Raw genomic sequence first — 71,497 nt, 5'->3', positions numbered from 1 at the left:
TTTGACTACAGTTAACAAGAATATAAGTATGGAGATCAAGCAGCAGCATCAAACAAAAATTTAATCTAAACCTCAGGTCATCACCAATCCTCTCCCCGAAGCTCTCTCAACCTCCTCGAGGCACTCCCCTCGCCGCGGCCTCCCAAAACATCCTCATCGCCCTCAGTAACGCCGCCTCCGCCGTATCAAGCTGCTCCGGTCTCCACGACATCACCTTCTCACCACCTAAATACCCATCCGATGTCCCATCCATCACTTTAGCAAGCGGCTTTCTCGTATCACCCACCTCAATCTTCGACAACGGAGACGCTTTATGCCCCTTATAAGAACTCCTTACCATCCTCTTCTTGCTCTTCTCGGCTCGGTCTCTCTTCCTCGGGCCACGGAGACCCGTCCAGCCCCGCGCATGTTAAACCGTCGGGTTTGGCTGATTTCCTGCGCTTTTGTTGGATGTGTGGATCGATTGGTGTGTTGACACCGGGTGTTTGTAGCTTTGAAGATGATAGGTTTGATGGTATGGTTTTGGGATGCATGTAATGATTGTTTTCTTTTGTTGGGATGGTGTTTTTATCTGGTTTCGGATCTTCGGATTCACCCGGGTCAACTCTGGAATCCTCCTCGTCTTGAACTTCATGATCTCTGGTGGATGCAGATGAGTAGGCTGATCGTGAGATTGATTGGTATCTAGGTGTTGGTGATAAGATTAATCTGTGGAGTTTGGATAGTGCTAAAGCTGATTTTGAAGCCATGTTTTATTGTGGGAATTTGTGGTTTTGTTGTGGGTATTTGTAGGGTTTTGAGGTTTAAGAAAACAGGTGCTCTGAAGAGTGGACACGTGGCAGGGAGTTTCGGGAGGTGTCTAGATTTAGGGTTGACGTGGCAGAAAAGGTGAAGTGGTGTCATGTTGAAGGGAACCTGGTTGATATTTCCAGAACTTTCAAGGGTGAATAAAAATTACTAAATTAGATTAAACATATGGTCTTATCCGGAAAGAATTTTAGAAGACAAATTATGAATGAATGAATATAAAATGAGATTATAGAGCGTTAGCATAGTGGTTTGAAATGAATAATGTAAGTACATAATAATGACTAAGTTCTTAAAATGTTGATGAGTTAAAAAGATCATTAACCCATAGACTTTAGTACACTAGTGGTAGGAGGCATGCTCTTTTTAAGTGGAGACACATGTTTGATTATTGTTTGAGTTGATTAGAAGGATATTTGGATGAAGGGATGAATCACGGCTTTTAATTCCAGGTTCGAACCTGACAGGGGGCGAGGGTTTACGGATTCCATCTGGTTCTCACGCATCAGGAGGTTACGGTCTCACAACAGTCGAGGAGTTGACCTTGAATATGACCCTGAAAGATTAGGTTCACAGGTGCGATCATCTGCCACTCAAAAAAAAAAAAAAGTTAGATCATTTCCGTTGTAGAGAATTTTCAAGAAAAATGAAGTAAACAATATATTAGTGAATTGGTCAAACATTTTGTTGCACGTCAGGATTTGGAGCAAAGGGTAATGTGGTCTGGTTTAAAAGGCAGGTGCAAAATGTTAACAAGCAAGGAATTTTGCAATTTCCTACTATCCCATACCTTGTTTGTTTGTGCAACATTTGCGATGTCGCCTTTGAGATTGGTTTGTTTAGGTTGCGACGATGGTTTGTTTTTTTTCCTTGTAGCAACTTATCTTGGAGTCATGATATAGATCTGAATCTTGGGTTAACGATTTATTTAATTGTACTCGTTTTACAAGATTAATTTTATGCACGCCCCTCAACGTGGGGAAGAAGCGTTCCGAATTGGTTAATACTTGTTTCAATGACACTTAGGAAATCTAAGTTGCTACAATAACCATTTAACATCTAGCATCCCTGTTCATTCGGAGATTTAAACATCCCAATTCGTCCACTATCATCCACTAGCTAGTGGATTTTAATCATTTTATACAGTGGTTCAACTTGACGATTTATATATCCCATTTTATCTTAAGGATTAACATCACAATTTTTTCCACGTGAGAATTTAATCATCCCATTTATTCATATTGGTCTGTCAGTATTCCAAATTCATTTACTTTGTGTTTACCAAAGAAGCATGGTCTAGCTCCCGACGAACAATACCATGGTGACTTTCTCTAGAAAAAGACGTCGATACCTGCCTAACTCTACCGTGCCGCCATAAACTGCCGGAATTTGCGACGTGGGATATTTAGTTGATCTCACCTACTACCTTAACTTTTTTACGTGGGCCTAGCTAGTTTAATATTTAGTGGGTTAGTGGTTTACTTTCTTGCTTATATTCTTTTATCAATGTAAGCCTATAAATGGCCTTGGTTGTTTTATTTAGAAGTATGAATGAAATGAATTAAAAGTGTGATTATCTCTCTAGTTTCTATCAAGCTTCGTTCTATTTTCTTAATTTGGACCATTTGATAAATGATTAGGTTCGTATCAGGCGCGAGTTTAAGTCACATTCGCGACATGATGTCGTGCATAAGCTAGAGGTTTTATCATAGTGGGCCTTCAGGCGGTGAGTTTGGCCTGGAATTGACGGTGGCCTGTGCCACAAGCGTTGTTTGCTATTACGAGTGTGGGTGGACTTTTGCCAATGGATGTACATGGGCCATCGGGATTCGTTGGTCGTTCAGAAAAAAAATACTAGTTGTGTGTTTAGTTACATACAATTAACATCCGATTCAATTTAAAGATCTGATTGCAATGCATAATACATTTGGAAAAGGAACATGGTATGATGTACATATTTAGAGATGGTGATGCGGGATGGGTGAGATGACATAGAGAGATAGAATTATGATATATTGGCGGCGTCACTCACCAAATGTTAAACCAACAAAGAAAGAAGTCTGACGAGCAGGGTGGAGAAGCGGGACAAAAAGTGATCTGTTGGCATAGTGATAGAAGTGGAAAAACCACCTCACCTTCAGGGCCATTTACAGGACTGAGCGGTAACACAAGATTAGTATGAGACTCTCCAACCTTGGTTATAAGATCTTCACCGAATTGATCACTAAAACACATGTAGTAATCTCTCATAGTCTAATCACATAATTAAAATCAAGTTACTTTTGAATCAGCTATAGCAAATCATATAATACAAACATGCTTGACACGTTTAACTTAATACCTCGAAATAAGTTCTATTTCTTTTCACTTTCAAAGCTTGTATATACAAGTACTAACCAATAACCATGTTAAAATTATTGTTGCCCAATAATTAATAAGATTAATAATCAATTCACAAAATTCAGGCCTCTTTGACTAAAACTTTCATTTACTTCACAAATCATAATCAAACAATTTAACACTTTAATTATTATTAAAAATGTTGTCTTCTGTTATTATAAACCACTTTAACCAATTATCGACATTCAAAACAAAAGTTATATAAAAACCCTTTACAAATCATATTCAAACAATTTAATACTTTAATTATTATTAAAAAAAATTGTCTACTGTTATTATAATTCACTTTAACCAATTATCGACATTCATAACATTTATTTAAGAACCCACTATAAGTCAATTCAATGACTTAAGTTTCTCATTGTTGACAACACACCTACCCACTTTAAATTTGTCTTTATCCAAATCTAGTCACAGTTTAATTTTTAATTTTAAAAACTGGACCAAGTAGACTTATATAAGGTTCAAACAAGATATACACTCCAGAGTTGTGATTGATTTATATGACTTTTACAAAAAGTAGAGTTTCTCAACATATGTTACAAAACTACTACACGTTTGCAATTTGCAAATCCGACCCGTAAGGCTGACATGAAACCAATTTTCTTGTGTCACAATCAAATTAGTCACACCTAAAATATTAAACAAACCGATATGAAAATGTTGAAATTTTAATAATAAAATTCTTCAAACATAATTTCTTTTTTTCATTATTGAAGTATTCCATTAGATTTTGGAACTTTGTGACGGTGTGACCTTCCTTGCATCTTGGGTTGGGCTAGGGGCTTGTGGGCTCATAAAGGAATAACTTATATTTTCTTGGGCTTAACTGTTATTGCTTAAATCCGGTTTGTACATAACTATTAGGTTGTCCAAACCGCTTGTCGTTCTCTCGAAAACTGCTCGCTCATTTTTTACTCGATTGTAAATGAGCCGCTCTGCTTTGTTTGGTTTGTAAACGATATAAGCAACGAGCAAAGTTCTGCTCGGTTCGGCTCGAATATTATTTATTTATTATATATATAATTATATATGAACAAATATATCAATATATAGACAACACATGTAAAACATAAGCATACAATTTTTTAAGCGATTTTAAAATTTTCCAATTCCATCAATTTTATATTGTTATTAGTTTGATTCAAGTTTTTAGAATAAAAGTTTATTTACATGTTCATCATATCTCAATTCAAACTTCTTTCTCCTAAAAATTTACAACTTATTATACGTTTGTCTAAAAACTACTAATCTGTTTGTAAAATATATTGTTTACAGACTTGAAACTTGTTTCTTATTCAAAATTTTTATAGTGAAGAAGAAATAAATAATGCTCGAAAATCGCTCGATTTTCGATCGAAAAATGCTCGATTCGATTTTGGCTTGTTTCGTTTTTCGTTCGGTTCGAATTTCAGCCGTTCAATTCGGTTGTAAACGGTCCATGCAACGAGCAAGCCTTTTCTCGGTTTGGTTTGACTTGTGAACAACCTTAGTAACTATCTATGTTGATAAGAAACTGGTTTTTGAGCCAGAATTAGTCCGATTCCAAGCGATTCGGGTTCAGTCAAATTAAAGTGGTCAAATTTGGTTTTGCCCAAACTAAGACAGTATTGAACACAGTTTCTGTTGGTTATTTTAGTGCTATTGGATTGACTTGTCGATCGAGGAAATAATGTTAGAGATTAAACGAGTTAGGTGACGCGGGAGTGAGGACTCGATTTAATCCTAAAGGTTATTTGGGGTTTATAATAACATTGGTTTGTTATTTATTTACTTGGGCTTAGGTGATATATAAAATTGGCTTAATTAATATTTGGGCTCATGAGGGAATTGATTATATACATTGATCGATGTTTTCCCTGGCATAAGGAGAATCAATACTCTCGATCGCATAAGATAGAAGGGAACACACTGTTACTAGGGTTCTCTCTGGTTCTTCATCAAATGGAACAATCAAAATTCAATTTCATGTGCAGAAAATCTATGTCTTATCCGATAAATAATTGCGTGTAACCCACAAATAGGTTTATTTGAAAGTGATTCACGATTCAGAGATTAATCTAGACAATTATTCAAGAAACCAAGATTGAAATCAATATTACAAGTTTGCATCATTGATCAAATTCATCATCCAGGTACACAATTATACAACAGTTTCTAGGTGGAAAGGATTAGTTCGCTTCAAAAACAAGTTTTTAACTGATTGGATTCGGTTTTCACCGATTTCAATAGAGTACTTCTCAACCAAACCAAACCAATGGCTTGAAACCGTGGCCGGTTACACCAAATCGGCTTTATAATAGTTTCGACTCGGCCTAAAAGCAAGTTCTGATACACAAACCTGTTCACAATTTCACATGTTCTCTTCTATAACTATGTATGGCCGGCCACTCATCCTTATGCATCACCAATAATAATTGATAATACAATTTCACAAGTCTTCAAATTTTATTATTATTATTATTATTATTATTATATACAGTATAAATAGTACAATTTTTTGTTTTTTGTCATAAAAACAAATTTTCTTTTTGTATGTTTTTTGTTTTCTTTTCCTTTTCTACTATTATTTTTATTATTATACTTTATTAATATTTAAATTAATTAATTTTTAAATAATTATATTAAAACATGCCTCGATATCTTTTGATCATATTCCGCATTAATTTATTTCTCGATAATCTTATTTGATTGTAAACCAAGTACCGGTATTATACTAAAACCGTCACAAACCAAACCGATACAAACCAAGTTTTTGCGACATTTCTGTCACAATGCACGGGTTGAAATGTTGAATACCACTAGTAATAAAAAGAATAAATTCGGGGCAGGGGCCAGGATAGACGGGAATCCGATGTCATTCCCCTGACACAATACATTAATTAATTAATAATTAACTTGACCTACGTGCCTGCCCCAAATCCGGGTTGAATAAAATCCACGAATTTAAAAAATACTTATCATAACCAACTAAATGCCTCTTATTATTATTTTTTCATCTTTTAGGGATCCAAATCCTTAATTAACTCCATATGGACGGAGCCTACAATCACCCACCCAATTTCCACTACCAGACCGACCGCCGGCTGGAGATTGTTAGCGGCAAGGGTAACCAAATATACGCCGCCGGCGCCGGAGTTGATTATCCGCCGGCGAGGACGACGTCGTCGAAGCCGTGGGGAGGGTTTAGTGATCCGGAGAGTAAGCGGAAGAAGAGGATTGCCAAGTATAAAGTGTACACCATTGAAGGTAGGGTGAAGGCTTCCTTTCGGAATGGCATTCGTTGGATTAAATCCAAGTGCTCGGATTTCATTCATGGAATATGAATTTGATTTCGTAATGGTGAGCTTTCTTGTGGTTTTTGTTTTGTTGAATTAGTTGGTTATTAAATTAAATTGGTTTCAATGACTAGGCGTCAATTAATTCCGATTAATTTTGATAAATTGCTAGTTTCTACCTCATCATCCGACTAGCAACCGCCGATTATTACAAACACTGCCACTTGAGTGTATTGTTTTGGTAGGTAGAGTAGATTTAGGGTTTTGGTTATGATTTGTGTATACCATATTTTGGTGATTATAGCTAAAATTAAAGAATATATGTTGAAGACAATTTTTTTAATTTCTTTCTAAACTTAAAAGAGAGTGTTAGGATTATTGTTTGTGTCCATCACCGTTGTAATCGCTACCTTTTTCACTGGCATTGCTGCCGTTTGCACATGTGGCACCATAACACGCCCGCACCATCTTCGATTGCTACCACCACCATCATTGGCGATTTTACCTCCACTCTACCGGCCTGAAAAGAAATATAGCAGGTGAATCAATTGTGATATTTTTTTCTCCCTAAAATGATTCATTTCAACCTAAGTCCATTTAGGCGAGACATCGTGTGACTCGAATAAATTTGAATCTCTTTAAAGCGGTTCGTTGTAACCCAAATGGCCAAATCAATTTCGGTCATACAGCACATCAAACAAATTATGCCATAATTCATTCATGAAGCTACAAAATTTTGTTTCCATACATGACATTAGTCTAACCGGTCAGATGTATCCAAGCAAGAGCAAACTCGCCATTGCCATGAACTGAAATGGAGTGTTAGATGGGTAGAGTTGGAACACGCGAACAATAGTTTCTAGCTGTTCACTACCAATGGTTTTCTAATACTGCATTGTAAATCAAGGACATTTTTGTATGACCAAAATTGCTAGTCTCACTCGAACTACACATCCGTAATCGATAACAAAAATCATCTCTCTCAGGTAAATTTCACAGTATACATCTACAAAAGAAAGTTGGTTCATAAAAATGGCAAGTGGCGGAGCTAGGAAAATTTCAATTCGGTGCTCGACTTTTTTCCCGCGTCAAAGTTTTCGAGCCCGGATGGTTTGATTCGGTCATTTGGTCAGATAAATAAAATTCAATATCACCATTATAACAAAAGTACATTGTCAATCAATATAATACAAAGTCACATTATTAAATAATAAAGAGAAAGAGTTACCCAACCATTATACTCTATTTTCTAACTTTTCTTATAATGATTCTGGACTTTTTTTAAAGCTTTTTATATTTTATAATAAAATAATCATTACTAAAAAAATTTTAACTAAAATTTTCCAAATCAATGGGTTGGAATACTTTTAAAATAATACTGGATTCGCTCATCAAAATATTATAAGTTTGCTCATTAATTTGATACTATAAACGCTTTGGTTGCGAATGAGTGTATCAATTCATAGGTAAACAAGCTTAAGCAAGAGATATTTTCGGATGAGTGACCTTTATGCAAATGTTAGCTGGAATTAAACTAATACATGCCGACTTGTTTGATATTTTGATCATCGTGTCTAATTTAGGCAATGTATACACAAAGAGAGGACAAGATGTATGGTAATACAATAGTTTCTACAAATAGTGTGGTACCAAGTTGCTTAACTTTTGGTTTATATTGAACAAAGAAAAAGTGGTTGTCATATCATGTTGCAATATTCACCTGCAGAATGTTTGTTTCCTGACCAGTTTCATGTGGTTTTCTGCAGCTAAGCAAGTAAATCCAACATCTCTCCTACTTTGAATTCCATTCGCATCACATTTATTTTTCTAGGTTTTTAAGGTGATATTATTGAGTTTTTAACGAGTGAATTTGCATATTGTCACAAATCACATAAATAAAAGTGAATCTCTGAATAGGTTCTTACACTAATCTTACTCCTAAATATACAACATTGTTCACCACACAACATGAATCTTCAACCTCATGAGAAGAAACGCCGACACACACCTTGACAACATGAACAAAAAACCCTTTTATTACGTAGTGCTAAGTTAGAGGGAAAGTCGAAAGCTTGCCGCTCAACATTAGCCTTCCAGTGAATTTAATTTAATTTCCTCAAATAATATAGGCTTATGTAGCTTTGTTAGTAGTTAAAAATCAATATAGGCTTAAAAGATTGGGTTTTGCGATTCAAAAAGGGGTAGCGGCGCAGCTTGTTGCCCGCTTGCCTTTTGTTTCGATGTAATCCAATAAACAATTAATAAGGCAAAAAAATATATATTATATTAGGTTTGATGAAGGATCGGATGACTCGATTGTAAAAACAAATAATAATGATAAGGTGAAATTCGGGCTAAAAAATCAATTTTGCGTTCATTTAAAATCGTATTGTTTTAACTCGATTAATCTGCGCTCATTTAAAAATCAATCAACAATGATAATATTATTATTAATATTAGGATAATGTCTTAATAATCCTAACTTTTAGCAATTGGCCGATAATATTAACACCCGAGAATATTCTTGCCACTAGTCCCACCCTCTACATTGATTTTTCTCATTGGATCTTCGTTAAAAAATAAAGAAAAAAACTTAACTCCTTTAAGTTTTATCCAAATTTCAAACCAATATTTTAAAGCTTTTTATCGAAAGGATAATACGAATCTATTGATGTAAAACATACCTCAAAACAGTGCTCAAAACGACGATCGCTTGATTAATTGGATGTTTAAGCACCTGAGTTGAAGCACTGTTTCGTTTTGTAACTAAATTAGCTAGAATTTTGTTGATATATATATATATATATATATATATATAGAAAGACGTTCAATAGCAAATTAATATGATTATAGATATTAATGAGTTTACTAATTCTAGTTATTGTTTTTTTTATATTTCTTTGTGTATGTTTAAATGAGTTGGGCTATGGACATAGAGTGTTAGATGGGCTTGTAGCTGCACTTGATTAAAATGGGCTTGAAGCTGCTTATTGGACCAGTGAAGTGAAGCAGGCCTCCAGCAGTTGGGCCTCATGTGTTTCAGCCCATGTTTCAGTTTCAAGCCATATTTATTTGCTGGTGCTTAAAATGTAATAGGAAGATTGGATGAAGATGCATTTGATAAACGCCCAGAATATTAGTTATTGGTCTTCTCTCTCAAAGTATTCACTTGGAGCCGTCTTCATCATTTGGTGGAGATTTCTCTAGTTGGCGATTTTTGTTTCTTTTGCGATTCTGAGCGCATCCTTTTGTTTATGATCACATATCGTTTTGTTAATGATCTGATTATTGGTGTTCTGTTTGTTCTAGTTCATATACATTCTTGTATTGCTATTGGGTTAAACAATTGTGGTTTGGGTTTAATACAATCAGATTTAGTGTCCGTGACAATTTTTCCAACCCTTTTTTCTCCCTTGGACACATTCATACGAAATTGGCCTCTTTTATAATGGTGTTGTAATGAAGCTATCGGCTATTAGTTTGTTTTAAAGCCGTAACAAACCGAATAATCTTACTATTATCATGTTTATATAGAAAGCTTATAGTTATTTACACAATTAAATTTGGAAAAGAGAAAGTACGTAGAAAGTTTATTGAGAGTTGATGGAAAGGGTCTATGTACATACAATACCACTAAATTCAATGAATCAAGTATTTTATGTTTCGAATAAAAATAACAATATTGGTTTTGTTGGTTTCTAAGTGGTTCTCAAGTACATCCTCTTTCCTCCCTCCGTGCTTTATTTCTTTTATTCTTTTATTCCTTTTTTTTCCCTAATTTATTGAATCACCAAGTGTTACACTACACAGTGAATGAATGCATGGCATCCTATTATACATCATAGCCAGCTTACCATCCCATCAAGAAGGTTTATTCCTTGTTTATAAAATTTAAGCATGAATTGTTCTAAGAATATTACCATTTTTCCTGTTTTAAATTAAATAAATAAACAAACAAAGAAACAGATAGAATAAATTAAATGTCCTGTAAATAATGTTGAGAAAATGGAAACTTGATTTCAAATATTTGTTTGAAGTGGGGACGATATGAGATGTGACATGTAAATTAAATGAACTCCATGCAGACTATGGTCGGTCTCCATTTTGAAATGAGGTGATTAAACGGTCCAAAAATATGTTTGAATTATTATTGTTGTTATATCTTGTAAATAAATAGAGGATTAAAAACACTAAATTATTTTTAGTATTATATTTAACTAATACATTTTTTTAACATACTAATAATGTTGTCCCTGTAAGTAGAATATAGAGGGGAATTACAAATTATTTAAAACTACGAATATACAAAAAACGAATCTCTCTTATCATAAATAAAGCGTACGGATAACAAGTTACACCGTTAGCTCTTTTTAGATTGAAAAACTAAGTCATTTATAAACTGCATTAATTGATCTTAAATTCAATAGTCGGAAAATTTTTAAAGATATAGCAACAATTTCCTTAAAAATTAAGGAAATTTGCTTATCTTTCTTTCTTTTTTTTTCTAACCACAAATCATGCTTATCTTTACCTTCAATGGTTTGGATGGATGTTTAACTAAGAAAAGGAAGTTAAAATTTTATCGTGTTAAATAAAAATCTATATGCAAAGCTACTAGTTGATTTTATCGTGTTAAATAAAAATCTATATGCAAAGCTACTAGTTGTTACAATTACAAATAAATTTAATTCAATATCCAACTTAAAAATGTTGACACGTATATCAATCATTGGTGAGAAGAAACAAAAACTATTTCAAAGAAAGAAAGAGGAAGTAAGGCGGAAAATGCATGGATGTTTACTAACAACAAATCATTTGTTTTAAAATTAAATTAAACTAAAGTCTTCGCCTCCAGTTTGTTGTTGGAAGGAAGACAGCCTTTATGCATTGGTTCACCACACTAACATTTTTGTTAATTAAAAACCTACTAAAATGATTAGCAAGGATGTTAACGGGTCGTATTTATGTGTTAAGAGTGTCGAACCCTACACCTACATGAACCTTAAACTTTGATACTAATCCGAATTGAACAAAAGATAAACATGAAAAAACCAAGCAAACACTGAACTCAATCACACATGAACCTAAACATGAGGCAAGGTTTTACAGTTGACATAACCCCGGCCTATTTAATGTGATCTTTTTTTATTATTCCTCTAAACTTACAAATTTCTAACAAAAAGTACAAATGCATGTAAAATTATTACATTTATACCATAAAAATTGGATCTATTCTCTTTTATCATTCAATTTTAGCATAAAGTATTTATTTATGATCTAAAACACAAATTTTAAATTATAAACATCATACACAATCAATCAATTAATCATACCTAATGAAATCCACTAATAACAAGACTATTGCTAGGGTTTGAGAATGCTGAGAAGTAGACAAAAATACCCTTATCCTAGAGATAGAGCTGGGAGACACTCGACTCCAATTATTAAACTACTCAGATTAAAAGGTCCAACTTTCAAATTAGCCATGACGACTTAAAGACAACCTGCTTTGCTAAACTTGTTTAACAGTTTAACTCTAAACCGACTCAAACCCGTTTAAACTAAAATTAAGCTCACAAATGTCACCTTACATTCTTAATTCAAACAAAATAATAATTGGCAATATATATAAGAAGTATAGTACGTTAAGAAAAAAGCGTGGGTGTTGGCCTTGGCCCGCGTACAGCCGTACACCCGACACGCTCCTGGGTCCCACCCCTATTTCACCCCTCATTTTCTCCCTCTTTTCTAAACATTTCAATGAAACGCGTATCAGAGCATTCTCATCCAACCCATTATAATATGTGAGTGGTGTTTTTATAATTTAGAGAGTGATTCAGGGTGTTGTGAGTAAAGAGTTTTTATACTTTAGAAAAAGTTGTGATTTTTCTGTATATTTGAAAAGTTACTGTTTATCTCCTACAATTTTTTAATATATTTTGAAAGTGGTTGTGAGTGAAGGAAAGAGAAAAGGTAATGATAAAAGGTATAAAAAGTATTATTTAATTGAAATGAAGAGAGAAAATAAAGTGAGTTATAGTGTAATTTTTGGTTTGGAGATAGTAGGTGGGATGAGAATGCTCTCATATTATAACCCAACATTATTACATTTTTAAATAATTATATAAAGCTATAAGTTATCTAACTATATATATATTGACACCCTTTTCCATTAACCCATCATCAATACAGCCACCCATCACCTGAAAAATAGTCTCTTAACAACTTCTTTCTTCCAGCCAAAAAACATGAAAACCAGATCAAGATCGGATATGAGCCGAAGAGCATGGCGAATGTTACGGTTCGCCTTGTTATGGGCTAGAAAAGGTGGAGTGATCAAGAAAAGGTTTATGCTTGACTTGTCTCATTATCTCAAGACTCTTGGTCAATCCAAAAAGGGCAATGGTGCATTACAGTATGGTGATCGGCAACTATCGTTTGATGCGACGCCTATTATTCATGTTAGGATGCATAAGCCGAACTCCATGAGGTTTTGGTTGCCTCACATTCCTTGCATTAATCCACATGTTGATTGTAAGGATATGTTTGATTTTGATGATGAGAGTGATCGGTACTCTTGTTGTGAAGCAAGAAAGAGTTTCTTGATCGGAAATGGCGAAGAATATGATGATGAATATGATGAGGGGACATGTGAGGAACAAGAAATGGAGATTGATCTTAAGGCTCAACAGTTCATAGACAACTTTTATGAGCAGCTTAAGCTTCAAAGGCAACATAACACCAAAAGAATATGTCACTAGCTAATTATCGCATAGCCATTTTCACCTTGCAATTTTGGCACTTTTCTTTGTCTCCTGAATTTTCATTTATTTTCACTAGGGTGGACAGGGGGGGTTGTGAATATAGTATATATGCTTCATGGCCGGTTTAATTAATAAAAGACTATGATTTATGATATTACGTGATCGTATACAATAACTGGTTTGGTGGAATTGCTATTCTCAGTATTTAAAGGCAAACTGGTATTAGAGTTAGTTTTTCATGCGTGCATTGTTTGTCACGGACTCACATATAAATGCAATTTATTTAAAAAAAAATTGTGCGTTGCGTGTGTCTACCTTAGGCACACATGGGCACACACAAAGATAGTTTTTTTTGTGTTGTCCACATCTAGCTAGAGCTAAATGAGTTCACACGTAGATGTAATTTATATATATAGTTACATTTTCGGAAGACTTGTTGCAAATGGTGTTGTACATTGTGGATCAAGGTTTGTACTTGTTTATGTTTAAAGTTGAGGAAGTGTAAGTTGTGTAATTGTAATGTAGTTTACGTGTGATATCTTAGATGCGATGTAATTTATTTGTAAGGTGCTGAATTGTAATGTTGTTTATATGAAGTACTTTTAAAAAGTGATGTAAATGATTTGTAAGATATGCAATTGTAATGAATGCCTAATATTTAAAGATGTAATGCAATTTGTTTGTTAGATGTGAAAATGTAATGTAATGTAAGTTAGATGTGAAAATCTAAGCGATTCACTAACACTTGGTAAGACCCAGTGATGCAGGGACGGACTTACCTTATAATTATGGGTAGCCTTCGCTACTTCTCAACTTTTCATCGGTAGTGCAGTTTTTTGTTTTATTTAGTCGGCTTTCGCATTTCGCTACCCCTAGAAAAATATAACGTTACCCTATTTGTTTAAATTTCAACCAATTAAAAGTTTAAACCAATTAAAGCCAACCAAATAAAACCATTGTTCTTTGTTCTCTTTTGCTTGAACACATACCGGGCTGGACATCAACTAAAACAGAACAAAGTTTTATTCAGCCATTATTTCAGCCAATTTCCACCCCACGCTGCCCCAACTATTGCCCTTCTCCAGTCACCGGACCTCCACACTGCAACCGAGGAGCCGAAGACCGGTGTTCCCTCAGTTCCTCTTCCACAATTTGACTTCTACTTGTCCAGTTTAGGTATTTTAATAACTTTTATCTAAAATTATAACTGTTAATTAATTAATTTAATTGTAATAAATAAGGTAGTGATTACTTCAAAATAAATTGTTAATTTGGATTTGTTTGTGGGCAAATGAATATTTGAATGATTGATTATCGTTTATTTAATACTTGGACAATGTAAATTAGATTTGGTTAGGGATTTAGGGTTTAAATTATGTTTATTCTAAAATTAAGGAACTTGGAAGATGAAACGAAAAAATTTTATTAACAATCTTTTTAAATGAAATTTCCAATAAAATGATATCAGTTTAACAAGTTTAAAAAAATTACAATTGCTCCGAATTGTATGTGGTTTTAGTCTTGAGTCTTGACTCTTGACTGCTAAGCACCTAAGTTAACTTTTTAGAAAAAAAGTCGCCTCGCATAAATAAAAACTTTGTGACAGGGATAATCGTTTTCGGTGTCGATATCGAATTCGGTACCGATTTGATACCGTCGGTACCAAGTTTTCAATTTTCAGTATCGGTACGGTACAGTACGTTACCGGTATTTCCAGAATTTTGCACGAAATACCGGTACTGTCACACCCCAACCTAAGGCGGAAATGCCGGGGCGTGATCCGATTGCTCACAGCTCGAAGATACTGTCATAATGTAGAAGTGACAATATCTAATTAATTATTTTATTTCAAATATACACACAATATCCAAATACAACAAACAAATTAAATATATGAATGTAAGCTCAAATAATGATTTTCTTGGTTATATCCTAAGGTCTCGTCTACGTGTCCAACTTCAATCTTCAATACAAACAACCTGCATATGCGTAGAAAATGGAGTTTGTCAACATAAATTTGAGTGAGATGATCACCATTTTGACACAACAAATAATAAAAAATATATATACGATAGATAATTGATAAATGATAAGTGATAAATGCGCAAACCAACCATGTGATAGTAATCAATCAAATCATAACAAAACATGTATATAACCAAATCGTGCTAGTGTGCCAATGAATCGTTGCCAAGCGAATCGGGCATTGATTACAATGACTAAAATTGTCGGTTTACCTTCGCCAAGCGAATCGGGCTTCAGTTACTAAGACGTTCATATGATCATACTAATGAGAATCCAAGACTTGATAGAATACAAACACACTTAAACAAGTAGCAATTAGCAGATAGCATTTAATTGATACAACACACAATGATCATGTTTGCGATTATTTGAGATATATATATGACATCAAAACAATATGAATAAGTACGCATATGTCCCCAAAACATTTGAAAACAGTAAATAAAAAGGGGAACGATCAAACTCACCTTAGATGGAAGGCAAGTAATTAATAAATATGATAAACGAGTTAACAAATAAGCGAATCGTCCGCTACACGTCAAACGAGATTAATGATCAGAATCTGAAACTTTGTGATATGAAACTATAAATAAAAACGAGCTTAATTCCGCTGGAATCAATCCAAACGGATGAGTATAACTCTAGTCATGTTGAATTAAACGTTTAAGCGAGCTGGTACTGACCAGAATCCGAACAGCGATTCGGAATTCGGGTTTTGGTCAGTAGACTTTAAATTTTGTTACGAAAATAAAAGTCTTCTGGACCGAACGTTGGTTCTGACCAGAAGCATGTGAAATTGATTTGTCAAAGTTGTTGACTGTTATGCCCTTAAATGGTTTTGAGTCCAATTGACCACCGAGACTCCCTCAATTGGCAAAATTGATTGAGGTCTTTTATTCTACATATAAAAATATACAATATTGAAGAAGACAACTTACCCAAACGATGAGTGGAACAAGAGCTAATCGAGGTCAAAGGGTCTTGAAGCTTGAAAGTCAACGAAGCAATACGAACTTGATAAATTCTTGAAGAAACCGACGATGGGGAAAGGAATTTCATGGATTTTAGTTATGGTGGCTGGCATTGAAGTAATAATTTAGGGTTTTATGATATGTTTTGTTTAAATATTAAGGGTTAAGGCTTGTTTATTAGGAAATAACTATTTTAGGAAACCGAATAATCAATTAATGACATTATCGGGTATAATAACATAGAGATTTTGACTTCGACTACAAGAAAACGTCTTGGGATCTGTAATAACGTTTATTTGAGTTTAAGTTTCGTTAATTTAATCAAAAATAGGAAAAAATTGGCAAAATTGGTCCCTGTAGTTTCCGAAAATGCGATTTTTAGCCCTTTTAAGCGATTTTAAAGGTTTCTAAGGGCTATTTGGCATAATTGAAAGTTATGAAATTATAAAATAAGTTAAATCAAGTTAAATACCAATAAATACAAGTTTTAAATAGTTCAAAAGATCCGAACTACATTCTCGAATCGGTTTAAACAAATACGAAAAATCCGAAGTGTTACAGGTACCGAACCGAGCATTTCAGTACCGGTACCTGTACCATATATTTTGAATTTTCGAGATCGGGATTTTCAGGATCGGTACCGGTCGGTACCTGTATCATCCTGGGCTCATCCCTACTTGGTGATGCTAGAATTGGAGGGACATGCGAAGAAGCTTTTAAAAAGGCGAGACGAGGCTTTAATTATTTTAATAAAAGACGGACATGTTGAGGATTTTCCCTAATAATTCGCCATCCATATATGGAGACCGAAAAAGTACACTAATTTTATTCATACCCTGTCCGACAGATCGAGACTTTAGTACACAAATCCAAATCTCTGCTTGAATAATGTGAGACTTTGTGTCATCATGTGAAGTTTTCAATTTCGTGATTATCATTAAAGCTTTTCGGTTTATACAAATAGGACGTTGCATTAAATTAGATGCTTAACACCAGGAGACTTGTAAATTGTAAACTTGGAAGGTGAGACATTCGAGTTTTTGTACAACCCACATTTGTGTGAGACAACCAGTTTCCAACACTATCATTGCAATTTTTAAACATGTATAACTCATAACAGAATGAAACAATCCAAATGTTTTCAAATGATTTCCATTACATTATAGTGATTAAGTTTTTATAGATTTACGAGATAGTTACTATTGATATAGTGGGGTTTTGTATACAAATCTTACTTATATCATTACTTGTTGGGCAAAGAGTTAGTCAATAAGTAATATGACCACAATCATAAATGCTGTCGAGTGACAAGTACCATTCGGTAATTTGTAAGCAGACAAATGTAAAAACATTTTAGTACTGCACTGTAAACAGTTGTAATTTTCAAATGAATTTACTCACCAATATTTTCCGCATTCAAATGTTTTTTAAGCATGTTTTGGGTGACTTGTTGTGAAGGAAACAGGAATCGTGCTATTAGGCACCTTAGCTTAAATAAATGGTTTTATCACCGAAATATAGAAATATGTTTTGTAAATTAGGGTTTATCTCTTTAAAACTTATGTTTGTACAAAAAAAAGGGTTTTATCCCCACTTTATAAAATAAGAATCACGGTGTTTTTATACTTTGATAATTTTTCCTAACTACGGTCCCGATGAAATTTTTCACTGCCAAATATATTAATTAACACCGATTCCACTGCTCGCGTTCGCGGCCATGCCCGGGGTATGGGGTCGGGGGCTGTGACAATAGATATCAAAATAATCAATACGAACTCAAGTTTAAGGTTTCAGCTTTAATTTCGAGTTGAGTATCGGTGTGAAGTTCGAGTCGAGCTCCAGCTAGCCTTGGCACATTAACAATCTTTAAATGTTATTCCCCGCTGCATCGCGCTGGCACTAATTTTATTCATGTCATTTATAATTTTGAAACTATAGTTATTATTTTTATGGTGAATGTTACTTATATTCTACTTTACATCAATAGTTATAAATTACATTATTGCCTGGGTTGATCAACCTTGGGTTTGCATCCGATACCTTAACTAAGATAACCGATTTCGACAAATGCATGGATGGACGTTAACAATTTTTTTTGGGCTTAGCTATGGTTCCAATATACTTTTATTTTTGGTTTTATGTTTTGTTATAAATTATATAATTCAACGAGTAAGATCCGGTACCGTAACGAACCTACCGATATTGGCCGAATGTGCAGCTTGATATTTACGATTTTATTTTCTGGGTTTAGATTTGGTGTCGCTAATTTGAAGTGTTGTTGGATTTGCATATGGTACCGTAACAAACCCAACTACTTCGACCAAATGTGTGGTTGGGCGTTGACAAAATTATTTTTTTGGTTTAGCTATGTTGCTGTTTCAAATATATTTTTTAAACATGTTAACTTTTGGTATTTAGGTGTTGGCGAATGCATTTTTGGCTTTGGCTATGATGTCACAAAGCTAACCGATACCGATGATAACTAGCAGCGACAAAGAACGGATTTATTTGTTAGTGTCGTTACTGCTATGTTAGTTTTTGGTTGGGTTAAAATTTCCATTTGCCTTTTCTAGTGGATTGTGTAGCTAATTTGTTACATCTTGCTTTAGTCAATATGCAACAAATCAATGCAAATAGTTTTCTATGAGATTAAAAGTAAATAGATGCACATTATGGTTCATAGTAAAACATTTTTAATGGGAGAACGATTAATAAAACAAATAGATGCAGCTGAACAAATATACAAGATGACAACTCAAACACGACCAGATTTTTTAAATGTGGCTAGCGGTTTAACATAAACTCGACCTATTTTGTTAAATTTGTTTAACTATGTAACTCAAAATTGAGTTAAAACTAAATCTAAACTCAAAATTTTCACCTTGCATTTTGTTGAACAATTCAGAAACAATAATAACGAGTAACTAAATATAACCTCACAAATTCCACCTTATATTCTTCTTGAAGTGTTGAACCATTCAAAAATAAAAAAATAAAAAATAGCCGTATACCCGACACGCTCCTAGGTCCCACCCTCTTTTCACTTATCGTTTTCTCCCACTTTCCTAAACATTTCAAATAAACGCGTATCATATTATAATCGCATTTTTAAATAATAATAATATAAGCTATCTTAACTATATATTGACCCCCTTTTCCATTAACCCATCATCAATACAGCCACTCATCTCCTTTAACAACTTCTATCTTCCAACAAAAAACATGAAAACCAGATCAAGATCGGACATGAGCCGAAGAGCGTGGCGAATATTACGGTTAGCCTTGTTATGGGCTAGAAAAGGTGGAGTGATCAAGAAAAGGTTTATGCTTGACTTGTCTCATTATCTCAAGACTCTTGGTCAATCTAAAAGGGGCAATGGCGCATTACAGTATGGTGATCGACAGTTATCGTTTGATGCGACGCCTATTATTCATGTTAGGATGCATAGGCCGAACTCCATGAGGTTTCAGTTGCCTCACATTCCTTGCATTAATCCACATGTTGATTGTAAGGATATGTTTGATTTTGATGATGAGAGTGATCAGTACTCGTGTTGTGAAGCAAGAAAGAGTTTCTTGATCGGAAATGGTGAAGAATATGATGAGGAACAAGAAATGGGGATTGATCTTAAGGCTCAACAGTTTATAGACAACTTTTATGAGCAGCTTAAGCTGCAAAGGCAACATAACACCAAAAGAATAACATCGGGCTAGCTTTGAAGAAATTCCTGAAACGGATCTAGGTATCGAAGTGATAAGCCTATTGAATCACTCCACTCTTTCGATTAAAGGCAAATTGGCATCGGAGTTGGTTTCCCTTGCGTGCATTGTCATCCATATGGACACACATGTGAATGTTTTTTTGTGCGTTGCGAGAGTCTACCTTAGGCACGCATGGGCACACACATAAAGATGGTTCTTTTCTTTTTCGTGTTGTCCACATCTAGCCATCGCGCCAAATGAGTCGTGTAGATGTAATTTGTTTTTAAAATAAGGAATTGTAATGAGGTTTATTTGTAATTGTGCAATTGTAATGTAGTTTATGTGTAACTTTTGAAATGTAATGTGATTTGTTTGTAAGAGATGAATTGTAACGTTGTTTATGTGAATTGTGAAGTATCCGAAATGTAATGTGATATAAAATATTTGTAAGATATGCAATTTTAATGTATTTGTAATTCTAGAAACGTAATTCTTTTTTTTTTTTGGTAAGATGTGAACATGCGTATCACGAATACATATGCACCACAAGGCCCTAAAATCTAAATGGCTTGTAATGACCTATCGTGTGTTTGTGTAGCCTAAAGTCCTAAACAATCACTAACACATGGCAAATCCCAAAGTGTAAAGTAAACATACACATAAATCACAAGGCCCAAAATGGGTTCGTTATGACATGTGTGTTTATGAAGGCTAAATAACCCACTAACACATGACCAGGCCTATAATATGTAGTATTCTTACACATGAAACCATTTGGGGGATTTTTAGTTACAGAGAGATGAGTGAGTGAGATGATGATTATATGGGGTTGGTAGAAAAGTAGTTTTTGAATTGTTATTTAATATTCGATTTGTAGTTCTGGGACATCTGCTAGGGAAAAGAGAGAATGCCAACAATAGCTGTATAGACTAACAAATCATCCGTATATTGAGACAGGAAGCATACACTCATTTTTAATTATGTTATTTGTCATTTTAAAACTATGGTTATTAGATTTTTTTTAATTTCAAATGCTACTTCTACTCTACTTCACACCAATAATTATAAATCACTCCATTGTCTCTATTTGAACTTAGGACCTCCCAATAAAAGGTATTTGCCTCTATCAAGTGATTAGTCTCATCGGCAATTATGGTTATTAAATGTGTACATTATCTTTTATTATTTGCTTACATTTCTATATCTATTGTTCAAGTTTCTTTTATATGTTTTTATGTATATAATAATAATATATGTTTTAGATCAAACAACTTGAAATAGTAGTAATAATGAAGTAGTAAAATCAAGAAAAAAAGAAAACCTTTAAAACTTTCTTTTTATAACAAAAATGATAAAAAAATTAATAAGAAGAAGAAGATAGCTTAAAAGCAATTTTAATCTTGAACAGGTCAAAGAATTAAAATTATCATGAAATGCCAAACACTAAGAGCAATAAATCAACCCATGCTACCACCTAGCCTACCTTTGATTATTCAAGAACAGATTTAAGATCAAGAACACAACATCTAACCAATTGTTTCTGATTGACACTAAAGCTGTTCTGTTCTTGAGATGTTTACTAGAAGCTTATTATTATTGTTCATGTTCAAAGCCTGTTATTTAACTGAAACATCATCTCAACCTTTGCCTGGATGCCAAGAAAGATGTGGCAGTGTCATGATCCCATACCCATTTGGAATCACACCCAACTGTTCAGCACATGATACCTTTTCCATTACTTGCAACACAAGCTTCAACCCTCCAAGACCCTTCATCACCAACAACAATCTTGAGGTGTTGGAAATCTCATTAGAAGGCACTGCACATGTCAACAATCCATTGCTAACGTATAACTGTTCCGGCAAGACAGACCATCTGGATGTGAACTTCATAAATACACCGTTTACATACTCGTCTACCTCCACTAGATTCACGGCCATCGGTTGCAATAATCTTGCGCTAATCAGCCGGCTCGCAACCGTTATTGGAGGCTGCATATCGCTTTGCAATATTACTGAGCCGGATAATACCTGCTTTGGTATCTTGTGTTGCCAGACAAACATACCGCCTTCACTTAAGTTTATTAATGCCTCTTTAGGTAACATAGAGTCTAGAAATGATCAAAGAGGATGCAAGTATGCTTTTATGGTGGATGTTGATTGGTTTGGTAACTTGACAGACATATATGAGGTGCAAAACATGCCCAGTGTTCCTGCAGTGCTAGATTGGAGATTATCTGGCAACTGCGATGCATTTGGACCGGTGGTTTCGATGAGTAATACGACTGTTTGTGATAATAGTGCTTTTTGTTCGAATCGAAGTTTATGCTCTTGTTTCCAAGGGTATCAAGGAAACCCATACCTTCCAGGCGGTTGTCAAGGTAAATCTCTAATTGTATCACGAGCTTAGCATTCATTTCCTTTGCCGAAACATATATATATTACTAATTGCTATTCCAATTTGGTTTTTCAGACATCAATGAATGTGCCAGCTCTTCAACAAACGATTGTAAATTCTACTGCACAAACACACCGGGAAGTTACAGATGTTCGTGCCCAAATGGGTACTTAATCAGAGGAAATTCATGCTTGAAAATACAAGAAAACAATAAAATTAGGACAATACTAATAGGTATGACAATATACATTACAAATAAATTGTCTTACTAAAACGGTGTCGGTATATGAGTAATAAATTTGCACGGTGATGTTATGTCCAGGTGAGTCTATAATGATTTTTTGGGTAGGAAAAGTAAGGTGTTGTTATCCCATGTTACATGGTAGAAACTTGTGTTCGTAAACGGACGCAAATACCCTCGCCCATAAAACCCACACACATATACGTTTCGCTTCTTTATATATGTAATGCAAACTGATCTTTTGTGGTGACAATGTAGGATGTTTTGGTGGTTTGGGAGTTTTGCTGTTACTATTTGTTGCATGGTGGGTGTATAAAGTGATGAAGAGGAGGAAGAAAGATATGCTTAAGGGTGTTTACTTCAAAAGAAACGGCGGTTTACTGTTGCAACAACAGATATCATCAGGTGACAACGGTAACATCGAGAAAACTAAACTCTTCACCTCAAAAGAACTCGAGAAAGCTACCGATCACTTCAATGAGAACCGAATCTTGGGTCAAGGAGGCCAAGGAACCGTATACAAAGGAATGCTGACCGATGGAAAGATTGTGGCCATCAAGAAGTCAAAAATCATCATCATCATCATCATCATCATCATCATCGTACTCAGTATATCCCACCAATAGCAATGCTATGGTAGGGTCTGAGGAGGGTAAGATGTAGACAGCCTTACCTCTATCTCATAGGGATAGAGAGGCTGCTTCCGGTGAGACCCCCGGCTCGAAGGTTGTTATCATAAAGAAACCGAACACTTTATCAACGAGGTTGTTATTCTATCACAAATTAACCATAGAAATGTGGTTAAGTTGCATGGTTGTTGCTTGGAGACAGAAGTCCCTTTATTGGTTTATGAGTTCATCCCCAATGGAACTCTTTATGATTATATTCATGATGATCAAAGTGAATATTTCCCTCTAACATGGGAAATCCGTTTACGAATCGCTACAGAAATTAGTGGAGCACTTTCGTACCTTCATTCTTCTGCTGGAATGCCGATTTACCATCGAGATATCAAGTCTAAAAATATACTCTTAGATGAAAAATATAGAGCCAAAATTGCAGATTTTGGGACTTCAAGAACAATTGCTGATGATCAAACTCATCTCACCACAAAAGTACAAGGCACATTCAGATATTTAGATCCAGAATACTTCCAATCAAGCCAGTTGACTGACAAGAGTGATGTTTGCAGCTTTGGAGTGGTTCTTGTAGAACTATTAACCGGACAAAAACCAATTACATCATTTGACGACGGTGAAAAATGTAGTTTGGCAACGTATTTTTTGTCGGCGATGGAGGAGAATCGGTTGTCGGAGATCATTGACCATCGGGTAAAGATAGAGGCTGGGGAAAATCAAATCAAGCGTTTCGCTGAGCTTGGGATTCGATGCTTGAACTTGGATGGGAGAAAAAGGCCGAAAATGAAACAGGTAGCCATAGAATTGGAACTCATAAGAACATCTGATGAAGCTCCGGCAATTAACGAGGCATCTGATGAAGCTCCGGCAACTAACGAGGTTGTAATTTGGGACACCATGTCGATGGGAATCGAGTCAGGCCCAGCTACCACTTCATCAGCCTCAGATTTCCATCCTCTCTTGCTTTGACTTTAGTGTGTTTCATTTCAATCGTATGTCAATTGTTTTAAACAAGCTAATAAATTACTCGGTTATCTGTATAACTTGATTATGAGTGAAGCATGGGTTGTAAAAAAAAAGTACCATGCATTTTCCAACACAAACTTCACTAAAACTGACATTCAAATTCCACAAGAAACATCTATTCAGGTTCCACTTAGTGCACCGAAAGTTAAAAGACTCCCTAATTTTCATAACCTTGTTCACTAATCATCAACTAAAACACAAGGTCTTGGAGGTAACTAAACAGATCCATTTTGATGCGACTTCACATACGCTTCCAACTGCCCCGTTGCTGCTAATATAAGACCTGTACACAAATACAGTTACTTTCAGTTTCACACAAAATGTAACTTTATGACAAACTTCATAACCGATTGCAGACCTAAAAATAGTGCCGAAGGCTTTCCAGGACGCGATTTATATTCAGGATGAAACTGTACTCCCACATAGAATGGATGACTTTGAAGCTCTAAAATCTGCATTCCAATAACAGTAATAATTGTTAACTATAATTTTATAAAGTAAGGTAAAGATCAAGGGTCCATCATAAAAAACCTCCATCCATTGACCACTTTCGTCCTTCCCCACAAATCTTAGCCCGGTCTTTTCTAAATCTCCAACAACCTCAGGATTCACCTAGATCACAATCAAAAACTTATCAAACGTCTTATTTTATTTTTACTTTATTTTGTTAACCAGATTCCTTTATAAACCTCGTATCGATGACGATGTCGCTCATCCACATACGCTGGATTGTGATACCTGCCAAAAAAACAAGCATGATAAATTCTGTGATTTCATGTTGTTATATGACTTTATGAAATTAAATAGTTGAGTTTTAAATTTCATACAGTTTTGCAGTGATACAGTCAGCAGTCTGCAGTAAAGTTCTTCTAGAACCAAGCCTCATTGTGTTCCCCATGTGTGTTCTTGAACCCTGAATATAAATGTAAAAAAAAAAAAACTTAAGTACATAGTTTCAACACTAAAGGTTGTCATAAAATAAACGCATGAAGCAGAATATATAAATACCTCTGGCATGAATATTACAACAGGATTTGATGCATGCTCATCAAATTCAGTACTGTTTGCCCCTTTCCAGCCCAAGATCTCAACAAATTTGTTTAAATCAGGAATAAACAATATTATTAAAATTAATAATTATCGACTATTAATAAAGAGACTTACCGATCTAGAGATCTCAATAACAGATATCTGCATGCCTAAACAAATTCCAAGATATGGCACTTTATTTTCCCGGGCATATTTAGCAGCTAATATCATCCCGTTCACACCACGATCACCAAATCCACCAGGAACCAAAACACATGCTGAATTCTGGAAATACTAATATTTAGTTTCACAATAATAATAATAATAATAATAATAATAATAATAATAATAATAATAATAATAATAATAATAATAATAATAGCAACTCATACTGAGGCATTATTTTATAACAGTCACGCAGATATATGAAAACTGAACCAAAACACATGCTGAATTCTGGACATATTAATATTTAGTTTCGCAATAATAATAATAACAACAACTCATATTGAGACATTATTTTATAACAGTCACGCAGATATATGAAAATTTACCCTTAGTGTCTCCCAGGCTTTTGAATGAGCTTCTGGTGTCTGCAAAATAAAAAAAAATAGTTAAAAAGTAAATATTTGAATGATAAATGGATAAAATAATAGTGGGTGTCGTACCGATTTGGCACTTTCATCTTCAAGATCAGAAGCTGCAATCCATTCAATTGATGGTTTCAATGAACATGCAATGCAGGCATGAAGAAGAGCCTGCAATATGAAGTCCACAGTTGAAGGGTAAATCGGTAAATTTGGGTGTAAATCTTACTTTTAAGGAAAGGATTGCGCTTTTCATGAGCAATGCAAAGGTCACACCTTTGAGACTGGAGTGATTGTTAATAGTGATTACTGATTAGAACTGTAAACGAATCGCGCGTTCGGTGAAATGTTCAGCGGGAAGATCGTTTATGTTCGTTTATTTAATAAACAAATGAACATGAGCAATGTCTTTTCGTTCATCTGGTTAAACAAACGAACATGAACACATGTCACGTTGTTCATTTATACATGTGAACATTCTTTTATGTTTGTTCATATTTTTTTTGTTTATCTTTGGTAGGTTACATTTGTTTTAAGTTCGTTCGCTTATATATTCATTTATAAAGTTAGGTCCATTACATTTACAACTTAATCTATTTTATCAAATTATAATATTTCCGGTTACAATTTAGTTTAGTTATTATTTTTCTAGCCAAACAGATTGATTTTCATGTTTACTTTTAATTGCTGTTAGCTCAATATGTTTGTTCATCTATGTTCATGAACTATTCGTTTATCCTGTTAACGAACAAGCATAAACAAACATGTGTTTCTTAACGAACGAACTCGAAAATCTTCAATTCGTGTTCGTTCGGTTCTTTTACAGGCCTGATAGTGATATGATGTACTGAAACCATGTGATTATATAAATCAAAACAAATACACATTGAGTTAAAATACACCAGTCATACCTTAATAACAGACAAATAAGAGTCAGTTAGACCAACATATTTTCCCACCATTGCAATCTTGACCTGTAAAGAATAATAATATAATATCAGACACTAAAATAAACATTAAAAGAAGAGAATGATTAGGACAAATTAAATTTATAAAAACTAACAGAATTGGTGAGACTGTCAAAAGTTTCAGCCCTGGTAGTCCACTCTTGTAAATTTGGAGGTTTGGCTACACTGAAAACACTATATTAGCAGAATCATAATATTTTTACTTTTAACATGCAGTGACGATAAGTACATACAAAAAGCTCACCTAACTAGTGCTAGTTGTTTTAGGATCGCCTCATGAGCATTTTGGTTCTGAAACAAAGTCATTGAAGATTTAGAAATGATGCAAAAAGATTTCAAAAGAAATATATATATATAAAAAAGAGTTATTAAGTTTACATACACGAAGTAAAAGAGGCACGTGCCAAATGTTTGGAACATCATGTATATTGAGAATGTTAGCACCCTGTTTACAAAACAAATCATGAAACAAAAAAACATAAGAAAACAAATATAGTCGATAACTTGATACAAAATACTACAAAACGGTGTAAACATCAACTTACAGGCACATGACAGAATTGTGAGAGTTTCTGCTTTGTATTTTCCAACAATGGCTGCAAGGCAAAATGAGAGGTTTTTATGTAAGTTATAAGTTTATGGTTATATGAAACACATGCGATAGCTAAACATGTTTGTCAAAGTGAGTTGACCTGAGCGGACCGACAAGCTAAAAAGTGAGGTGTTAGGCCTAATGCTCGCAGTTCTCGAACACTGTGTTGTGTAGGTTTTGTTTTCTGAAACAAAAAAGAAACAAGCATCAATTTAACGCATGTGTTAACTAATGCCCAATCATAATAACATAACATTTTAACTTTTCCAACATAAAAATTAATCTAACCCGAACTCAGAAATCGTCATGTATTACCTGTTCCCCAACAACACCAAGCACAGGTACAAGACTAAATGAATCAGGCAGAAATTATCTGGTCCTTTTGAGAAAAATAACTGTCGCAAAGCCTCTATAAACGGCATAGACTCAATGTCACCTAAGAATGATTAGAAACATAATACACAATCTGCAGGCCCCTAATTCTATCACACAAACTTTGATTAAGTTGCATAAGTTGAGTTACGTTTAGAAACAAGTATTACCGACTGTTCCTCCTAATTCTATCACACAAACATCTGCAGGCCCCTCTTTGCCATCAACAGGGATAGCAGAAACCGACTCGATCCAATCCTTAATCGCATCTGTTATATGCGGGACCACCTGGACCGTCTTTCCAAGGTAATCCCCTTTTCGCTCCTTCTCAAGAACCGACTGATAAAATGAAAACAAGTCCCGTTAATAAGCATATAACATATAATTACACCAGTCATGAAACATCAATTTTGGCACCTGGTAGATCTTTCCGGTTGTTATGTTGTTATCCCTAGTAAGTCTCACATCTAAGAACCGTTCATAGTTACCGAGATCCAAATCGACCTATTAATATCATATACACAAATTACATACATAAAATTTTTAAAACTGGTGAAATGATTTAAACTTTTATACCTCTCCACCATCATCAAGAACAAAAACCTCTCCATGTTCAAACGGAGACATGGTACCAGCATCCGTGTTCAAATATGGATCTGCAAACACCGAATATGATGAATACAATATTAGATCCATGTAAAGCCCCTTAATTGGAAAACAAATTGATATGCAATCTAAAAATTAGGGCCACATATAGACAGTGTTGTAGAAATCGCTAGTCAGGCAGCGGGGTGGGGATTAGCGCTTAATCGGGATTAATCGCATCGAACTTTAATGTATAATTTTCAGTTTTAGACATAAACAAACACATTTTGTCCTGAAATTGGCTGGAAACCGCTGATTTTGGCAGGAATCTCGCCTCAAACTGCCGATTTTGGCCTGAACCTCGTCGAAAAAAGCCGATTAAGTCCAATTAATCCTGATTTTGGCCGGATTCGACCATTGGCCGATTAGCCCAAAATTAATAAGTGGAGTGAGGACTAGCGATTAATCGGGATAAAACGTTTTTACAGAATCTGAAGTTAAAGTAAACATCACATCACATCACATATCAATCACCATGGCAAAATCATCAAACAAACCCTCGTAACAGAATCAGTTACTCAGACTGTTGTGGTTGAAAACGGTTATTAACTTGTCAAAAACGGTTATCATTTCAAAAACTGATCAAACTTAAACATGAATCAACAAATGATTTGATAATAATAATAATAATAATTTAAATGATATGACGCCTTAAGAACGACGGCAATGCTACTGGCGGTTACGCCTTTGCCGAGGCCGCTAACCACGCCTCCGGTGACCAACACGTACTTCATTTCTTTTCTGTGTGTTTGTGGCAATGTTTAAGTGGAGTCGTTGTTAACAATAAGAAGAAGAAGAAGAAGATGAATAAGGAGGCATGGAATGGAACAAATAAAGCGTGAGTGTGGATTTTTAACCCACAAATGGAATCAAACATATAATAGGAGTGTGGACTCCTTTCTAAACGAACATTTGTTTTTTTATTATTAAAAAGCTATTCATGGCTCCTTCCCCATTAGTATTTTATTATTAGTATTTTTAACGTTAATATGTCACATTTTTTTGGTGATAGGATAGTTCAAGCATATCCACAAACACAATAATTTAGGTGTCCCATGTGTCTTGTTAAACATGTTAGTTCTTTTTTGCGCTTTATATAACTATAAAACTCTTATGGTAAATTGGAAATGGTGGTTTTTGACTTCATCCCCAATTTTAGGTGATCCATGTGTGTTGTTTAACATGTTGTTGTACTTTAAATATAAAAAAGTTAGAAAATATAATGGGTAATAATTAATGCATACATTAAACAAAATTAATGGTTTGTTATAATAAATAAAATTAATATAAACTGATATGACAATATAATATAAGGTTAGGCTAAGCGTACTTCCCTTCTCTACTTGTCGTACCCCTCCTCTAAACTTTCATTTCCTTTGTCGTACCCCTCCTCTAAACTTTCATTTCCTTTAAAAAATTTATTTGATATATTACTCCCCAGTAATAATTTATTGTATTTTATGGTATTCATTGAAAATATTAATTTAAAACTATAAAGTTTTTTATTTTATCTTTTTATCTCCTCTAAACTTTCGTTTACTTTTAATGATTTTATTTTACATATTACTTTCATATAACATTGTTTTGTATTTTATGGTCTCTCTTTAAATATTAAATTAAAAACTCTAAAGGTTTTTTTCCTCACTTTTATGTGTTTATTGTCTATAATCATAATAATAATATTTATTATTATTATTATCATTATCGAGATAAAATTATATATATAATGATATTATTAAAATTTAAAAAAAAATATATATTATAAATATTTATGATATTAATACTAAAAAAATAAATTAATATTAATAGCTTAATAGTTTTTAATTTGATAGATGTAGTTAAGAATATTAAGTAAAAAAAATGGTTGTAGAAACTAATATGAATATAAATATTGTTAAGAGCTAATAGTAACTAATCCAATAAGCACAGAGTAGGTGTAGTATTTAATATGATATAATTTGATGTGATATATTAATAAGATTTAATACACATAATATGATGCAATTTTAATAAGATTTAATATAGTGTAAATATAATTTGATGTGATATACTAATAAGATTTAATATAGTGTAATATTTAATACACATATAAGATTAAATTTAACAAGAGGGGGATAAAGGATTTTAAGAAAAATCATGTTTACATCGCGTGCACATGTGTGTGCTTTTTTAACTTTGTAAAATAGTAATTATGTTTTGAAACTGTTATAATTAGGTAAGTTTTGCTCTATTCAAGTCATTGAAGTTCCCTTCAATATTCTCTTTCTAGATATCTAACATGAACGACAAGTTATCATACATAGCTTTTTATACAAGTTTTTTTTTTCATTAAATAAAAACTTAAAAACATATTACAATAAGCAATCCCTAAATAAAACCTAAATACTAAATAAAGAAGCCACTGTTGAAACATAACCCCAATAGGTGCCATAAATCCGATGACTACTAATCCGACTCATATACGATGATATACACCTACAGTTACCATCACATGGAGGAGCCGATTACTATTGGCGACTATTACGCTGGCCACCGGCCGCTTGCTCTCGTCGACATCTAACCCTTATTTCTCATTCCATCACTCTGTTAGCCTCTAACTATAGTTCTGCCCCTCCAAAAGTTATGGTCCTGACAACAATCACTCTAATGTGCTATATATATGCTGGTTGCTAATTACGGTTCTTGATTCGACATCAATATTGATGCGGTTGTATTCTTGACTCTCAGATCGAAGAGGGACAATCGAAAAGGGATGAAGACAGGGATGGTAGGGCTCAACGATGGTAGGGTTTGAACGAATAGAAGTTGTAACCATAACATAAATCGACGCTCTCATTTGATTTAGACAGAATTACATAAATTGTCCTTTATCTTTCACCCAAATTTCACTCGTTGTCCCTGATCTTCAAAATTGATCTTTTTTATCCTTTATGTTTCAAAATCCAACAGCGTTTGTCCTTTTTGTCTAACCCAGTTAGATTTTCTCGTTAAGTCATTGCACATGAGGGCAAGTTGGTCATTTTACCTGTTTATTTAAAAAATAATTAAAATTAACACATCTCTCTCTCTCTCCTAGGATCTGACATCTTCATCTTCTCCATTCCCCCAATTTTCTCAATTCTCTAACCCTAAACACCATAGCCTCAACCTCTGCAAAAATGTCCAAACTCGTCAATCTGCTCATGATTTACGTTGTCATCCTTATCACCCGTCTCAAACCAACTTTTGACGCCGCCAGCGACCACCGCATCGGCTGATTCCGGCCACTTACTTCTCGGGAGCCATGTCCACAACCAAGACCATATGTGGTTCTCGGCCCTAAAGATTAATTGCTAGGGTTTGTATTAATTTAGGTTTAATTGGTTGAAAGTATGCATGTGTTGATGCTTAATTGTTGCTGCTGGAAAGCTCACTGTAAAGATTGAGCTCAAAACTGGTTTATCAAGTTATTTTTTAAAGTATTTTTGGAAGTGATAATCTGGTTATTATGTGTTATTGCTGTTTAATTTAGTCTCACATAATAATGATATATGGTTTTTCACATGTTTTACTTTGTTGCTGCAAGACGATGTTGAGTATAAAAACCGGGTATATTTCACTTGTTAAAGGTTAAAATTCCACACACACCTTCAGATCTACTTCAATTCCAGAGTGGCCGGAGAAGACAGCGGCGGTCGGCGGTGGTGGTCGCCGGAAAGCTTGATGGTGGCTATGGAGGAAGAAAAAGGGGGGGGGGGGAGAGATAAAGAATATAAATATATATTAATTGTTTTTTATTGTTTCTTTATTTATTAAAATATTTTTTTAATTTAATAGGTAAAAATACTAATTTGCCCTCATGTGCAAGACACATGACCTGACTTAACGAGAATTTTTAACCGGGTTAGACGAAAAGGACAAACGCTGTTGGATTTTGAAACGTAAAGGACAAAAAGGATCAATTTTAAAGATCAGGGACAACGAGTGAAATTTGGATAAAAGATAAAGAACAATTTCTATAATTCTGTCTTTGATTTATGCTATTTCTTTTATAATTTTAAAGAAAAAAGTAAATAACCTGTTATTCAAGTAAAATACCTAAAATTGAAACATCAAATAAAAATTAAATGACATAATTAGAACAAAATTTTACACCATGATCTAATTGTAACACTTTTAAAAGTTTTTTTAAAAGTTATTAGTGAAGGGAAAAAAAATATAATGATAACAAAATAAAAAATATTATTTAATTAAAAAAAAGAAAGAATATACAATTATAATGATAGAGATAAAGAATTAGTTACAAAAATACTATTATATGATCTTACTTTGCTTAACCGTGACACTACCATGATACAGAAAAATGTGACGGTTGAGAAGTTGAGCGCACATACATAGTTTCTCAAAGTTCGAATTCAAAAGGGAAATTTCAAAGTAGTCATATTAATGAAACATTTACCTTACAATGAAATCTTTTATATACCATATATGGGTAAAGTGTACAACTTAACAGGCTACCAAAATTAAGGGTGGCCCAAGACAACTAGTACTTTACTTGTCCGGTGAACAGGAAGTCTAATAACATAATAAGATAACTTTTCGACCATCTTTACTTTTATTTTGTGAAGTTGGTAAGAAATAACAAAAACTAATTAAAAAAAACTTGAACGGGGAATTAAGGGAGAATTTACTGGGTTTTTTTTTACCAAGAAAACTAATTTCAATTACCAAAATAACACAATTACTCTTTCAACAAGGTGCTGCCATAATTAAACGACTTTGACAATCGCTAAAATAGTCCCTAGATTCACCTTTCCTACTATTAGCATAGTAACCATAGTACATCTTCCATTTAGAGAAACTACATCTGTAACCATAGTCACCGTAGTGACTCAACTAATCTTGTTCCTATTGTTGAGTATAAGCCCCTAAAGTGGAGGAGAGTGCTATTTCCAATTTATATCATGTAGTTGCCATCTTCCATTTAGTTACTTCCTTTTGCTCTTTATTTTGTTTTTTTTATATATTAAAGAACAAATATATATAATCACCAAAGCTTTTTTATGTTGTTGTAACACCATAATTACGCCAAAGATTATATCTTGATTCTTGTCATGATATGCACTTTTTTTTTGAACGATCAACAAACACAAAATGCCTAGGTACTCCGTACGGGGTGACTCAATGGCAAAAGGCCACCGCCAGCTAGCCCAACCAAGCTATACAGAGCCCTTAAACGTCTCCAACTTATATCCATTCTAGGAAAACCTACCCGCCCGAAGGCCCACTGATGGTAAAACCCAAACGCCATCAGTATCCATTTCAATAATTTGCTCCTTTTTTTTTATCAAAGCGTGAATTACCATTATGCCCTTATGCTTTCCTTATCAATATTCCTTTCAATTTTTTTCTTTTCCAGATTTCTTCTTTCTTTATTTAAAAATTATTATTGACCAACTATAGGTGACACCATCTTCCTAGAATGGTCTTCAATCTTCCATACCCTACATTTTTGGGTACCAAGAATAATAATCTTCATAGTTTAGCATTAATGAAAAAGTAAAGTTAATAATCTCTCATTACTTGAAAGACGCAGAGTTAAAAATCTATTATAGTCTGGTAACATGCGTACTTACTGTTCCACTTTGATCTCTATATATGAGTATCCGTGCTTCCATATCATAGCATAATGAAGTCCGGGGTAGACCACTTAAACTCCAACGAAATGATAAAATGAACCACGTGCAGCCCCAATCACGATTTTTTTTACACGCATTACAATCTAGTGGCGGTTTACCTGAAATTAAAGCATTAACGTTTGAAAAGGATTCAGACAAATACCATATTTGAATCACCCTGAAGCCCCCCCCCCCTCCATTTTGGCCAGAACGTATGTGATATTTTTTCAAAGCGGCCCATTTTAATATGAACCAAATTGTATTTTTTTTAAAGTGTCCCGTTTTGACCCAACCAAATGACATTTTTTTAAGTGGCCCAATTTGACCTGAACTAAATTGATTTTCTTAAGTGGCCCATTTTGGCCCGAACCAATTTGATTTTTTTAAGTGGTTCGTTGTGACACGAACCAACTTCCCATTTTGACTTGAACTCATTTTCACTCAATCCCGTTTGACCAAACCATCATATCAGCATCCACCCTTTAGCAAAAATACATGATACATCAAGTGTAATATTATTTTTTAGACAAACCTTGTGTTCAAGTGATGAATAGCATCATAACTAAAGGAAAACCAACAAATCAACATAATTATTCAATAGTTAAAATAATAAAATAAAAGCAGTAAGAATCACATCAGTTTAGCAATATGATGACAAAATTTAATCAAATTTCACCTATAACATGTTCTTCTAAAACTTGAAATCAAATCAATAAAAAAGGTAAAAAAAATGCATGAATGAAAAACAAACTGTAAGTGAATGACTCCAATTCTTATTCGAACTAATGGACCAATAAATATGTGATTATTTAACGGTGCTGGGTTGCGCATCCAGTGCCAAGGGGCACGCCCAATGTCGCATTACGCAGGAACTGACGCCTTGCACGTCCCATACTCCCACTTTAACCCATTCCGACCAGTTTCGCTTAAATTTTTAAGCCCATTACAATTTAATCTAGTTTTAAGTAAAGGAGCAATTTGAGTATTGTTAAAATAATATGAACAACCTAAACCTGTCTAAGAAAAATAAAAGTACATGCGGCACTGGGCGTGCCACTTGGCAGTGGATGCGCAACCCAGCACCGTTAAATAATCAATGTTGGAGACAAGTTTTCGATGTTACCCATTCTACTCGTAAGAAATAAAACATTACACTGGTCAAACCTGTCTACAGCAGCTGCCACACCACCATCGACTGTGTTCCTGATTTTCTTCTTTTAATGAACTGTTGTGGTATTCATCTAGCACCTGAACCAACAACCAAGTTTTGGTTTAAAGAAAGAGAAAGGACATATGTACATTACTACTAAAAGTGAATTAATATGATAATAAAAAAATAGATGAACTTTGTATGGCCTTACTTGGTTTAAGAGAGAAAATGCACTTCCAATAGAATAGTGGTCATCAATAAAGCCCAAAGCACAAAGACCATTCATATTGTAGGAATGCAGCTTGTGTTCTGATTAACAAAAGAATAAATAAAACATTACTGAGTATATAATGCAGCCTTCTAGAGACTCCTGTAGTACGAATATGGTTTATAACAACAGTAGGGAGCCTGCATATCACCATAAAATCAACTTATAATACATGCATTTCCTAAAATTAATTTAAACTATTTTGTTTATAGAACCTGTATGAAGTTGCAAGCTTGGTTTACTTTCAGGATGTCTGAAGATTGGACCTTTTTCCCATGTGAACCGTCTTCTACCCAATACGCAACTCTGTTGTTCCTGCTGCATGTAAAAGGCATCAAAATCAGAATTATTGTCCTGTAAAATGAAATGTTTATAGGTAAAACAGCAAATCTCAAATAGGTAAGCAGAACCAAATAGACTACGGGCTGAAGAGGAAATTATAGCATAAAGTTGAGGGCCAACAATTAAAAGTGTTCAATCTTCACATCAGTTATTATAACTCCTTTTGATGATGGCTGCAATAACAATATTAACAAAACTAAATTAAAACGTAATCAAAATCTTCAACCAAAAAAACTTATTATCTGAGTGGAATTAACAAACTTAACACAACCGTTTGTTTTTAGATTTAAAAGCTTCACCCTTATCTACTTAAATCGCTTCAGCTTCTGCAAATGTCTCGTCGACTGCTTCCCTAATTCGTCTTGTGGCCATATGAGACTTTCTTTTGAAGGAGGTGTTATCAATCCCATCCTGCACTATAATGGTCCTGTCCCAAAACAAATTCCAGATACTACCATTAGCCCACATAATCAACACAAGGCCTAATTATGATTCTTCCATTTTTCTTTTCCTTCCCAATTAACATCACTGCCCATTATTTTCATGTAATAAACCTGCCAACCCTCCTATATAAATCTTGGCCCAATAATAAAATTAAAAGTAACTTGAAATGTTCCCTAAATTATAACTTTGACCCGTTTACTAAATTTATTATTTTGACCCGTTCACTAAAAACGGTTAATTATTACAAAATTGATATAAAGCTCGAAGCTTCATAAAATAATCTAGCACATACATGTTATCTAAAGTATTATTAATTAATATGTTTCTGGTTGCTTTGTCCACGTGCAATTTGTTGCCTCAATTGTGGCGTTCTCAGGTTTGTTGCCTATGCCAACTCACCATCTGTTGGTTCTCTTTCCAAAACTTTCTAAAAGTCTCCTTTCACTTTAAGGGTTGCCTGTTATAGAATAACAGAACCACAAAGAAATGAACTCAATATATAAAAGAAACAAATTTGGGAAACACTTGAAATGCTCACCTTCATAGTTTTAATAGCTTCATTAGCCAGGTATGTTCTGAAGAAGGAAGAACCGGTGGGATCTTCAATTTCTTCCAATCTAAGTTGCCTAAACCTGCAAAATATATAATAATTATGGGTAAATCATCGTCTAATATTTCATTAATTTCACTCCATTCATTGCAAAACTGCAAATATTAATTTGGTTTGAGTCAAAAAGGGCTAACGTCAACCAAATTGATACATTTTTTAAAATGGTCCGTTTTGACCCATGCTCATTTTGCTCATAACTGTTTTGGCCTGTTGATTTATTGGAGTAACCAAAATTGACCTGCTGACTAATATAAGATGACCTGAGTGAACCCATACACTTATTTTTTCACTCAAGTCAACGCATTATACAAAATGTGATTGAGAACCGTGCCCTTGACATGGAGATAAATGGTAGAGGTGGCAAGATGGGCGGGTCGATTGAGTTGGATAATGGGTCAAAACGAAACTGGTAAGGTAGCCGGGCTGGACTCACAAACACTTTTTCTCCTTTATATATATATAAAATTATTAATTGCTAAACCAATAGGGTTACGATAATTATCTAAATTATTTGGCATATTCAACCGATTCGGCCCATTAAAATGGCACAACTATCTTTGTTTGCATTCTCAATAAAAACGATATTTGATTAAGATTAAAGTTAACAAAAAAGTACCACTGTATCAAACCTTGCCGGTGACACCAAGAAATCACTTCCTAAATACCACTGTATCAAATCCAAAATAAAAACAAATGATTAATGTATCATTTATTATATTTAGAAATGGTTGAAAAAGAATAACTTTGTATGCCCAACACATTTTACTTCATTACTTTTAACTGGTTTTTGGTTAGTTACATTCGTTTATCTATGATTAGTTATGTTCACTCGTTTAAGTTAGTGAGCCATTTGTTTATATTGTTAACGAACGGATGAACATATATAAGCAAACACGAACACAAAAATGTTAGTTTAATTGTTCACATCCTGACATTTATTCCGTTAAAGTTAAACAAACAAACACAAACATGCTCCATTCGTGTTTTTTCGTGTCATTTACAGGCCTAATTAATTGATAACATGAAGTAAATGAGAAGGTGACTTACAATGATGTGAACAACCATTAGTTCTTCTAGGTCTTGTTCTTCCACTTGTAAACATTTTCACAAGAAGTTCAAGAACATATAAGATATAAATAAAATGTTATAATAAGTCCTTAAAATGAATCTGAATACCAAAACAATGACAAAAAATATTCACCTGATGGAGCCACTTCTGGTGGTAAACAAATATGTGTTTGTTATAGTGGTTCACCTTCTTCATTGTGTGCATCTTTTCTTACATCATCCATCTGAATATGATATCTGATAAAGAAACAATTAGCCACTTTAAAATAAATAGAAATATGCATATAAATAGTTCAGCTGTGTTAAAACATAATATCCCTAATCAAGACTCACTCATTCACATGTAGCGTAAATTCGACAAAGCAAGAAACTAACATGAAATTTAATGCATCTAATCGTAGCATAATTAATAAATGAAATATTGAATGCCCTCGAAACTGATCTGTTTAACTCGTAAACAACAATAGCATCTCCAACCGTCTGATTTAAATCCCATATACAAATCGTTATTGGCTGCGCTTACCGAACAAAAACACAGTACCATGAATACCTTGGACAAACCATGAAAAGTGCCATTTTCTTCATGTATACGTCGCACATTGTGATTACAATTGTGTTGATTAGAATGCTTGTGATGACCTTTTGCGCATCTGGATGGCAAAAAGGTAAAAATAAATAACTAAATAAAATTGAATGTAAGAATTAACAACAAATATTCATGTGTGCAATAATAATACACAGTTTTTTTTGGAGACATAACTACAAAGAATGGAAGTAAATAAAAAGTTCAACCAGAAAATATAATTAGATTATTCAAATGGGAAGCCTTACAAAATCGATAGGTTCCAAGTGATGTGGGTAAACTTCCATTAAGCTAGATAGTTACAACAGGAGCATACATAAACAAAATTTCAATTATTTGTAGATACACAAAGTTTGAATATTCAAACGTAAAATCATCTTCATCAAAGAATGAAAAGACATTGTTGAGGCATTTAATCAAACAGTTGGTGTGCATAGATAACCAATTGGAATTCAGAGCAATTTGAATGAACAAATAATATATTAGAGAACGTCAAAAAAGAAGCCTGATTGAAGAATATTACCTTTATTATAAGACTTGTTCACAGTGCCTGTATATTGAGAATGCGAAGACAAAAAGAAGTGTAATAAGCCTAAGCCATAAGTGATTTCCAGGAGGAGCACTAAAAAAGCACCGGCGAAATCAACAAGAATTCGTATCAGATGACTCTGATTTCTAATTTTTAAGGGTTTGGTTCACGGTTTAAAACTTTAAATCAACCGTGTAAATTCAACTTTGTACATTCATTATTATTTGTCGGTAATCTTTAGTGTTATCAAGTTATTTTAGGATAGATGGTTTCATTTAAGACTAAAGCATATTAGCATAATCATAATAATAAACATTAATGAAAATTATGAGGTGTATAACACACATTTGTTCAAAAATATTTTGATTTTTAATACTAGGTAACCAACGGAACTAAGTCCTTAGCCACTATGGTCTTCTCAACCCATGGGCCAGCAAGTTAGGCATCGTCTTGGGCCTCTAACTTTGTTGGGCCTCTAAATATTTTTTTAAGTGTTAATATATACATTCAGAAACACATGTAAAAAAACATAATATACGGTATGGTGTACAACATAATTTCTTGTCCTAGCCAGGCCCCAAATCTAACCTTCGTTTTAGGCAACCAAAATGGTTGGGTCGGCTATGTCTAAGAGACTGAGCCCCTTCAACAAGTGGTGCTTACAATGAATTTATTTTTATTTTTGTACTTTGTCAAATAGTCATTAGACTTTGTTTTGTATAAGGTGTGCAACGGGTCTTACCCAAATGCGCTCAAAAGGTGGGGTCCACCCTACTAACAACCAATCATTTTTTTTTGTTTTTTTAATGTCTAGTTCAGTGGCTAACCCAATAAAATTTTTCACGGGGATGATAGGGGTGCTTAATACTAATTTGAGGGGGGGGGGGTCGGGATTTTCACATATAAGTAACACTAAAAAGGAAAATTTAAGGTGGACCCCCCCCCCCCCCCCGGCGGGGAAGCACCTAGGTCCGCTTTGTCTAGTTAAACCATAACGCTCTTGTTAAAGGATGGGTTAGTAAAACTCGGTCTCTACATGGCAGTGATGTGGCATTTTAACTTGGCTTGCTAGTTAAACCATAACAAATAGCCTAAGTAAACTAGCATGTGTCTTAATACCGCGCCATCGGCATCCAGTACAAGATCACCAGAATAAACCTTCAGGTGCCTTTATTAGGAATGGTCCATTAGTTTTGTACACCAGCACAGATCTTTGACAATCACATTTCAATCCACAATATACGCTTGTAATTGTAATGTTCACATCACAATTGCACAACTTGCCCTTTTGCATTCTCTGTTCAGTTTCATTCCATACGATGTATATATTCCAAAGTCATAAATTCAGTCCCAAGTGGTCCTGTGCTGTTGTGCATGCTAAATGCTAGGTTCATCATGACACAGTATTTAATGTGTGGGTAACCATACTGATCGGGATTTAAGTCGCTTCCCTGATAAGTTCAAAACATGATAAAATCAGTGAACCTCGATCATACACGAGACATAAACTACAAAGCATGACAAAACCAGTGAACCACGATTATACACGAGATATAAAGCTAGCATTAGTTTTGAGATGTTAACACTTTTATAAAGTTTTTAAATGTGCGTTGTCTTTTCATGTTTCAGAAAAGACAGATTGTTTGAATATATATGCTTCATTAGGGAATATACATGCTTCATCAGGATCATTTAATGTGATAATGCAAGGGCAAGTGGATTGGCCCTAGCCTGCAATGAGTAAATGAGCTATATATGACTAACGAAGTAAAAATGTGGTGGTCAGCCATGGAATCACTAAAGATAAATACATACATACAAATCCTTTAGACAATGGCTTTTTTAACAGCGAAACTACCTTCCATATCCAAGTAAGTCTTCCTAACACATATGTGAACCGTTCATATTGATTTTGACGCTTCATTTCTGACTCACTAAAGAACAACATTAAAGAGGAAACCCATCATTGAGTGAAAACTCTCTTGAGTCAGGTTTCAAACATGTGATTATAAATATCTAAATAACCATCACCCCGTGCCATTGGACCAGAAGACCTATTCCAATATGACAATTAAAAATAGCATTCTAAGGGTGGTCGGTGGGGGTGCTCCTTTCAAAATTTTAAACTATTCTAAGACCTGAACAATCATGCACCGTCACCTAAGTTATACTCTGAACTACCTTAGACGATCATAAGTGGTGCGGTGGCGCCACTATTTTCAAGGGTCAAGTTATTTTACAAAGGGAGACAAAATTGAGAACCATGAGAAGGATTTGTAGCAAAAAAAAAAAAAACCTAAAAAATCATAATTCAAAATTTAATAAAAAAAATAAAAACACAAAAATGTTTCACCTCTTCCTGTGCTCTAAAAAAATAATAAAAAAATTACACAATGTTGAGGAAAAAAATATCATTGTGTTTTGCGTTTATTTTCGTCATTGATTGTGTCTTTTTTCCTTGATATTGTGTCTTTTTTTCTTGATATCGTGTTATATTATTCAACATGTATATATTTTGTTCGTCATTGTGTTATTTATTGCGATCTATTGTGTCTTTTTTTATTATCATTGTGTTTGTTGTCTATTTTTCGTTATTGTATTTTTTTCGTCATTTTTTTTGGAATAGGAATGAAGGGGGAAACATTTTTAGTTTTTTTTTTTATTTTTTCGTTTTATATTTTTAGTTACGACTTATTTTCTATTTTTAAAATTTTTTTAGGGTGTTTTTTTGCCACAAATTATTTTCACACTTCTTATTTTTATCTCTATTTGTATTTTAACTTTTCCCCTACTTTCAGTACCATAAAGAATTTTAAATGTCCGACGGTCAAAGAAATACTATATTCTTCTAATCTCTCTTGGGTACTAGTACCTGGACTCATCACCCGCAAAAGGAAATTGGGAATGGACTACCCGGAGTATCCATGCACCCTTCCCGCAACTCACCCCCACCAACTTAACCTAAGCTTCTACGAAGATTCTAACGAACTTTGTTTTCAACACAGGTACACAACTCGTCCAACTTTTGTTTTCTTCATAACATCCAATTAAAGCATCCACAACAGGCTTTGATTCCCTAGGTATATATGGATCTATTTGGCAATGGGCAAACTTGAAAGACACAAACTTCTTTGTTGTGGAGTGAAGTACAGCTTGGGTACAAAGTCTGCTTCTGTAAACCTGCAACAAACGGCTCTCACATATATTATATATACACATTTAATATATTTTAATTGAGTTTATGAAGGTTTGTTGTTTTGGAAGTAAGTGAATTTTTAAAAAAGTTTGAAATATTATCTGACGATGATGTAATAGTTTGTATGAGTTTTTTTTTTCGTATATGATTTTATGGGGCATGGGGCTTGGAATCAATTGGTCTAAGAAGATAGGTAGATAGGTGGGTAGATAGGATGGTTAAAGGCACACACATCGGCATGCTTAACTTTTTCTCCCATTGATAGTTACAAATTCTTTTATGCACTTCCTGGATAATTATAAACCAAAAGTGAATAGTCATAACCAAAAAGTGGAAAAAGTATTTACGGGATGTGATTTTCATACATTGATAATAATTGGGTTGTTAAAACAACTCGTTGCTAGAAACACATAAGAAAATAGTTTGATAAAACTTGCTTGAAATCAACTCGTAGATATACGAGCTGAACCCAAGATGATCAGAGCTCACTCAAGTTTAGTGTCATTTAATAAGCCCAATTTTTATAGGAAAAAAGATTTATCGTTTTTCACATATTCACGCATAAAAGTAAAAATATATTTTTTGTTATATATGTATGTGTAAGAAATGTATGACTTTTTAAAATTACAAATATAAATGAATACTAATTTTTATTCGAAGAGCTAATACAAGGCAAGAGTTTTCTAGCTCAAGCTAAAGTTGAAGCTTTAAGCTGGCTCGACTTGGCTCCCTCACTAAATTAACGACCATTAAAAACCCTGTATAGGAAAAGAAAATAATTGCCCAAACATAATGTTTAAAAACATATTGATGTTTTAAAACAGCAAAGATTTACACTCTTGATACAATAATAATGCCCTCAGTGATCGAGGTTTTAGAACTGTATACTTTTGTCTATTTTTTCCTGTTTTTTAAAGAGCAACCCGCAATTGTTTGTCTTGTTTTAGATCTTTATGTGAATCCCATGGAAAATGATGAAAGTGCCATAAAAGATACATACGTTGTCGGTTGTCCTTTTAACAGAAAGGAAATGAAATGAGACACGTAGTCATGCACTGCTCTTTAGGAGTTTTATATTTGTGTACGACTAAATAACGAAACCATTTATAAATTAATTTTCTTTGCCATTCAATTTTTTTAAAATTAATATAAACATAAAACTACACTCAAATAACATTAACATACAAAACTTTTTATAAAAAACGTTAGTTATTAAGAGTTTATTTAAGTTCTTAAATAATTTAAGAGTTCTGTAATTATACTCATTTCATATACATACATACATATACATACATATATATGTATATATATTAAGCAATTATGTGGTTCTAAAAAAACACTATTCATCTTTCTTACTTCTTTTTAAATACACAATACAACCATCTAATGCATGTCCTTTTCTTTAACCTAACCGCAACTAGCCCTGAAGTCCAGTATCTACATCATTGGCAGCAGATGATGATCCGAAGTAAAGTAAATGATTAACTTGTGTTTTACATTTGCAATGACAAGAATTGATATCAACAATAGTTGTTTATAACATATTGTGTGTCTTCATTTTAAAAACACGATTGTTTCCTAAGAAGTAGAGTGTACTACTAGGAAAGACTCGAGCACATGATACCACACAAGCATGATTAAGCTCTTGATAGCCTATAAATGTTTTGTATGTTTGAGATAATTGTTGAGTGTAATGTAGCAAATAGATCAAAACAACTCAAGTCATCAATATGAATTAAGCAATAAATAAACTATCTTAAACATCTTTAACGTAGTACACTCGATTTAATGTTTCTGATTGAAACCGAAACCTTTCAATTCCAAGTGCGGTGAGCAGACACCTCACTTCCTCGTCGTGTGCCCATACGAGGGGGCTCACCATCCTTTTGACTCCCCGCTTATTTTTTTTTATGATTTTATCTATGTAAAGTTGTAAACAATATGCATGAAAGGAAGTCGTCATACTTGTATACCACTTTAAGTCTCTACCTTCCTCGTGTTGTTCTTGCCTATTTTCACATCTTTTTTATTTCAAACACGACTTTGAAAATTAATTTTAATTATTTATTTTAGCTTCGTATTGGATATGCTTTTGCTTTGCAAAGCAAAGTTCTCATAAGGATAACACAAACCAAGAATATATATAATGATAATTACGTATAATTATTTATGTTCATAGCCAGTATAAGATCTTATTTTCCATAACTAAAAACTTCACTTTCACTATATTTTCAACACTAAATGTATAATATAACTCGATATTCATTCCGGCTATTAAAAGTACAGTTAGATTAGATGCCTAATATATCCGGATTATAAAACCGTGTGTAAGGTCAAAGATGTGACTTGTGATATTAAAGTACGAAACCCATTATATATTTACGGTCAAATTAATAATTAATGTGGTTGAGAATTCCGGACATGAAACGAGAGTTTCGGTACACTCGTTGAGCTTCAATGGGGATAAGGCTTCTAGAATACAGTGTTATATATAAATAGGACCTTATGTGTTTATTGTGTGTGTGTTTTTTTAGGTGTAAATCACCCACCCAAGGAGAGTTCACTGGGTGGGGTCGGTTCGTTCGTTTATTATAAATCTTTTTACCGATAATGAGATCGTTCATCATTAAATTTTCTTTATATTACTTGTTCGGTCATTTGATTTACCGCATCCGTCTTACACGATTATCAAGAACAAAGCCGTTCGTTGTTGGATCCGGTTTGAAATAATATATTAATTTCATATATGATGGAAACAGGTTTGGAATAATATAACCAAATAATATAATCAGCTGATACAATTCATTATCAAACAACAAAATAATATATTAGTTACTTATAAATCAAATTTTTGATAAATTGATAATCAATGGGACAATGAATGTATAGTGAACAAATTTAACCTCACAAATATGAATACCAAAAACAAAACAAAATGAAAAAAAGAAAAAGAAAAAAGAAATTAAGAGAGAAGCCATGCAATCATTGCATCTTGCTTCTGTACATCCACCCCTACTTGTTCTTCTTCACTCTCCCATGGCCATGACATGATATCATCTTCTTCCTCACCCCCCAACACTAATCCTAACCCTAACCCTTCCATGCTATCACCACCGTCAAAATCCCATTCCCAGCCCCAGTCAACCTGGTTCACTTGGCTACTATCATTGGTTGATGAGCTTGAAGAATTCAAATGATTATTAATCGCATCTTCCTGATCATTAGATAAAGGCAACACCCCAGTAATCGGATCCATTAGCAGACTTTCATCATATAAGCAATCATCAAATTTGATATCTTTAATCTCCCCGCCAGAAGTAGAAGAATCATGCATGCTTTCTCCACCTCCACCAACCGAAGGACCATTAATCATGTTATTTTGTTTCTCAGGCAATGGTACTGTAGAGGTTTTTCTACGAGGTTTCTTGCTCTTCGTGGCGGAGTTGCGGCGTTTGGTGGGAACTTTAGGGGAGGAAGGCTCGATTTTGCGACTCAAATGAGAGTTCCAGTAGTTTTTTATTTCGTTGTCTGTTCTTCCGGCCAAATGTCCGGCTATTAACGACCACCTACAACAAAAAGAAAAAGACATAACAACACATTTTATCTCGTTAATACTAAAAGACAAAAAGACTATATTTTCAACGTCAACTAACCTACTCCTAAATACTTTTATAAACCGCCTATATTTGCAACTAAATACTTCTATAAACCACCTATGTCTTTAACATACTTATATCTCATATATTGTAACATGATGTAAACATTTACAACATTTAATTATGTAAAATGAACTTTCAAGAAAATGAGAAAAACCTGTTACCAAGGGTGGCATGCAACTTAATAATGAGATCTTCTTCCTCACCAGATATATTTCCTCTCTTTAAATCAGATCTTAAGTAGTTTATCCATCTCAACCTGCAACTTTTCCCGCACCTCAGCAAACCTATATACGTTCGACATATCAACTACTTAATTAATTAATGTTAAAACTTATATAGAAGCCATAAGAAATACTAATTCAAATATTACCTGCATTTTTTGGCAATGATCTCCAAGAACCTTCACCATGGACATGAATGTAGTTCGACAGTATCGCGTCTTCTTCGGCGGTCCACCGACCTCTTCGCAACCCGATTTTCTCACAGCATGGAGCTCTTCCCATGATTAAAACCTATATTGTAACGAAGTTTGTAAAGATTGCATGTAAGGTAACAAACAAAATTTGGACAGTGAAGTGGTGTTGTGATCGTTGCATTTAAAAGGGAAAAAGGAAGGTGGGCCGGAGAGTGTTGTGGTGGAATAATTTGCCACGTGTGTACTAGAAATGAGTATAATGAACTCTCTTGTCGTGGCTTATCCTCCTTCCAATTTTTAATTATTTATTTATTTTCTCTTGCTACGACTATTCGTCAGTAGTCACTAGGCTAGAACAGACCAGGAGAACAAGTATATTACACGAGTTGTTATAAAATAAAAACATATCAGTCTAATAAAATTAAAAATTAGCCCTCAAAACAAACTCAAAATGATCATATTTATATATATATATTAAAAGCCAAGTGTTAGTTTACTTACAAAACTTCACTATTCATGATTTTGTGGTTATTGTTTACCCACGTTTGCTGCTGCTTATAATTTAACTAGGCGGGTGCTCGCGCGATGCCGACGGGTATTTTAAAACATGTCTTGGTATTCACATAATAATTATGGGTGTTTATGGTTTGGTTTAAAATCTTGAAACCATGATCGTATTTTGGTTTCACAGTTGGTTTTTATCATTCACTTTCAGTCGATTGGTCAATTCCAAAATTTTCAAAATGTAGTGAATGGTTTAGTTTGCATTTTATAACGAAAATTGTCCATATGAAACTAGACCATACTGTAAATATTTAATGCACTTTAATCTTTTTGATTGTTTAGTATTAGATATGTTTTGTTATATATACACACACACAAGCGCGCACACACACACACATATATTTAGGGTGAGAATCCTAAAAGAACTTTTTGAAATTGAGATCTTTAAGAATCATTTTATGCCACAAAAAAAACCTTTTAAAAATTAAAAAAAATTACAAAATGAAAAAAAATAAAATTTTAAGAAAGTAAAAAAACCAAAATTTTTTTTTTCATCTAGGTTTCATTAGAAAAGACCCAAACTATACACATATGGATATTTTTATTTAATCTCGATTTACATAATTTACACATATGTGCGTTATCATTTATCTTAAACTAAATTTATTGTTGAAGCTTAAACTGAGAAACCAAACCAAAACCAAACCGTTAGTAATGGTTTAATTTCAATTTTCAATTGCTCAGTTTTAATTTTCTATAATAAAAAATTCTTTACTAATAGTTGAGCTCATATGTTTAACTTAAAAATGTCAAAATTGGCATTGAACACCCTTAGGTAACATATCAATTTTTTTTAAATTAAAAAAGCTATAATAATATTATACTCAAATTAAAGAGTATAAAAATCTCGTTTTTATGGTACAATTTTAGTACAAAAACACTAACGTATGAAAAAGTTATAGTCTTTTAAAAGTCGTAGGGAGTTGTTGGTTTGAAATTGATATAAAAAATATAATATGATTAAAAAAAATGGGATAAACCTGTAAATTTGTTCAATTGTGTTTAAAAGACAAATTTACTCTTTTTTATATATGTACATTATCTATTAAAATGTGTAAAACTCTGTCTTAATTTACCTTTTCTCATAATATATAAGTATAGACATATTAAAAGGTAAATGACCGTCATCTTGAGATGATGCACCCTTCCTCAATTGTGCGTTGTTAATTAAAAATGATTCACATTTCGCTGCAACAGGTCCACAGCAACTTGGTCGTTTTAGGGTGTTTGGGTTTTAGAGTGGCTGAATAATTGGGCCGACCCTTGGGCTGAGAATCCATTGTTGACACAAGCACTAACAGATAAAATCACTAATTTCAAAACATATTAACTAAGTCTTATGATCTATTACTTGGTTTTAATTTAGATGCAACATTATGACTATTGATTTTTGAAACTTTTTTAATTATTATATATTAGGTTACTTGGCAGCACCTTATTGGTGTAAGGTGTTTTTTTTGTTTTGTTTTAGTTCAAGCTTATAATGAACGTAACGAAAATCGATCGAGTGCCAAATTTATTTATTTTTTTGGTTATTTAGTTTCGGTATCGTAACGAGCGTAATGAAAACCGACCGAATTCGCGTAGACTCGCCACGTTTTGTTTTAGTTCCAATACCTTAAAGAACGTATGAAAACCGACCGAATGCTGATTTTTTTTGTTGTTTCCGGTACCATAACACACATGACGGAAACGACCGAATTTGAATAGACTCACTGCATCAATGTCGGGGATCGACAACGGTCGAGTTTTACCAACCGACGCCACCCATTGGTCCACCTCAATTTTTATAATTTTTTTGGTTTGGTTTTTGTATTAGTTCCAATATAATAGCGCACGTAACCGAAATCAATCGAATTCACACGACTTACCATCGTTTGGGTTTTACGGACCTGCCCCGGCGCAACGCGCCAGGCAAAACACTAGTTTATTGTTATTCTAACATGATGCTCCCTACCAAGCTTCCTTCATTTTTTTTCTTTTGTAAAATAATAATAATCAACTTATTCTAATAAAGTAAAATAATTTAGACACATAACCAAAATTTCCTATTAAAACCGTTTTTCTGTTTTTAATTAAAACTTATTTCTGTCAGTGTAATCAAAACATATTAATCCATCATTTAATCAAATAACTAATTACCTAAATTATAGAGATTAAAAATATACGAGCATTTATTTCAATATAATAAAAATATTTATCTTTAAGTGAAATCATATCTATCTTTTTTTATTAAATCAATTTATAAACAATTTTCAGTGTGGAAGATGAATCATGAATGCGGTAAAAACTAATGAACGATATTTATAGGTCTAAGAAAATAAAAACAAGAACAAATTATGAATTAATAACAATTTTATATTCACGTATTCATTCAACTTTCATGGATCCATAGAGTTCTCATCCATATTTTTCAAATATGTAATACAAAATCGTGTTTTAATGATGTTAATTTTATATATGTTCTCTTTTTATATCATTTATAATGAAATATCTTATCGTCTTTTTTAAAATTCTCTATTCCATTAAAAAAATATGATTTACAGCTTATAAAATCACTAGGTCCATCTTTTTAGTGATTATGAAGAAATTGTGTGAAAATACATCACATAATCGTATGAATATTTCATTAGAAAATATAATTTGAACTTATAAAACTATTTAATTTGATAAAATATAGGTTTTTCTAATTTCTATAATTTAATTTTATTTCTTTTAAGCTTTCCGTGCATCACACGGGTTCTAAAGCTAGTAATAATAATAATAATAATAATAATAATAATAATAATAATAAGACATGTTGAAGCTTCGAAAACAAACTAAATTCAGGAAGCAAAATGGCCCCAAAATGACCAATTTTTTTTAGCTCTAAATGCTTGCATCTAATTTGCGTTAGATAACTCATTCTACTGCCTTTAAATTGAATAGTCAAAAACCAATTAACTTCTTTTCAAGCACCGTACGCCGTTATACCATTTCCATTACTTTACTATATATATTTCCACACAAGTAATAAAGGTCAATCACCTTAACAAGAAAAGAAAATGCCCCAATGACTCCATGAGTGGGTCACGCCCGACCCAGGAAGGCCACCTCCTCATATCAATGATACAACTTCTACATGTTCGCGGTCGTAGATCTAAGCTTGTCTATGATTAATTCGGAGATAGCATAGGGGCATGTCGCAACCCCTACCAAAGCTCGGGAGCCAGAAACATTATAACAAATTTTTAATTTGGTAGCTCAAACTTTGGTGTACCGGACTACTAGACGTGGACTCGGGAAACAGAGGGCTCACACACCAACAAACCAATAACTTAGCATTAACTTGAACCAAGCTAATTTGATTCCTAAAGCGATATCGTATCGACCATATATTCTCTATCTACAACAATTACTATTATTTACTTTTATGTCATTTACATTTTAGCTATTTACTTTGCTCTTTTCACTCAAACCTCATCTTAAAAAGAAAATTAAAGTGACTAATTGGTAACTAAAAATTGAGTAAAGTCTTGTCCTTTGGGTTTGATACTTGGTTCTTACATAAGCTATACTACTACATGATAGGTCCACTTGCTTTATTGTGTGTTTAGTCTAACGTAAAAATCATTTCTTATAAATTTAAAACCTTGATAGAACATGATAAAGTTAACTATACTAATCCACCCTCATCAGGCACGATGTTAGAACCGTTTTCTCTAGTTGTAATAGAATAGAGTTGCAGGATCATTATTGTATAATTATCGGCTAATCATCAATTGAAGTTATGTTTGTTGATTAAGTTTGTTTGGTTTCACTCGTTTTCATCTTATTTCACAATTTCGGATCTAGAGTACCATTTCTATTGGTATTTTTAAGATCTGAACTTATTTGTTATCAAAGTTGCACTTGATTCTGAGATAAAAGGACCAAAAATTTGTTGAGGTGGTGGTAAACCATTTAAGTTTTCTGTTGTTACGAGAAAACAAGGTGTCACAATCGGAATGAAAGGTCATTAACAACGTTTGGTCTAACTTATCTACGAAAGGTTCCTTCTTATTTAAAACATCATCAAGCTTTCGAAAAACCATTTTGAACAGAATGATAGAGTCGGAAACCCAAAAGAAACGATCTTTCCAAACACAAATAGTGCTAACATTTGAAAATACCAACGAAGGTCCAACTGGGGATTTCTCAAAAGTGAACCGATTACCATTCTTGGCTAATCCAAAGAAATGGTGAAACATGATCAAAGTCGACGGATCATGACCTAGGGACCGACAAAGTGCTTCAAAATGTAAAACCTTGCTGAAACCAAGGGGAGCGATTTGACCAAACGATAGATGGCAGTATTCAAGAACATTTAAGGAAAAAACAGAAAAGGAATAATGCAAATCCAAAAACTCAAAGTGTCAAACGTACAATGGAATAGAACCTGAGGGACATTGATCCACAGATTTATCAACCCCTAGAGCAATGGGTTGGAACTTCAAATTGATACTCTCTATTGCGGTTATCGAAGGAAACCCCTCAGTGTCCCATTATTCGTTGCCTCAACTTTAATGTTATTCGATAATTAAGTACTAATGGATTTGTGTGTGATAATATACTTTTCTTTGAACGACCAAAGAATAAAACTCTGGCTGCCCGAGGTAACCCAATAGCAAAAAGCGACCCTATATGAACGTGGTCACGGACAATGTTAGGTAGTCCAAGCCCACCGTCTCCACTTCCAGAAAAAGTGTGCCACCTGAGGGCCCCATGTGATAAAAACTTGATTAGAATTGGATTCGAATTTGAGATTTTGCGGCCTACAACCCAAATATTCACACTCCCTTTAATTTTTGTTGAGCTAAACCTCATTTACGTGTGTGGTAATATGCTAATGGCTGATAATGGACCAACAGCCACAAGCTTAAAGAATTAAACAGGCCGGACTTGTTAATTAGATGAGATATATATAGTGTAACATTTTTGTAACTTACTAGATTAAGTTTGCTACATTTTTTATTTACTTTGTAATAATAACAAATTCTAAACTTAAATAAATACAAACTAATTAGTTATAACAAAATTTCACAAGGTCAGGGCAAAACGATACTAGTCCTTCAGGGGTTTATTATAAATATAGCAAAAACAAAGGAAAATTCATGGTGTCGAGCAAACCCCAGGCAGTATGTGTTAGTTATTATTTTAGTTATCAATGCCTAATACATTTTATTTTAGTTAATTGCACATCTACTTTTCATATTATGCATTCTAAATGTCGGATACATAACTACTAATATTTTCTAGTTTGTATAAGCTAAAAGATAATATTTCATCATGGAATTAAAAATATGTTACATTTATTAATTTTAATATAACTCTTGCCATCAAAAACTTTGATCAAACAATAAAAAAGAAGCTAAGCAACTAACCAATAAATTAGAGGAGAAATATATTTTATTTATTTGTAAGAAAGGAATGATGGATGCTCAACATCTACATATATTCTTAAGGACACTTTGGATTATATCCAGATCCTCCAAAAAATATATAATTACGCCAGACACTATTAAACCCACTTTGAACATCATAACAATTGGGTTTATCGGCTGATGTTTGCAAATTAGGAACATCAACTAACTGGTTCAAGAAGTCAGTCACTTCCAAGTTCCTAGCATACGCGGCACTTTTGAAACCTTCATACGGGAAGTGGCCACTGCCCATTTGAGTTGATGTGTGCCTACCCAAGTTTGGGGAAAACACTTCTCCACCATATTCAATCGTCGTTGCATGATCTCGAAGATCTGTGAATAAAGTTGCCGGCCAATATCCAACTAGTTCATTTCCCACCTTCAACCACCAGTTTAAGGTTTTTGGGTCCTGCAACGCTCAGCATTAAAACATAAACTACAACTATGTTTTTTTCATTAACATAATCTGGTTACAAAATTATGTATTTATTTTATTAAAAAATTTACCTTCCATATCATAAAAGCAACATCGTATTGTTGACCATTGTATGTTGATACTGGATTTATAGCAGCACCTAGAGATATCCTTTGACTGGTGTGGACAAATCCTGGACAATCCAAATTGTAGCAACCGGACCGGTACCCATTAGGCTGTAGATTAAACCATAAGTAGCAATATATTTGAAAAATAATACCAAATATGTCATAACTAATGAAATGTTTCGTTCAATAAATAAAAATAAATAAATAAATAATTTTTTTTAACATAAGTAATAATAGAATACCAAATAATTTGTTCAAAAACAAAATGGTTAATTTTTTGAAACAACCAAAAACATAGGACAAATAAATATGAATATAAAGTGATAATTAATAAACATATAACTTACAGTCCAGTAAGTAAATAATCTTGGAAGATTATCATGATTATGACTTGGGTAAGCCTGTCATAACAAAGAATATAATAAAATATAAACAATAACACTCCCATTATTTGTTACCGCGTATTCATGCTCTATTAAATGTTATATTTTTATGAATTATTACTTTTGTAATATACGAGACTCAAACTTGTAAACATATAAATAGATGAGAGAGTTACCTGCCAACCAACCTCAACAGAGTTGACAGGACGATTTGGAACATCACCTAAAACCCATATTTGTGAAAGGCTAAAATCATCTCCAATAACATTGGGTTTCCATATATTTAAAACCGCCTTTGCTCCATAAAATTTTCCATTATTTGCATACCCAAATGCATGCTGCAACATAAATTACAGTCATAAGTTTCATCGAGCAATCTAAAATTATCATATTTTGAGTTGCCCATTAATAAACGAGTCGTATTCAAGTTGAGTTATATATAATTTATAAACTTCATCCACCAACCTCTTTTCGACATGCCTCAACCGTTGTATGACATGTATAACCCATTTAAACATGATTAAAACACATTTGCAACACAAATAAATATATGTGTAATGTTCAGGTTTGTTATATTGCCCTTTTAATAATCGACAACACAATAATTGCTTTAGTATAATGAAAAGATAAATAAAAAGTGTATACCTCATGGGCTGGTGCAGATGGGATGTCTTTTCTACCATATTTCTTTCCAAAATTAGAAATCGAAATAATGTCACTAGCAGTTGTTCTTCTAATTGGTATGGTTCCATTTGGGCATGATTCACCATTCGAATTCCATAATTGGTTGAGTTCTTGGCTATTTCCCGCATTATCATGCCCTTTCGGTAACTCTGGTGGAGTCTATTTAATATAATTTTATTTTCAAACAAGTAAAGAAATTAAAATATTGTATAAAGCTAAAACCCCTCGAAACCAATATTCATGTGTATATATAACGTAAACATACCAATGGCATTTTTCCTCTTAATTCAGGAATATCAAAAGATGGGTGAAGATGAAATAACACGCAATCTATTATATCGCCATCGGGACTACAAAAAAATATATATTATAAATTATACAAATAGAAATAGTAGTAAGAACAAGAATAAACCATCAAAGCACCAAATAGAGTATAAGAGTTACCTTAATTAATTTAACAAAAGGCTTAACAAAAGGCTTGTTGATCTTTCTAAGACGAGCATTAATAGACTTCATATTCAACTTGGTGCCTTCTATGGAAGTTCTATTTTCTTCTCGAAAGTCCTTCGAGGAGAAAACTGGCGAAAATAGCAAGGAAAACAAAAGAAGAATAGAAATGATCGTAGAGATGTCACTACAGGAACCAGACTTCATCGTTGTATATTGTTGTGTATTTGGTGCGTGTTTTCTTACTTAATCGCAGCTTATATTTCTATCTATTTTTTTAAAGAAACCAAGTCAGAATAATCAATTCAAGAAAAGGTGTTGTAGGGCTTATTCTAAAATGTTGATAGTTAAACTAATATATATACTATGAGAATACTAATGCCAATGGTTAATTAATGGGGTTTAACGAAATTTCAGTTTTAGGAAAATTGATAATTAAATATTTAGCGTAACTGTAAGAGAGTAAATGCATGATTACCTCTCCATTAAACATAAAGAGACGAATAAGACTTCCAACGTAAATAATAATAATATGATGTTACGTAATTTAGTAAGTATTTTATTTCCCAATTTTATTATTTTATTATTATTTTATTTCCCAATTTTATTATTTTATTATTAATTGTTTATTGGATTACATCGAAACAGAAGGCAAGCGGGCAACAAGCTGCGCCGCTACCCAATTGAAACCTATTTTGTAACAGCAATATGATTTCACAACTATTAACCCGTTTATGATAGTGTAGTTAATTCATTATGTCAATACCTTATGAATTAGTAACTGATGATTTGGAATGAAATTCGATGATTAATTTCATTAGTACTTAATAAACAAGTCAAATATTTGAATACGTAAAAGTGAGTATTCCGTTGCATCCATGATATACCGATATATCCAATTACTGGTACTTAGAGGTATAATTTCTAATTAGTGATAATGTTGGACCTAACTAATCAATCAACACGAACAACACCGATAATTTTTTGTTGTTTTCGTTCTTAAAATAATATTAAAAGAGTTGTGGTATCAAAGCAACAGTTGGTAAGATAACCCTTAAGGTTTGTACCGTTTTTCGTGAAATAAATGAAGCATTTTAAGTAATGAAGGTCTATAATTTTAATTAGTTTATAACATACTTTAATAAACTCTATGCCTACTGAAGAAACACTAAGTGACCCCGAGTAGATTATGGATAATCTGGGGGTTAAGTAATGTTTCCCACGAGGGTTAGGTCCGGCAAAGAAGGATGTTCTTCAGATGACCTGCAAAACAGACACCGTGAGCTCGTCACTGAGAAGGGGGGGTTCCTCCTTGTGACCACCCTCCGGCGTGAGAATCAGACTAGATTGCTCTGAATATAAGTGTATATTGAGAGAAATAGCTAGTGAAGGTAAAATACAAGATGATCCTACCGTTCCAAGGTGTTGGAGTATTTATAGCCGAAGGTAGGTTTCCAAGCAGGTACAGCCAGCTGTATAATATTCCTGTTCTACCAACTATGGGCTACGCACGTGCCATGCTGGTTGGTGGGTAGGCAACGGCTGATAGTGACAAGGCCGGCTGTGTACTGTTCCCTTTCCACCAACTGCAGGCTATGTGCGTGCCACGACAAGGGTTGGTGAGTAGGCAGCGGCTAATAGTGACAAACAGTACTAGAGCATGCTCCTCGTACTGTTGTCGGTGAGCTGTCACCCTGTGATTGGTTCATGGGCTGCTTTGGTCAGATCTTGTCTATTTTGTCCATACCTTGGCAGGTATAGTACAAAAGATCTTCCAGAAGCATACGGACTGGCTCATTTGGGCGGGAGTATTCCCGCCTTGCTCATTCCTTCAGGTGACACTGAATTATTGAGAGTTAGTGCCTTGTGCGTGTAGCCTTGCTATTAGTGCGGGTAGCCTTCCCTGATGGCTTGTATCCGCAGCTGCGGGGACAGGCGGGGTACTTCACCATTGGGAGGCTTTCCCTGCGGGAACAGCTGGCGTACTGCACGTAAGGTCTTCATCTCTGAGCATGGTGGGTCATGCGGAACCAGTTGGTCCTTGCGCAGATGTCCCTCTTCAAGGTGAGTCTTGCGGGTCCAACTGGGCTCTGCTGGGACCTACCTCTTCAAGTCCCCCCAGTCCAATGTTCTTCTCATGAATTGTTAATAAGTGAGGTGAACTTTGGACTTAAGCAGGGGGTTTTGAAAAGGATTTAGTTTTAAGGTTGTCCGTGGGGATTCTTCCCGCGGTTTCCCTAATGTCACGTGCAGAAATTCCCGACTTTTCTGCTTGATCTTTGGGTATGATACGGGTAGGTGTGTAACCTCCTCGCAAGTCAGGAGCGTTGAGTTTCACTTGTGTAGATTCTCCATGAGGTTTCGGTAGTTTTAAACATAGTGATCAATTATGTTAAAGAACCAATTCCATCCTGGAGCTTCAAACAATCTAGTTCTCAACGTTCCCGCTATGCGGGGATGTTATTTCCCTTTCCGCAAGCATGGCCCAGAAGATCCTTCTTGGTTTCAATTCCCTGCGAGTGCTAAGTATGTGAAGGGTTTCGCCTTGACACTGTACCCGCACTCGTCTTATAGTTATCTTACTTCCAAGGTATTCTTGGCGTCCATTCCCTGCGGATGCTAAGTATGTGAAGGGTTTTGCCTTGACACTGTACTCGCACCTGTCTTATAGTTACTTGGTTTCCAAGGTAAGGGGTATAGTCCCGCTTACTTTTGAATCTTTTTAAATCTTTTTGAAATTCGAAGAGTTGGTGAAAGGATAAGAACAGTCCAAACTGTTGAAACTTCGTCCGACAGTTTCTTCTGACAGTGTCAGGACGTGCAGGAAGTTATGGCGACGTGACAGTATATAGTCATTCCAGACGCTTTTTCAGGAGCGTGGGCGCGATTTTTCGGGCGCGTGGGTGCGGATTTTACGGCGCGCGTCCCGTCAACAGCTGTTGCCAGCTTGCTTTTTTCACGTGTCATAGTTTCATTGCACCAGCTCTTTTCTCTCTCCTCCGCATTAAATTCATCGCATTCATTGCGATGAGTATATAAAGGGGGAGAGGGTTCACGGTAATCCACACTTTCACTTCTTTCTTCTTCTTCTAAGCGATTTCTGGCGAATACTCTAACTTTCTGTCGAGCATTCTCCTGAAATCGTTCTTTACCTCCAAAACATATCGTCTACTCATGATCCAGAAGCTACCGTCGAGGAGTCTGACTTGTATGTCGAGAACCCGACGTCTACGTCCGATAAGGACGATAAGAGCACTGCTGGCGAATGCCAGTGTGCTCTTCCCATCGAGCTTTACCGGTACATCGTCCGGAAGTTCATGCTCGAGCCGTTCGAGCCTGAGTTTCCGGAGCCACACCAGACGGTGTACGATGCCCCCAAGGGCAAAATAGGGGTATATGCCGCTTTCTTCGTCTATGGGAATCTTAGGTTCTCGTTGACGAAGTTTGTATACCGTGTTCTGGATAGACACGGTGTGCACCTGACCGAGGTACACCCAATGGCGATCGCCAAGATCCGCCATTTTGAGTGGGTGTGCCTCATTCTTGGCGTGAATCCCCACGTCGACCGCCTGATGACCTTCTACTCCTGGAGGTGTATCCAAGGCTGGTATACCCTGGTCACCCGGATCAAGGGTTTGAAGATCTGCGCTACCGAGCGCAGTCTTCGGTCTTGGAAGCGGGAGTTCTTTTACATCTCTGCCCGTGTCGTCCCTATAGCGATGACATTTAAGAACGGGAGAGCTCTCCCCAGCCTTCACGCCTCCAACTACCAGGAGGCGGAATGGTTCTCCAAGATTTCCCGGATCCAGACTCCGGTTTACCGCTTTCCGGAGTCCGGGATGGTGATGCTCGGTATGAGCAGGGTGTGGAAGGATGCTGGGGCGGATGCGCCACAGATTCCCATCGTACTTGAATACGGTTTGAACTTTATCCCTTACGGTATGCTCCGTCTTCTTTGTTGATTTAAGGTTTTTTCTAACTGTTTTTCTTTTTATTTCAGAGGGAAATGACTTGCAGTCCCTCCTGCATCCGCGGGAAGCTGACGGTCCCGCTCGGTTGGGTACTCGTGTTCTTGACGAGAACGAGTTGCCCATCCTTGCGCAGACTGCGGATCGGTTTGTGGAGGCCTACCCGCCAGGCCACGAAATACTGAGCGCCACACGGCCAGGTAAAAGACTATTTAACCCTCGCCCTCTGAATGCTGAAACCTCTGCTGGAATTCCTCTAATCTTGTCATCTTCTGATGAGGAATCCGCAGATGGTCCTTTTCTTGCGCGGAAGAAGAAGGCTGTCGGCGGGAAGGGCAAGGCGAAGGTTGCCTCCACTGCCGATCAAGGGAACCGGTCTGAGTCGGAGACCGAGAGTGAAGAAGCGGCGGGGAACCCAGGTGGTGTTGAGACCACTGCTCCGGAGGTTGAAACGGCTGTCACCTCCGAGCAGCCCAGGACGACGACGGTGACCGGTACGAAGAGGCCGGCTCCATCGGGTTCGTCCCCGCCTGTTCGCACCTTCAAGCTCAAAAGGACCCGTAAGTGTACATAACTTTAACTTCATATCTTTCCGCTATTATACTTATATATCTTGTCTTCGTGCAGGCGTGGATGCTACGGCATTCCAGAGTGGAGCGGGAGGGAGCAGCTCTGGACCCATGAAGGTAGGTTTGGTCAACCTACCCGAGGCGATGACCGAGGCGGCTACGCCTGCTTGCAGTACTGGTTCAGTTGCTCATCCCGTTGAGCCAACTGTTCCAGCTGTAACATTATCCCCGCCGGCTGTCAGTGCCATTTTCACAGAATCCATCACTGAGCCGGCGGTGATTTCTCTTGCGGGTTCTTCCGCAGCCTCGGCCACGGTTGTGAGTTCACCTCCGGTGAGTTCACCTCCGTTGGTTTCCACCGCGGCAGCCTCCACCATGCCTCCTCCGGCGCCTGCGACTACGGCCAGTCCTTCAGGTACGTTTGGGGTTGGGGCGTCTAGCCAATCCTTGCCTCATTCCCGTCTCCTTGACCTTTTGGATGGATATCCCTTAGGTTCAGGTGATGGGTTTGGTGGCTATCGGCCTGTTGTCGACCCTACATGTGCGTAGGGTTATTTTGGCCTATATCCCTTTCATCATTTCTCTCTCTTAACTGTTTTTTGTTTTATTGCAGTTCGTGATTCCAACGAGGTGTACGCTCCTCGGTGGAATATCCGCCGGGGAACGACCCTCCGGACTGCTGAGGAGTGCGTCGAATGGGCGCGTCACGCCGCCCCAAGCGGTGCGCTGGGGGAGGCCATGGCCAGCTACCAGGAAGGTAGGCTGTCCAACGAGCTCCGAATCCTCCTCGCCCGGATGCAGCCGCGCGTCGAGCTACTTTGTCGTGAAAACGACAAGTTAAAGACGGCGCGTAGCCTTGAAGTGGCTCAGGCGCGGGCTATCCGGGAGGAGAATGCGAAGCTTGCCGCCGTTGCTGCGGAAAAAGAGAAGGCCTTCAAGGCCCTCGAGGTTGAAGTTCAGGCCCGGCTCGAGGCTCGTTCCAAGGCTGCCCAAGCTGTTAACGAACAGCTTCGGTTGGCCAAGGAAACTGCACGGAATGCAACCGAGAGGGCCACAAAGGCTGAAGCTGTTGCTGAGCCTCTACGCATCGAGAATGAGGAACTTAAAGCCAAATTAGAGAGGCTCCAGCAGGCTCATGATGCTTTGGCCATGGAAGATGCCAAGAAGCTCCAAGAGATCTTGGACCAGAGGGGGGTGCTTGACCAAACTGAGCGTAAGCTAAAGGGCGTCGAAGAGGCTGCAGCCAAAGATGTGTTGCTTGCCAACCTTACAAATAACGAAGCCGAACGCGCCCGTTATGAAGCTCAAGCTGCCCTCCAGGAGGCTTTGGTTACCAAGGAATGGCTTCTTCGAGAAACGTTGTCGCAGGTATGCGCAGTTTCACAATTTCTTTACGCTTTTCCTTACACTTATAAGAGTTTTTGATATACTTCTGTTTTTTAGGTTGTGCATCGGGTGTTCACGAACACATCATATGACGATGAGATGAGCGCAACCCTCAACGCTTCTCATGAGGATGGGGAAAAGGCTGGCTTCTTGCTTGGTCTAGGGTTTGTTGAACAAGGCATTCCGCCTTCCAACTTCCCTCTTTACAATGTGGATACTGAAGCTGCGTATGACCAAGCAGTGAATCAGTATGCCGCCTTCCCGCATCCGGTGGTGGAGAAGGTAAACGAGATTGCTGCTGCTGATGATGGGCTAACTATCCTCAAAGCTTTCCTTGAACCACCACACTCTACTGATGGTGCGGGTCCAAGTGGGAGTGGTCCTGAAGATTGATACTTTAGATCCCTTTCCACCATTAGAGTAGATTTTTATGTTTGTAGACTTCTAATCTTGTATGCGGGTATGTACCCAACAATTCTTTTAATGTTTGAATGTTGATGGAATAAAGATTATTTGGAATTGATCTACATGTAACATTTGCGTAATTGAGCTCCGTTCCATGTTATTGGGATAGGAGTGCCATCGAGCCTTTCGAGCCGGTATGCGCCTTTTCCCAAAACTTCTTTGATAATGTACGGTCCTTCCCAGACCGGTGCCAGTTTTCCTGGGCGCTCTTGGTTTGAAGCCTCGTTGTTACGCAATATGTAGTCTCCTACATTGAAGTTGCAGAGTTTTACCCGCGTGTTGTAGTACTTTTGCATTTGTCGCTTGTAGTTTTCTTCACGCGCTGCGGCTAAGTCTCTGCGTTCCTCGATTAGCATAAGGTCTAACCGTCTTTCCGCATCATTGTCTTCTGGCTGAATCAAGACCCTTGGTGAGGGCAAACCAATTTCGACTGGGACCATGGCTTCAGTGCCATAAGTGAGGCTGAACGGGGTTTCTCCCGTACTGGCCTTTTTCAGCGTTCTGTTTGCCCAAAGGACGTGTGGAACTTCGTCTACCCAGCCGGATCTGTGTTCCAGGAGTCTTTTCTTTATGCCTTCGACGATGCTTTTATTTGCTCTTTCCACCTCACCGTTACCTTGCGGGTGTGCCACTGAGGTAAAGGTGTGGGTGATTTGAAGTTCTTCCAGCCACTTTTGTAGCTTCTTGTCAGCAAAGTTGGTGCCGTTATCACTCACCAAAGTCTGTGGAAGTCCAAAACGACAAATAATAAATTCCCAAATAAATTTTTTAATATGTTTTGCGGTTGTTTGGGCTAAGGGTTTTGCTTCTATCCACATGGTGAAGTAGTCGATGGCTACCACTAGGAACTGAACGTTTCCTGCTGCTGTATGAAATGGGCCTGTCACATCGATGGCCCACTTCTGAAATGGCCATGAAGAGGTGACTGGAACAAGTTCATTCTTCGGGCGATGCGTGTTGGGTGCGTAGAGCTGGCAAGACCTACACTTTCTGATGTATGCCAGCGCATCCGTATGCATCCCCGGCCAAAAGTATCCCGCGTTGTTTAACTTAGCTACAACAACGCGTGGACCTGCGTGTACTCCACAGATGCCTTCGTGTACTTCCCTTAGGAGGTAGTCAGCATCTTGGTTGTCCACGCATCTTATGAGTGGGCCAAGAAAGTTACGTCTGTAAAGAATGTCATCGATGAGTTGATAGTTTAATGCTTTACAACGTATTTTTCTTGCCTGTGTTTTTGACTCTGGTAGTATACCTGCTGCAAGGTAATTTATTATCGGTGTCATCCACGTTTCTGTGCCGGTTTGGATGACACAAATTTCCTTGTGCGTGACTGATGGTGTTTCAAGGAGTTCAATGCGGATGTCCTTTCCCAAATGGGTTAAGGCTAATGATGCAAGCTTGCTTAACGCATCCGCAGATTTGTTTTCGCTACGCTTGACGTGTATGACTTTACAATCATTAAAATCGCGCATAAGGGTTTTTGCTTGTGCGAGGTACAGGGCCATTGTGTCATTCACGGCCGTGTACGTTCCGTTTATTTGGTTGGCTACTAACATGGAATCCACGTGGGCTTCCAAGTTTTTCACTCCCATTTTACGCGCAATTCTCAGCCCGGCCAAGAATGCTTCATACTCGGCTTCGTTATTCGTACTTGGAAAATCCAGTCGAATAGCGTAAGTGTATTCTTGGCCTGCTGGGTTGGTTAGTTTCAACCCTGCGCCTGAACCCTCGTTGCTGGCTGCTCCATCGGTGTAGAGTCGCCAGACATCATTGATGTCCTGTGCTGGGGAGGGTTGAGCCTCCTCCTGGCACTCTTTCTCCGGCGAAGCGGGGACTTCTGCTATAAAGTCGGCCAGGACCTGGCCTTTTATGGCTGGTCTTGGCTTGTACTTTATCGCATATTCCCCCAACTCAATTGCCCATTTGGCTAGACGTCCCGATAACTCGGGTTTGCCTAGAACGTTTGCAAGTTTGAAGCTGGTGAGAATGGTGATTGGGTGACCTTGGAAATATCGTCTTAGCCTGCGTGAAGCCTGTACAAGTGCTAAAACTAGTTTTTCCAGGGTAGAGTACCGGGTTTCTACGTCTGTTAGGACACGGCTAACATAGTAAATAGGCATCTGGATACCTTTTCGCTCTACTAGCAGGACTGCCCCGGTTGCTCTATCTGTGGCAGAAAGATATATGATTAATTCCTCCCTCGCATCTGGTGCTGTGAGCGTTGGGAGTTCGATCAAGCGTGACCGAATTTCCTGAAAAGCTGCTTCCGCTTCTGGTGTCCAGCAGAAGTGCGTTTTCTTTAAACAGTTTCTCAATGTTGACACGAATGGGAACGACCTATCCGCATGGTTTGACAAAAAGCGGTTAAGTGCGACTAGGCGTCCATTCAGTGTCTGGGCTTGCTTGATGGTAGTAGGTGATTCCATTTTGATAATGGCTTCGACCTTTTCAGGGTTCGCTCTGAAGCCATCTTTAGTAACAATGACTCCCAAGAACTTCCTTTCTTCCATCCCAAAGGAACACTTGCTCGGGTTGAGCTTCATGTTTATCTTTCTGAGCGTGTTGAAAGTTTCTTCGATGTCTTTCAACATCGCTTCTGGCTCAGGGCTTTTGATGACCAAATCATCCATGTAAACTTCCAAGTTTCTCCCAATTTGGGCATGAAACTCTTTATCCATCAGGCGTTGGTATGTGGACCCTGCATTCTTAAGTCCGAATGGCATCATTTGATAACAAAATGTGCCATCGGGCGTCCGAAATGCGGTTTTGTCCTGATCATCTACAGCCATGTGGATTTGATGGTACCCCTTATATGCGTCAAGGAAGCATTTAAGGCGAAACGGTGCTAATGAATCCACTTTGAGGTCAATTTCGGGTAACGGGTAACAATCTTTGGGGTATGCTTTGTTTAAATCTTTGAAATCTATACACATGCGCCATTGTTTGTTAGCCTTCGGTACCATAACGGGATTTGCAACCCATGTTTGATATCTACTAACGCGTACGATGCTCGTGTCAAGGAGATTATGGATAATCTGGGGGTTAAGTAATGTTTCCCACGAGGGTTAGGTCCGGCAAAGAAGGATGTTCTTCAGATGACCTGCAAAACAGACACCGTGAGCTCGTCACTGAGAAGGGGGGGGTTCCTCAGCTAGTGAAGGTAAAATACAAGATGATCCTACCGTTCCAAGGTGTTGGAGTATTTATAGCCGAAGGTAGGTTTCCAAGCAGGTACAGCCAGCTGTATAATATTCCTGTTCTACCAACTATGGGCTACGCACGTGCCATGCTGGTTGGTGGGTAGGCAGCGGCTGATAGTGACAAGGCCGGCTGTGTACTGTTCCCTTTCCACCAACTGCAGGCTATGTGCGTGCCACGACAAGGGTTGGTGAGTAGGCAGCGGCTAATAGTGACAAACAGTACTAGAGCATGCTCCTCGTACTGTTGTCGGTGAGCTGTCACCCTGTGATTGGTTCATGGGCTGCTTTGGTCAGATCTTGTCTATTTTGTCCATACCTTGGCAGGTATAGTACAAAAGATCTTCCAGAAGCATACGGACTGGCTTATTTGGGCGGGAGTATTCCCGCCTTGCTCATTCCTTCAGGTGACACTGAATTATTGAGAGTTAGTGCCTTGTGCGTGTAGCCTTGCTATTAGTGCGGGTAGCCTTCCCTGATGGCTTGTATCCGCAGCTGCGGGGACAGGCGGGGTACTTCACCATTGGGAGGCTTTCCCTGCGGGAACAGCTGGCGTACTGCGCGTAAGGTCTTCATTTCTGAGCATGGTGAGTCCTGCGGAACCAGTTGGTCCTTGCGCAGACGTCCCTCTTCAAGGTGAGTCTTGCGGGTCCAACTGGGCTCTGCTGGGACCTACCTCTTCACCTACAAATGTGTAAAAACATTATGTTTAATATACGAGTAAAGGATTTTATGGTCAAGAAGATGTAAGTTTTTATAAAGACAATATGTATAAGTGTGAGCCTGGGTTATGGAATGTCTTCTCGTTATCTTTGCCGGGACTACTCGAATTTGACTCTTACATTATATCGGATCTGTTATTGTTATTACATTATAAGTTTTTATTGGACGTGCAATGAAGTGAGTAAATTTAGAGCGTGGGTGCCTTCGTTTTATGAAATTCATAGGATTTTAAATCCCTTGATATTGGGTGTTCGCATGGATATGGAAGAAATTGGAATTTGAAACTAATTTCAATCAAATCTCATGTTCATTGGAATTTAAGATTCCTTCTACTTTCAAAAGGAAAGTTCAAAATAGTGTTGAAATGTTTAATTTGGTTCGGAACAGGTTTGGATCGTAATGAGTTTCAGGTCATATCGGAATGGGTTTCAGCTCGAACGAGTTCGGGTTTCGGCCCGGCCTAAAACCCGTCCCTACCCAAAACTCATGCCGATCCGAAACGCGTTCCGACCTAAAATCCGTTCCAACCTGAACAAAGTAACTCTTTAATTAATCTACCCGAACCAGCCCGACATAAATCGTTTCTCTTTCTTAACTCTTAAGGGTAGGGGATTTCAACTCAATCAACAAGGTTACCAACCAAATACATTATGGATTTTTTCAAGATTCCATTCCATTCCATTCCATTTCCGAATCCAAATTCAATTCCTTAAGAAAAATTCCATGAACTGAACGGCCCTTAGAGTATTCCTACAAAAATAAGTTTGAAAATGAAGGTTCGAAATTGGTTTTCAAAAATTCGTATTCAATTCAGATTGAATTTTGAATCAAATACCAATTTATGATTTTAAATTTCATTCAAAATCCTGAAACAGGCTTCTAATGATTTAGTCATTGGGCTACCAATTTAATATGAAACCCAAGCCCCAAGCCCATAGTCCAATTATATGTTTATTTGTTTTGTTAACAAAGTCGAATTAAATCATATTTTGAAATTTGAATTGAATTGGGCATAAATTTTGAAGTCAAATCTAGGTTCAAAATATTAAAAGGCTTAGGTTATTCATACACCAAGTAGGTTATTCAAACACCAAAAAGGTCTATACGAGTCGTATAGGGTCTATACGACTCGTATAGATGTAGTGTCAAGTCATTTTCAAGTCAGGCGTGTCAGTTTTCATTTATATGTATCGTATAGCCCCATATACGAGCCGTATAAGGCTATACAATTCGTATAGAGTCTGTTTGACTCGTATAAGGTTTTTTTTAGATTTTTTCTAAAATTACAAAATATTAAAAATAACATCCGAGTTGTTTACAAAATAGAAACACGTAATTTAAAAGTAAATATTTTTGCTATAAATAAAAGCATACGAACAACATGCGTGTTTTTGGGTAACGACTTTTTATATGTGGTCATGCAATCCATTTTGGTTGACGCCCATGTGAGTTATCTAAGCTTTTGAAATATAACTGCCATAAAAATAATTATATTTGTTAATGTAGATGTTTTGATTCGTATTAACTCGTCTTTTGAAATATAGCCTTTATAAAATTATAGTAGTTCAATGCCCTATAGTAACATGACGAATGAAATAGAAGTTGTTGGGTTGGAGCAAGAAAAACTGATACATGGCCTATACGAGTCGTATACAATCTATACAGCTCGTATAGACCATAAAATAATTATAAATATTTGGTCAAAGTACAACTGACATGCAGTCTATATGAGTCGTATAGACCCTATATGGCTCGTATAGGTCTATATTGTTCGTATAAGGTTTATACGGCTTGTATAGGGTCTATACGAACAAGAATATCTATACGACTCGTATAGGGTCTATACGGGTCGTATAGACTGCAAAAAGTTGTCACACTGTCACCTCCGTACGCATGTTAACAAATTAGGCTTATACGACTCGTATAGGCCCTATACGAATCGTATAACCTTATTCACACACCATGGGGATGGTGTTTGTATATAACAACCCTATTAAAATTTGGAAATTTGAAATTTGATTAATTAAACACACCTACTTTTATTATTTATGTTATATGACGGTAAACGCGAAGCCTTTCTCGTTTGGTGTTATAGTTTTGCACCTTTGGTTAATGATTGTGTTCGAAGATTGTATTGGTGAATGGCCAAAGTTGGTGATTAAAACAAAAATTAATATTTATATTACATGTTAGACATTAAATATTTTAGTTATGTGAGAATTTGTGTGACTGGCTTTGTCCAAGACATAATAGTGATGGTTAAGGATTTAAGGCTCAAAAATTTTACGGTTTCAAGTTCGAAGCTTGAATCTATGCAAGTTTTATAACAATTGTAATAAGTTAGACATTAAATGTTAAAATCAGTATAAAAGGTTAAAATCCCATATTAAAAAGCCACGATCATGTAGTTTCAATAAGCCGGTCTTCTCCTTCTAATTATAAAGTAAAGTGGGCCCGATAGTCCACGGTCAACTCCACATTTGTGGTGTCTTGAGTCTTGCCGTGCCCAACATGTCGCCACGTGTCACAACACCATTGGTTCCAACAGACACAAGTTCTCCCTCATTGGTTAGATTTCCTCAAATCCACGTCGCAGGTTTTCTGCTCGAACTTTTAACATAAACTGCCGGAGAGTTTGCTTTCACGGCGTCTTAATATTATCTCCGGTGATTCATCAATGGCGCATTGTCGATCGAAATTGAGCTTCGTAATCTATCTATCGATCTTATTGATTGTTAATGCCGCGTAAGTGTTAAAAGTTTGCTTCAAATATCATCTTCATGTTCTGGGTTATTATTTGTTTAATTGCTACAGTAAAAGCTACTATGATATCCTTCAAGTTCCGAAAGGCGCATCGGACGATCAAATTAAGCGATCGTATAGAAAGCTTGCTTTGAAATATCATCCGGACAAGAATCAAGGAAATGAAGATGCTAATATAAAATTTGCTGAAATTAACAATGGTAAATGATCATACATGCTTTGGCTTATGCATTCGCTTTCGCTTTCGTGTTTACAGTGGATGTGAAACTAAACGATTTTGTTTTCAGCTTATGAAGTGTTGTCGAACAGTGAGAAGAGGAGTATTTATGATCGGTACGGTGAAGAAGGGCTTAAACAGCATGCTGCTGGTGGCGGAGGAGGCGGAGGGATGGATATTCAGGATATATTTAAATCGTAAGATTTTGCTTTTAGAACGTTAAATATATGCTTCTTATTAGAGAAACTTGACAAGGAAGTAGTTTAGAATTGTTGGCGTAAATTATAGTAAGAATAACATTTGCCGTTAAAAAGAAGAAAAACATGTTTCTACTTTCTGATTAAATATAATCACAATCATTATTAGATGATATTTATGGCATACTTTTTGTCCACAAATGCTATTGTGCTTATCTAGAGGAGTTTGGGAGTTGCGTATCTAAAATTGACACGCAACTCCCAAACTGAAGAAGAAAACTGCTTATTTCACTCAACAATCAAGCATTTCACTCAAACTCCCAAACTGCTTATCTGCTTCACAAGTTCAGTTTACACGATCGGTTCTAAATTCTAAACCGTAACCGAACCATAGATTGCTAATGTGTTAAAAACCAAACGTGCGCCAGACTGTATATATTTCAAATTGGCCAAACCGAACGAATTGCATCGGTTTGGATGGTTTCAACAGGTTTTAACAATTTATGAATACCCCGAATCTACAATATCAAAACATAATCACATAAAAACTTTTTATAACGAATCCCAAATTACAATTTTGGTATGTTCTTTTTGTTGACTTCCTGCTACATTTCCATTGTTTAAGATGCACATCCGCTTTTGCAAATGTACTAAAATTAATACTTTGCATTTTGCAGGTTTTTTGGCGGTGGAGCAGACCAAGAAGAGGAGGACCGAGTGGTAAAAGGTGATGATGTAATTGTTGACTTGGATGCAGCATTGGAGGATTTGTACATGGGAGGCTCACTAAATGTAGAGAAACGAATATCGAGCTCTCATATTCAACGTATAAAATTACAAAACTTATTGTTAACTTTAATCAGATATGGAGGGAGAAGAATATTATAAAACGTGCACCAGGAAAAAGACGCTGCAACTGCAGGAACGAGGTTTATCACCGGCAAGTTGGCCTAGGGATGTTCCAACAGATGACAGAGGAGGTATGCTTGAACTTATGAAGATCCTTAGTTTTTGTCTCATGGCTGGAATCATTATACATATGTTTTTGTTATGTTGTTCAGGTGTGTGAGCAGTGTCCTAATGTAAAGTATGAAAGGGAAGGGAACTTTGTAACTGTGGATATTGAAAAAGGAATGCAAGATGGCCAAGTAAGCTGTTATGTTATTTCATACTTTTGAGATAATTTACCATTTTATTAAAAGTGGTTCTGATGATATATTACTCCTGCAGGAAGTGGTCTTTTATTAGGAGGGTGAACCAGTTATTGATGGTGAACCTGGAGATCTTAGGGTTAGTTTGTTATTACTTATTAGTGATTACTTCATTATATTATCAATATGTTTAAACTTTAAAGAAGAAAAGTATTTTATGGCTGATGGTAAATCTCGGATTTCGTGCAGTTTCGCATTCGTACAGCGCCACATGACAGGTTTAGGAGAGAAGGCAATAGCCTTCACACAACTGCCACAATAACTCTAGTAATTTTTTTCTCCACTCTGTTTTCAATGACAACCCTTATAAGTAAAACAAAATTTGATGTTAATACTATATTAATGATGAAATCTTGCATTTTCAGGCGCAAGCACTTGTCGGGTTCGAGAAGACAATTAAACACCTTGATGATCATATAGTTAACATAGGCACAAAGGTAGTGCTTTTGTTTACATTCAAGTTTTCATGAGTGATCATTATAAGACAATTACTTACAGCTAAGAGACTATTTGCAGGGGATTACAAAACCAAAGGAGGTGAAGAAGGTTAAAGGTGAAGGAATGCCATTGAACTTTAGCAACAAGAAGGGTGACTTATATGTCACGTTTGAAGTTCTTTTCCCAACATCGCTAACAGATGACCAGAAGACCAAGATCAAAGCCATTCTCGGCTAGTTAGTTAGTAGCATACATGTATAATATATTTGTTATTAAGTCCAATAGATTCATTAAAAAAAACATTATGCCACCCAAGAACAGTTTTTAGATGTCAAAAGTTGTAACATTAAATTGAATAATTTTGATATATCCTCTTATTTTTGGTGTAATACAAGGTTATTACCTATGATGGAACCTTAAGGTTTGTCTTTTGCAACATTTGATCACTCGGCTGATGCCAATTTCTCCTCATCAACATCGAATGCTTTCCTTGCTTGTTTCAGTTCTTCATTCATTGACAGCAGTTCTGTACAACGGTTTAACTTTGGCAAGTCCTGGAGAAACATTTAATATAAAATTAGCAAAACTTACACTGTATTCTTGAATTTTTTATTTAAAGGTTTGGAACGGAAAAGATAAGAAAACTTTTCTTTTTTCATTCTTGAGTTTTTTCATTAAAAGAAAAGAAAGAGAATGGAAAGAAAAGTTGGTGTTTTTTTCCTCTAAAACTTTCCAGCCAAATATGGCCGGATTCGGAAGGAAAGTTTATAGTCATGACAATATTACTAATTTACCCTATCTTTTGCTTCCTATCTAACTCAATAATGAGGACATTATTGTAAAGTTATAATTTTTTTCCTATCTTTTCTTTTCTATCCAACTCAATAATGTAATTAACACTTTCTTTTCTCATCTGTTATTTTAACTCGAGAATGTCTTTTAAATATATAATTTCTTTTCATTTCTTTCCCTATCCAATCTTATCATTTCTTTTCCTTTTATTTTAAACCCGAGAATGCAGTGTTAAACAATATAACCTGCGTAAAAAGGAGATAAGATACCTTGCGGATCAAGAACAAGAAATCTTCAGTTAAAAGCTTTCCCCTTTTTGATGCAATGTCCTGGGCTTTATGCACCTACACTTTCATTGACAACTTCTTAACACAAGTATTTGTTATCCGATTCAAAGAATTTGAAAAAAAGTAGATAAATTCTCACCATATCTGTCACATACTCAACAACAATATCCTCCACAAGAGCAACAGTTTCAGGCAATGGCTGGACATACATATAAAATCTTTGTCAAACATAGGGATGCAAACAAGCCATGCCCCTCAAGATTAGATCAACAAAAGGCTCGAAACGAGCCGAGAATAAAGCCTGCTTAGTTATCGAGCCCGAGCTTGAGCCTTGTATGGGAAAATCGTTGAGACTCGCCGAGCCTTAACAAGCCTAGTGGACTTTTAACTGTTTTGGACTTTTAAATGTTTCGGGCTTTTATGCATTGATTTTACATTGCACAGTTGAGCTCGAGCCGAGCTTTGGCTCGTTTAAGATACTGCACACGAGCTCAAGCTGATCTTAGGCTCATTCAAGGTTTTTCGTAAATAATAAACAAGCAGAGCTCAAGCTAGTCAATCTCGGGTTCGGATCGTTTACAACCCTAGTCAACAGCGTTCTAAAAGATAAGTGTTACATGTTACCAACCGTGATCTACCTAACACAAACCAGTTACTTTCTACCTACATTTTGAGATCCAAATCACCAACACATGTTCATTTTAAGACGAATTGTTGCAGGTAAAATGTGTGAACCTTGCTTTTTGATATTTAAAAACTAGGGGTGCGCAAACGAGTCTTAGCTGCAATACCCGATCCAGACCCGGACCTGATTAATGGTATTCTCAGGACACAAGAACCGACCTTTATTGCAAAT

General features: G+C 35.7%; 7 protein-coding genes and 1 pseudogene across 8 annotated transcripts; 4 read left to right on the top strand and 4 right to left on the bottom strand.

The window, feature by feature from the left end:
* Positions 1-12,733: 12,733 nt before the first annotated feature.
* LOC143597144 (uncharacterized) lies at positions 12,734-13,246 on the top strand. The gene has a single exon (XM_077075731.1). It carries the CDS (start codon positions 12,734-12,736, stop codon positions 13,244-13,246), a length of 513 nt encoding a protein of 170 aa, XP_076931846.1.
* Positions 13,247-19,491: 6,245 nt separating this feature from the next.
* On the top strand, positions 19,492-19,959 carry LOC143597143 (uncharacterized). Its single transcript, XM_077075730.1, has one exon. The coding sequence runs from the start codon at positions 19,492-19,494 to the stop codon at positions 19,957-19,959; it is 468 nt and encodes a 155-aa protein (XP_076931845.1).
* A 1,507-nt stretch (positions 19,960-21,466) lies between these two features.
* LOC143597142 (wall-associated receptor kinase-like 8) lies at positions 21,467-24,192 on the top strand. The gene is made up of 4 exons (XM_077075729.1): positions 21,467-22,327; positions 22,420-22,578; positions 22,844-23,161; positions 23,318-24,192. The coding sequence occupies exons 1-4, from the start codon at positions 21,520-21,522 to the stop codon at positions 24,190-24,192; spliced, it is 2,160 nt and encodes a 719-aa protein (XP_076931844.1). The 5' UTR covers positions 21,467-21,519.
* A 107-nt stretch (positions 24,193-24,299) lies between these two features.
* On the bottom strand, positions 24,300-28,507 carry LOC143597150 (uncharacterized; annotated as a pseudogene). The gene is made up of 19 exons (XR_013146840.1): positions 28,374-28,507; positions 28,215-28,301; positions 27,968-28,136; positions 27,741-27,861; positions 27,526-27,609; positions 27,379-27,429; positions 27,216-27,278; positions 27,078-27,124; positions 26,929-26,998; positions 26,777-26,839; positions 25,947-26,036; positions 25,833-25,871; positions 25,414-25,563; positions 25,258-25,335; positions 25,077-25,162; positions 24,939-24,987; positions 24,781-24,861; positions 24,608-24,701; positions 24,300-24,532 (listed from the first exon to the last, which is right to left on the bottom strand). The product of XR_013146840.1 is annotated as an uncharacterized LOC143597150 (transcript).
* Positions 28,508-45,251: 16,744 nt separating this feature from the next.
* Positions 45,252-46,482, bottom strand: LOC143597148 (uncharacterized). Its single transcript, XM_077075735.1, has 3 exons — positions 46,319-46,482; positions 46,103-46,232; positions 45,252-45,855 (listed from the first exon to the last, which is right to left on the bottom strand). The coding sequence occupies exons 1-3, from the start codon at positions 46,449-46,451 to the stop codon at positions 45,252-45,254; spliced, it is 867 nt and encodes a 288-aa protein (XP_076931850.1). The 5' UTR covers positions 46,452-46,482.
* Positions 46,483-52,405: 5,923 nt separating this feature from the next.
* On the bottom strand, positions 52,406-54,911 carry LOC143597141 (protein neprosin-like). Its single transcript, XM_077075728.1, has 7 exons — positions 54,904-54,911; positions 54,244-54,328; positions 53,940-54,137; positions 53,471-53,632; positions 53,259-53,312; positions 52,876-53,019; positions 52,406-52,777 (listed from the first exon to the last, which is right to left on the bottom strand). The coding sequence occupies exons 1-7, from the start codon at positions 54,909-54,911 to the stop codon at positions 52,406-52,408; spliced, it is 1,023 nt and encodes a 340-aa protein (XP_076931843.1).
* Positions 54,912-67,212: 12,301 nt separating this feature from the next.
* Positions 67,213-69,833, top strand: LOC143597147 (dnaJ protein ERDJ3B-like). The gene is made up of 10 exons (XM_077075734.1): positions 67,213-67,481; positions 67,551-67,699; positions 67,787-67,913; positions 68,591-68,705; positions 68,777-68,893; positions 68,975-69,061; positions 69,144-69,203; positions 69,314-69,391; positions 69,490-69,561; positions 69,641-69,833. The coding sequence occupies exons 1-7, from the start codon at positions 67,414-67,416 to the stop codon at positions 69,159-69,161; spliced, it is 681 nt and encodes a 226-aa protein (XP_076931849.1). The 5' UTR covers positions 67,213-67,413; the 3' UTR covers positions 69,162-69,203; positions 69,314-69,391; positions 69,490-69,561; positions 69,641-69,833.
* A 42-nt stretch (positions 69,834-69,875) lies between these two features.
* On the bottom strand, positions 69,876-70,916 carry LOC143597146 (transcription initiation factor TFIID subunit 13-like). Its single transcript, XM_077075733.1, has 3 exons — positions 70,781-70,916; positions 70,624-70,698; positions 69,876-70,116 (listed from the first exon to the last, which is right to left on the bottom strand). Exons 1-3 carry the CDS (start codon positions 70,850-70,852, stop codon positions 70,006-70,008), a joined length of 258 nt encoding a protein of 85 aa, XP_076931848.1. The 5' UTR covers positions 70,853-70,916; the 3' UTR covers positions 69,876-70,005.
* Between the last annotated feature and the right edge of the window lie 581 nt (positions 70,917-71,497).

Source organism: Bidens hawaiensis, unplaced genomic scaffold (assembly GCF_021521415.1).
Source record: "Bidens hawaiensis isolate Kalapana, Puna unplaced genomic scaffold, B.hawaiensis_p1.1 tig00047624_1, whole genome shotgun sequence".
Lineage (NCBI taxonomy): Eukaryota > Viridiplantae > Streptophyta > Magnoliopsida > Asterales > Asteraceae > Bidens > Bidens hawaiensis.
The sequence above is the reverse complement of the archived record's forward strand: the minus strand, read 5'-3'. Positions and strand labels throughout refer to the sequence as shown.

What these genes read in the sequence shown, in the direction of transcription:
- LOC143597144 (XM_077075731.1), top strand. Translation starts at nt 12,734, where the DNA reads ATGAAAACCAGATCAAGATCGGATATGAGCCGAAGAGCATGGCGAATG.
- LOC143597142 (XM_077075729.1), top strand. Translation starts at nt 21,520, where the DNA reads ATGTTTACTAGAAGCTTATTATTATTGTTCATGTTCAAAGCCTGTTAT. An exon ending in CCTTCCAGGCGGTTGTCAAG is followed by an intron (nt 22,328 to 22,419) that starts GTAAATCTCTAA and finishes TTGGTTTTTCAG; the next exon opens with ACATCAATGAATGTGCCAGC. An exon ending in AATTAGGACAATACTAATAG is followed by an intron (nt 22,579 to 22,843) that starts GTATGACAATAT and finishes GTGACAATGTAG; the next exon opens with GATGTTTTGGTGGTTTGGGA.
- LOC143597148 (XM_077075735.1), bottom strand. Translation starts at nt 46,451, where the DNA reads ATGGGAAGAGCTCCATGCTGTGAGAAAATCGGGTTGCGAAGAGGTCGG. An exon ending in ATCATTGCCAAAAAATGCAG is followed by an intron (nt 46,233 to 46,318) that starts GTAATATTTGAA and finishes GAACGTATATAG; the next exon opens with GTTTGCTGAGGTGCGGGAAA. An exon ending in CATGCCACCCTTGGTAACAG is followed by an intron (nt 45,856 to 46,102) that starts GTTTTTCTCATT and finishes TTTTTGTTGTAG; the next exon opens with GTGGTCGTTAATAGCCGGAC.
- LOC143597143 (XM_077075730.1), top strand. Translation starts at nt 19,492, where the DNA reads ATGAGCCGAAGAGCGTGGCGAATATTACGGTTAGCCTTGTTATGGGCT.
- LOC143597147 (XM_077075734.1), top strand. Translation starts at nt 67,414, where the DNA reads ATGGCGCATTGTCGATCGAAATTGAGCTTCGTAATCTATCTATCGATC. An exon ending in ATTTGCTGAAATTAACAATG is followed by an intron (nt 67,700 to 67,786) that starts GTAAATGATCAT and finishes TTTTGTTTTCAG; the next exon opens with CTTATGAAGTGTTGTCGAAC. An exon ending in TCCAACAGATGACAGAGGAG is followed by an intron (nt 68,894 to 68,974) that starts GTATGCTTGAAC and finishes TATGTTGTTCAG; the next exon opens with GTGTGTGAGCAGTGTCCTAA.
- LOC143597146 (XM_077075733.1), bottom strand. Translation starts at nt 70,852, where the DNA reads ATGTATGTCCAGCCATTGCCTGAAACTGTTGCTCTTGTGGAGGATATT. An exon ending in TTGAGTATGTGACAGATATG is followed by an intron (nt 70,699 to 70,780) that starts GTGAGAATTTAT and finishes ATGAAAGTGTAG; the next exon opens with GTGCATAAAGCCCAGGACAT. An exon ending in TCTTGTTCTTGATCCGCAAG is followed by an intron (nt 70,117 to 70,623) that starts GTATCTTATCTC and finishes ATGTTTCTCCAG; the next exon opens with GACTTGCCAAAGTTAAACCG.
- LOC143597141 (XM_077075728.1), bottom strand. An exon ending in TAAGAGGAAAAATGCCATTG is followed by an intron (nt 54,138 to 54,243) that starts GTATGTTTACGT and finishes TATATTAAATAG; the next exon opens with ACTCCACCAGAGTTACCGAA. An exon ending in TTGCTTTTATGATATGGAAG is followed by an intron (nt 52,778 to 52,875) that starts GTAAATTTTTTA and finishes TGAGCGTTGCAG; the next exon opens with GACCCAAAAACCTTAAACTG.